At 40.9% G+C, this 72,089-nt stretch overlaps 2 long non-coding RNA genes and 1 pseudogene across 2 annotated transcripts in view; all 3 read right to left on the minus strand.

The window, feature by feature from the left end:
• LOC134404324 (uncharacterized) overlaps positions 1-8,285 on the minus strand; it is a 13,045-nt gene extending 4,760 nt beyond the window's left edge. The window contains exons 1-2 of the long non-coding RNA XR_010025859.1: positions 8,235-8,285; positions 212-367 (exon numbers count right to left, since the gene is read on the minus strand). This is a non-coding gene — a long non-coding RNA (uncharacterized LOC134404324). The remainder of the gene's footprint in view (positions 1-211; positions 368-8,234) is intronic.
• A 1,552-nt stretch (positions 8,286-9,837) lies between these two features.
• On the minus strand, positions 9,838-13,946 carry LOC134404227 (uncharacterized). The gene is made up of 3 exons (XR_010025857.1): positions 13,880-13,946; positions 11,506-11,558; positions 9,838-9,940 (listed from the first exon to the last, which is right to left on the minus strand). It is a non-coding gene; the product is annotated as an uncharacterized LOC134404227 (long non-coding RNA).
• A 4,501-nt stretch (positions 13,947-18,447) lies between these two features.
• Positions 18,448-60,551, minus strand: LOC134404299 (sucrase-isomaltase, intestinal-like; annotated as a pseudogene).
• Positions 60,552-72,089: the final 11,538 nt, after the last annotated feature.

The raw sequence follows: 72,089 nt of genomic DNA on the forward strand, positions 1-72,089 counted from the left end.
GGCTCCATTAGATAGATCCCCCAGAACTCAACTACCAACAAGAGATAAAATTCTTAGATATCCACCATAAAGTCATCTGTCTTTTATCTTTTCCTTTCGAACCCCTAGCTACTGTTATACTATAATTCACTATTTATTTATTACATTTATATTCTGCCTTTACTTATCCTAACAAAAATGTTTTAATTAATTTGACAAACACAATTCCTACCCCATTTTCCTGGTACTGTATGTTATTGTGGATGTTTTTTCCATTCAGAATAACAGCATTAGGTCTTGAGGTCACACCAAGAATCTGAAATGTATCGTATCTCAGAGAATCAACTCCCCGGTAGTTGTTGTTAACAACCCTTGACTTCAAGTGACCCTAAAATAATTGGGAAGGAAATATTTTATTTAAACAAAAGGATACAATACTAGGGGTAAATGATGTAGGTATTACTATTTTTAGTCATACAGAGAATTCTCCTGTGCTGCTGTAAGAATACCATTTTTGGTGGCACAGCAAAGAAGTACAAATGAACAAACATTAAGTTAAATTGGCAGTCAAAGAACCAGCTGGGACATACTGTACATCATAGCATGTTTAGACAAGAGTGACTTTTTCTTCCACAAGACAGCTGTGATTTGATGGCTTAGTTATTCACTTTGCTACAGGTCCTGCTAGTGCTGTACTTCGTTCCCATATGCCATCTTTTTAAAGATAGTGAGGAAGCACAGAAGATCTAATCCTATGGTAGCATTGGAGTCTGGAGATTATGATGATCAGGGCAAGCTTTGGCTGAATTGTGAAAAAAAGTAGCACCTGAAAGGTAATTCACCCATACCTGGATAATTATTTCCACAGAGGCTTGGATATACATCTGCAGCTGCACATCACCTGTTCACTGTCCATATTGGACTTGATTCTAGCCTCTGCAGACAGGATGACAGCCACACATAAAAAAGCACTAAACCAAGCAGATATTTCATCTAAACCAAGCAGATATTTCGCTATGAAAGTGGTACCGTATATAAAAGGCAGGAGCCACACTACTGCTTTATAGAGGTACTGAAGTGCACTGACGACTGTTGGGACCCATGGCACATGCCATATACCACTTTCATACTGCTTTCATAGTGGAATATCCTGCTTGGTGTAGATGAGCCCCCTGTCTGCATCGTCCCTGAGATAGCACAGAATACTCCCATGCCATGGTTCATTATTCTTGTTCTTGGTATAGGTTTAGGGATGGGGGAAGAAAATAATTCAGTGCACATTTAAATGCAAACATAGCTCAGTTCACACTTTTGAACTGAAATTCAGTTATTCTTTGTAATTCGCATTTCTCCAGAGTTTGCAAGGGAGTTTCCCAATCAAAAATGCATATATTATTGAAAATAAAGATTAAAATGCATTATATTAGTAAAATCTTTGCAAGTAATGTGTATACTAGGCAACATTGCATTTAAAAATGTATGTATTAAAATGCACATAAAAATCCATATGAATTTTCATATAAAGGCATTTTTTAATGTAAGTTTGAGATGAACCAAAGTTAAGTTTGGAAAAATGAGAAACAAAATTGACAGATTGATCTATTCATGGGGCCATCTTCATGGAAACACATTGAAGCTTTTCTCCATTTTTTTCCTGAACTCAGCTTTGGTCCATCCGCAGCACACTAAACTGAAAAAGTGTACTATACCCCTCCCAAACCAACTGCTTTCACAGGTCACACTGCACTCTGATTTGTCTTACTTTGGAGTGGTATGGTATCAGTCAAACTGAACATCACCAACCCCAACACCCCTCTTTCCCCTGCTCAGGGTAAGGAAATGTATTGTAAGGGATATCAGGCACCCAGAGAAAAGGAGCACAGCCTGGAACCTTCCTACATTCCATCAACAAGTGTGCTTGCCAGTCTTTGTCCACAGAAATGACACTCCCATGCTCCTACTGCTAGATGGAACTGTAATATCACACACAGAAAGCCGTGGTGTATTGCCAAAGCACTAAAGTGCTACAGCATTATAGCACTATAACAATTTAATGATTTTTGTGGTTTAGTGATTTAGAGACTTAGAGAATTAGCAATTCTAGAAAAGTAGGCAGCTAAACCCAGATCAGTTACTTTGGAGGGGTGGAGAAGGAAAGATGAATAAATTACAGTGAGTGGCAAAGTACAAAAACCTGATTTCTATGCAGGCTACTGTGAAATGTCAGAAAAGCCCAGCAATGGGGGAAAACAGGGAAGCTCCCTCCTTGACCGAGGTTACAGTCAAGTGAATGACACACCCCTGGGAATGCCCATCATTTTGGATTTAATCTGGAGGAATGAGGCACACAGCCGATGAACCTCATGGGAGCTGTATTAAGGACTAAAAGTACTCTGTGAAAATGCGCCTTTTCCTGAGGGAATCTGCGGGGTTGCTGTGGATTAGTGACGACATCATGCATTACAAATGACCTCAAAGTGCTCCCCCTCTGCACTAAATTGCTAGTGAAGATTGGCCCTCTATCTTAGAGATAACCTTTAGTGCTAAAAGCTGAAGAAATGCGCCCTAGGTGTTGCATAAATTATGCCAGTACAAGTGCAGCAGAGTTCAATTTTGATACACTTGAGAAAGATCACAGATGAAGCGTTGGGCTAACAAATTTTATTCTCGAGAATAAGGTGACCTCCTGGCGTGATTGCTGACTAAATCAGGGTCACAGCGTGTCAGATTGGAACTCCAGCATATATACATCCAGATGTTACATGTCATTAACCCACACCTCATTGGTCCACATTATCTGTCACGTCACCCAGGCATGTGCTGTCATATACAAGCAGTGGTCAAAAGGAGAATTGCAACAGAGAAACATTTGGCTGCCGCCATTGCCACGTGCATTGTTTACCTGCTTCCAGGTGTGCTTTGTATAAAGTAGTATATCGGGGTAAACTGCTGTAGGTGTATCGGGGTAAACAGCTGGATTTATCTAGTTAGTGTCACCTGAAACTGACCTGAGCTGTCAACAAGGATCACTGAGGCTGGGGCATGTACCTACATGACATTTATACGAAGCTGAATGGAGTTGGAATGAAAACATCTGGTCACCTCTGGCCTTCCCATCATGCACCAGCCATCTCAGGTAAACCCCAATATGTACCCCTGTCAATATCATACGGTGCTGTGCAGATCCCTAAGGCCAATTCGTTGAATGTTGCCTGGGAGGCTAAGAATAACATAGATAAGGCTGCATGGGGGCCCCTAACTAAAAGTGAAAATATATTGCTAGTGGTTGTTATTCTTGGAGGGCTGCCAAACCACAATTAGAGTGTAACTAACATGAAATTGACAATATGCTGCTCATGGTATAAACAATGGAACAGACAATTCCTGAGACTCATATTAAGGGAAATGGACATATTTTGGGGCTTGAGGCAAGTTTATGTAACATAGGGAACAGTTGCCAATGTCTGAATAACTTCCAAATGCATCTAAAAAGAGATAAAAGGCCCGCAAAACCAACTATTAAGAACAACATATGAATTGCTTAACTGGATAAGACCAAGCTCTATCAGTTTCCAACAACACTTAATTAGATGCCTCTGAACGAAGTATCTCTATATCTGTATTGTGAGAGGATTTTAATGGCTGTTTGATTATATTCTATAGCTATAGATGTCATGTTGTTTTAAAGAAGTATGAGATATAAATACATTTAAGTATTTCTTATTTAAACCAACTAAAAAAAGAGCCATTCAATCAGAATAAAATTAAGGCGCATTTATTAAAAGTTTTAATTTAAAATATGTATATGTCACATCAGAGCTTCATGAAATAATAGAACATAAGAAGCTTACAACCAATTATGAATGAAGATTTTTTTTAAATGAAATGACACAAGTTTTTAAAAAACAATTTAGGAATTTGAAGAAATGTTCTTGTTCTGTAATGTTTACTTTGTGTGGCTTCTGGGAGGCTATCAAATATCTGAGTAGGCCAGTGGCCTTGTTTTGTTACCATCAAAGTCCTGTGTAGTAGTTGCTTAGTGATGTTCTGAAGTGGGAGAGAGAGATGATTGCTTTGAATATTTATTGATGGGGCCTGGATCAGGTAAATCGGTCCCGATTCAAAGTGCTGGTATTAACATTTAAAGCCCTAAACGGCTTGGAGCCAGGCTATCTGAAGGAATGCCTCCTCCCGTATGTACCTGCCCAGACCCTAAGGTCATCCTCAGGGGTCCTTCTCCACGAGCCCCTGCCAAAGGAAGTGAGGCAGGTGGCTACCAGGAGGAGGGCCTTCTCTGCTGTGGCACCCCGGCTGTGGAATGAGCTCCCTAAGGAGGTTCGCTTGGCACCTACATTATATGCTTTTAGACGCCAGGTGAAGACCTTTTTATTCTCCCAGCATTTTAACAGTCTATAAATAAATTTTAACTTGGTGTTTTAAATTAGTAATTTTGCATTGCTGCTGTTTTTATCTGGTTGAGCTTTTATATTGTATTTTATAGTATGGTTTTATACTGTTGTTTTATACTTTGAATGTTTTTAATTTTTGTGAACCGCCCAGAGAGCTCCGGCTAATGGGCGGTATAGAAATGTAATAAATAAATTAATAAACTGTTGATTGGCTGAGGATACTAGCTAGGTGGGAAAAAGTGGTTGGGAAATGGTAGTTGATAGTTAGAAGTTTAGTCAGTCTGTGGATACTTAGTATGGGAGAAGGACTACTAGCTGGTTTGAGGAGGTTACCGAAGGACTAAGAAAAAGCTGAAGAGAAAATGAATATCTAAGGCCTGAATATTAAGCTATTATTTCTCTCTGGGGTAACTTCACATGGCTGGTGTAAAGTTCAGTAGTAGGGATCAGGTTGTGCCACAATATTGTCCTAAGATCTTGCCAAAAAAAGGTTACACCAGCTCAGAGTAAAGGCAAATGAAAAGATAAACTGCCCCAGCAGCCAGGAATACAACAAGAGGAGCTTTGGAAGTCAGAGGAAATCTGGACCCAAGAACCTTACTTGGTTCTGAGTGTATCTGGCTAGGGAGGGGGTTTAGGGAATTTGGCGTGAGATAAAAGAAGTCATTAAGAGGCATGTAACAGCAACAGTGTCACTTGAGTCCTTAAGAAGTGTCAGCAACCATACTTTTGAAAACCCCAAAGTAAATGTCATTATTTTCTTATGTACAAAATATCCCTTTAATAAATTACATTGTTTAATAGTTCACATTGTCTCTAGGATTGATGCTCATCTCACACTTTAGCCTCTTATACCAGACTACTAGAAGGTTTTAAAATATTCTAAGAGAATTGTTGGCAGCGGAAAGGTGTCAGCTTGTGGAGTTCCCTACGCTCAGAAATTTAAGCATTTTCTAGAAATAAGAAACACCATAGATGGGATTGCCCAGCGAAGAAGCAGATCTTCCATAGGTGAGGAAAAACCCCATAAAGAATATAGGGTGTACTTTAAGGCCTTTCATCTATCACTGTGTCACATATTCCTTCTGAATTAGAATGCAGTTTTAACTACATCATGTTTCATGTTTGGAATGTTAGATTATCTTAAATGCAGGTAGGAATTTCAGGCAAGAATGAAATCTAATTTAGGCAATGAGAAATGGAAGTGCCACAGAGCCAGCAATCAAATGCAAACTGATTTCCTACGGAATATAAAAATGGTTATAGTGTCTTCAGCAATTTGCTATACACCACATACAGAAACCTAGTATAATCTTTACCCTACTTTTCTTTTCTGACTCTGCCAGTTTTCTCTAAGACAACAACATAAAAGCACCCAGAAGAAAGAGAAGCAGAAGAGCCTTAAACACTGAAAAGCATCTGCTGTATTACAACCCATATCTGACAGTAGTCTCTGTAGAGGTAATCACACAGAGAAATAGTCATCACTGTTCTCCAATTCACTGTCAGTGTTGGAAGCAGGAGGTCTGGGAACAACACCACAGGAATATTAATGTCATTTTGTTCTAAATGGCTCCTATTAATTGCAAACTTCTGGGACTGAATGCCAAATGCATACTTCTGGGATTGGAAGCCTTGTTAAAATTGTCCATAGGGAGCTCCAGGGAGCCGGACTGAAGGGAAAGAGGGCCCTGGTGGCTAGGTCCTTCTCTACTGTAGATGAGATAGCAGTCTCTAATGTTCTGAGTTTTCTTCAGAGATAAACATATGATAATTATACATGCTGAAACACGCAAACAATAATTATTATTTTGCGTGCTTTCCGTGGTCATTGAAAAATTCCAGGGGTAGCACTTCTTGGTTTTGGTTTCCTTTGGATGAGAGAGCAATGGAGATTATTATTTTTTAATAAGTGCTTTATTTACAAATATTCAAGTAGAACATAACTGGGGTAAACAGCATGTAAACCTACCAGGGGGCAGATCGGTTAATGCACAGAAGGCTCTACATCTCCCACCCAGGTTCTTTCAACTAACTCAGCAGCTCTCTCTCTGTGCGCTTTTTCTGTCTGAATTCACTCAGTTTCAAAATGTCCAACTTGCTGTTTCTTCACACAGAGGCACCTTTAATCAGTCCATCCCCTTAGCTGGGAGTGTGGGAGTGTCACTGCCTAAGCTGTAATGCAGCTACCCTCAAGGTCCACTTGAGAGAGCTGAAAATGATGGAGGCCTACCAGTAACAAAATGGCATTGCAGGAGCACAGTCGGGCACAAAGCAACAGCAGAGGGAGGCAGAGTTTGACATTATTAGCTGGCAATTACTGATAACTTTTTAATATTGATATCTAATCCCTCTTTGGAAATTGATGAATTCCTTGTCACAGAGAGTAACAGGGAATTCTGTAATTCGGCTTTCCTCAAGTTACGTACAGACATTGGCTCTGGAGTTATCGTGACTTTAGCTTGCCCATTTTGGACAGAATTCGCTGTTCCAGAGGCTGTGTGTGGAGCCCTTTACATTTTACTTAGGGGCTGTTCACATGTAATGGTGGCAGATCCTGGGTTAATTAATTTGCTGCACCATGTGCTGGGCACATTCCACAGCCTTCTTAAATATTCAACTTCTGATCAGGCCAATTAGGAGTTGCTACATGATTCTGAACCTGGACACTATAGGTTAATCATGGGTTAAACAACCCACAGTTAACCTAACTACTATTTTTAAGTTAACTACTGATTTTAAGTCAACTGTGGGTAGTTTAAGCCACAATTAACCTAGAGTGTCCGGGTTTGGAAATAACCCATGATAGCAGGTTGAATATTAAAAATGGCTGCAGAATGAGCCATGGCAAATTGAGGGTTAACTAACCCATGATTTGCCACCGTTTCATGTGAAGTGGGTCATTGTTTTCCTCCTATCCCCAACATGCCTCTCAAAATATTCTTAGACTGTAATTTCTCCTCCCCTTCTCCTTTCATATTTGTAATCTTTCTCCCCACACTGCCAGTTTCTTTCATCCCTTCCTCTAGCTGGAGATACAGGGTGGACTGCAGCGCTAAGGCCCAACCACTAGAAGTAGGCTGGTGGTCCATGGCCCATAGTTTGAGAAAAGTTGCTTTAATGACTTTCCTATTCAACATGCTCCAAGTAATCTCCCAACTATTAGCTCACATTGAGTAAACTTCAACCAACCATTCTGGCCTATCAACAAGCAAGCTGACTAACAAAACAATGGTCCCTGGCAACCTGCAACATTACGTTTGCCAAAAGTATTAAGAGCATGAAGCAGGCCAGCAATGACTATTAAAAGAAGGGGGATATCCCAGCAGTGTTCAAATATACACACAGGCATATCAGAAAGAAGAGGGGCAATATTCTGTACATCTGCTAAAGACAAGGAAATGACCATGATTCTGAAATAGAAGGAGTCAATTCTTCAGAAGGAACCTCCTAACGGTATGGAATAAACTGCTGGGTTGGAGGGAGGTTATGGCAACTCCGTCCTTTAAAGCTTACAAAAGAAAGTAGGGCAAGCATATGTTAGGGATGAATCTGATATAGTTGGACTGGTGAAAGAGATGCACTAGGTCCCTTCCAAGTATGCATCATAGTTTTTGTCTCATCCTAAAATTTAATATCTAAATAGATGGAGGATGCTCACCTACCTTTATGCCTCCTTTTTCACTCCTTTCTTCATCTGATCCCAGCAAATGTTGCAATTCCCCATGTAGATTTTACTCATTTCCACTCCTTACTTAGCTTCCACTTTCAGATCCTATCTTCCCCACCTCTGCCCATAGCAGCAACATACTCTCTTTATTTGCCCATTTCTTTTTTTCTACTTACTTCTCTGTATGTATAGTTGGTAAGGAAATAGTCTCCATTCTCAACAGTGTCTGCCAAAATACAAATCACAAAACTGATACTAGTATTAGATCATTTACAAGGAATAGGGGGTGTGGGGGGATAGGTATAATAAAGAAAACTGAGACAACAGGTGCTTGCCTATTCAAGAATTACCTACCTAAGTTCCTGTTTTTCCCACACTAAATTTAAAAGGATGATGAGAGTGTCAGATGCTACCATAACATATTTATTCTATATAAAATATCACTGTTTTGGATTCAGACATCTTGATGATTTCAAAGGAGTTGCTGGTTATTGCTTTTTTTACTAAGAACAGGTCAAAATCAGTCCCAGTCTTGCCACTGTTCCAAATGTAAAGCATAAATGTCTTCTGTAAGCCAAACTGATGTCACAGGTTATACTACAGCAGTTTTGGACACTCACCAATAGATTCACCATCATCCCAGAAGAGAGAGACAGAGGCTTCACCTTGTTCATCAAGAGCAACAATGAGTCCAAATGGATTCAGCTGACTGTTGAGGAAATGCATTATTAAACTAATTAAGAAACATGGATGAGAAGTTATCACGAAAGAAGAAGGGGCAGGATCCAGCAATGCAGACCTTTGAACAAGTGGGAGCTATCCAGCTACCAGCAATGGAGAGGAAAGTAACCCATGGGCCCTCAAATTTCCATCAGTCATAGACATTAGTGGGACTGCCATGTTCATGCAAGGCACTATATTGAATTCAAAGGCTACCATTTCTAATGATATAAAATTTGACATCCATATACATCCACACACCCCTTGGTCACATCACTATTTGGGGCGGGGGGAAGTGACCTGGAGATGCAGCTGAATCACAGAAAACATTATTCCAATATTTAGAATTTATCTATATAATAACAGCAAACTTTCCAAGTTGGTAACACTAATGCATATATCAGGTTTTTGTAGATTTAATATAGGGCTTAAAGCAGGGGTGTGGAACCTTCAGCCTGTAGGATTAATCCATTGGGCACCCCAATCCAGCCTGCACAGCCTCTTGGAGTTCCTCCAGGGGGCAGGGTTTAGGCTCCAAACCCCACCCCCTGAAGGAATACCCTTGGAGGGCTGTCGTCTCCACTGCTATCTCTGATCGGAGATAGTAGCACGCCCTGCTGGCACATGCTAGTAGTAGAGATATGGGGTGGCCGCTCTGCCCAGTGTGAGCAAGTCCCAATGCTTTCTGCCTCTCATTCCCACTGCTATCTTCGATCTCAGATAGAAGATAGCAGCAGCAATGTAGGGAGGCATGGACCCCTTTCTCTGTGCCTCCTTCCAGCATAGAGGAAAAATGTGAAATCAGGGCCAGGGGGCAGGGTAATGATGTGGCACACAACCAGCATGTGTAGAGAGGGAAAATAAGCTTATGATGGCTTATTTTCCTTATTCAAAAGTGGGCTTATTCTTATTACCACAGTGACTATTTAGTAATTGATGCTTTATGCACTACTCAGACAAATTTCTACATGATAACAATTTCATCCCAGCTTTGAATTTGATCACATTTTCAAAGTAAACCTGTTAGTTACCTCTTAGCCGTTCTTGCAGCTGGCGCTTGTGTTGGCAAAATGTTTCCTCCTCGTATAAACAGTGGAATCTTTTCCAGTGGCGCATTAATGCTGACGTACTTATTGTGCAATGAAGCTGATACTTTCTCGCCCTACCAAAACATTGGATGCAGCCAAAGAGTTATTTTGAAAGCCCTCTGGTCAATGCTTCTGAAGTACTAAGCCATTTTCACAAGTGGCACTTAAATAGTTTCACCCCCGCACTCCATTTGTAATACAGATGAAAACCTGCATAGACTAAAGCAGTGCTTTTCAGACTGTGCTCCAGGAACTCCAGGATCCGCTCAGAAGCTTATTGGAGACTCTACAAACATTGTTAGTAATGGCAGACAAGGTTTCTGATATCCAGCTCCCCCATGCCGTGCTGACAGGAAGCATTGGGTGTTTTCTAGGCTGCACTCTCAATGCATGTACGTGTGCTAGACCCTTGTCCTTCCTGGGGCAGACTTGCTGGGTGGGTAAAGGTAGCAGTGAATGCTTCTTTATGGCAAGGCGTGATTCTGTCTTGCCTAAAAGAGGTGGTAGTAAGTGCCTTCTTTCAGTTCCACCGCCTTAAGAGGCACGTTTGGTGACGACGCTAGAGACGGCCTTCTGGGTGGCTGCTCCCAGGATAGAACTCCCTGCCGAGAGAGGCTAGGTTGGCGCCTCACTGTGTCCTTCCACCAGCAGACAAAGATGTTTTTATTCAAGTCTGTAAGCTAACCTGTTGGGTTGGGTCCTGTTTTTATTCTGTTGTTGTGACTTTAACTGTGCTTTTAATGTATTTATTTTATTCTTGTTTTAATCAAGTTTTTATTTAAAAAATGTTTTAGTTACTATTAGTTTAAGCTGCCTTAAGTGCCATTTTGTTGTTTGAAAGGTGTGCCCCAGAATACGGCCCACAATCCTTTACAGCATGCATGGCTTCTATGGCAGACAAGCTGACACAGGAAATGCGTCCCCAGGATAAAAAGTTTGAAAATTACTAAGATAGAGTGAACACTTGTTTTGAAATGATTCTCTTATGCTTTATATACTGCATCAATAGCATTCATAAATGACACATTGCAGACTAAAAACCATCCTTAGCATTAGTTGTGAAAACATCCAAAGAAACAAGTGGATTCTGGTTTAACTTGAAGAACTATCGTTCCAGACTCAGACCAACTTCATGGCTTCAGGTGTACAACTCTATCAAACAAGATGTGGCACTTGTTTCTCTCAAAGACTGAAAAAACCTAAGCAGAGCAGAATTCACAGAATGATCCTACACTTTGTATTATCTTTTTATGTGACAGTGATATCTTTGCCAATTCTCTGAAAACCTGAGAGCATAGAGATTGTTTTAAAGTTTATTTGCACTTGGATTTAATCGTAATATAAGAATTTGTAAAAAAAAAACCACCACAACTTTTAATATCAAATGATATGGAGAAAAGATTATTGTACAGAAAACACTGTTCAACTGAGTCCCAATTTCATAGACTTCTTAATAGTTTGAACAGAAGAAAGATGGACACCATACTGATTCTGAAATCTTAGCAGTTAAGATGCTTAGTGAAGGACACATTTGAGTTTTCTCAAAAACACTGAAAATGTTGGCTGACTAGAAATCAGTAAGATTTTATGCAAAACACTGGATGATATATGAAATAATGTAATCTTTACAAATACATACCGTATAGTAATCAAACCAGGGTGCTTCTGGGAAATATACATCCACTGATTTTGCTCCCTGCAACCATCATGAAAAAGTTGGAACTATTTCAGACATTTCTGATACATCGGTTTGTTAATTTTGCTTAGATATTATCCTGTACTCTATTTCTAAGGCCCAGAATCTCTCCAAGGATGAACCGCAAGTCAACCCACTTAGGAAAGAGCCCTCAGCACTCCCTTTGATACTTTTCTGGCCTGTGGACATACAGTAGCTCTCCCATCAACATCTGACTCTCCCTTGGAACTTTTCCTATTCCTCAGCCATGCAGGAGCATAAGATTGCAGAAAAAGCCACAGGTATGTTAAGCGTTAGAGATGGCATCCACCAGGGATGAAACCACTGGAAGATTAGGTTCTGTCACCCTTTGGAAGGGCTCAGTTGACTCCAGTTCTTTGCTGAGACAACATATTTCTCTAGCCCAACTAAGAGAATGCACTGGGAGCTATCAGTGGTCCTTATGGTTCCTTGCCCAAATCTACCAGGACTAAACCAGCACTGAACTGGTTTGCCTTACCTTAAGTTGACCTACAGCGACTTGACTTACTTGACTCAACCTAACTTACTATGTCCTGACAAATATCCCACATTGATCCTGTGCTCACTCTGTTCTGAACAGACACAGAAATTTGGGAGCCAGGGACAGCATAGGATACACAGGAATGTGTGGAAGTGGATTTATATCCATCCCAATTCAAAACCACCATCTAGATATGAGTTCAAGTTGTATCCCCCAAAATACCTATGCAGGCACAGCTCCATTAAATTTAATAGCATTATTTCTCGATAAGTGTGATGATGATGATGACCATAATATTTGGAGCTTAGATGTATTTATTTTTGTAACTTTACTACAATAATAACTGTATCTTGAGTTAATTAGTGTAAGGTTTGTCAGAGATCCTAGCAGGAATAACAGGCACCTTACTCTCTATGCCTCTGCGGTCCCTTGCTGGGGAAGGAAATGATTCACCTCCACTCTTTTATGCTTCAGTGCCACCATCACAGCACCACTATAGCCAGGAAATTGTATTGCACTTCAAAGAAGTCATGTAATATGAGGGACCAATGGGGTTTCACCTAGCTCTATAGTTATTGATTCTGGCCTGGCTCCTCAGGGCAACTCTCTGCTCAGCACTGGCTGAGCTTTCAAACTGACCATTCCAACTTTCCTGCTTCCTGGCTTGCCTCCAGGCTGCCAGCCCTGACAATTGCATATTTAATTTTAAGTGAGTCAGATTCATGATCCAATCTTTTGGGCTGCTCTGCAAGGGCCCAGTGGCGGTGAGGAGAGTACGTGCAAAGCCCATTGCACCAGTACAATGAATTCATTACTGCATTCTGTACATATTGTGGTGCTCTTAAAGTAATAGGTTTATACACAGAATAATTGATGCATGCATTGTGGCTCAGACCTTTTCTCAGTGCCTGCTAGCAAGTTCCAGATTTTCATGTATATACATTTATTTTTCCATTGAAAGATTTTTAACCTGCTTTGCCTTTTTGTGTTTTTCCATCTCTTTCCTCCTCTTGCTAAGTCTCTGCCATTTGGTTACTATAAACATAAACACATATCTGCAAAGGAAGGCAAGTGTGACAGGAAAATTTTCAAGCGGGTGGAGGAGGACGAGGGATTCATGTTTTACTTTTACTTGGAGCCAATCTCTTTTGAAAATTGTTTAAGATCAATTAATAATTGACAAACTCTTAAGATCCAATCTCTTTTTATCATTGACTGCCATTGACCAACATGGCCAAGCCGATGTTCATCCTGCATCCGCTTGAAAACTATAAATGATATATCCATCTTCACTTCCAATATACCAACATTTTATAGTCAGTAGGACAAAGTGTGCATGCTCATTGTCTCGTTTCTTGTAAACCACCCAGAGAGCTTCGGCTATGGGGCGGTGTATAAATGTAATAAATAAATAAATAGTCTCTACAGCCACTGTCCCAAGGAGCGTTGCAAAATACAAGCAGTTGTGTTGATCCATATCGACAAACTAGTTCTAACAGTTTTTATCTCCATCAGGAGCAGTTCTTTTGTAAAGCTAAAGTGTTTGAATTGCCCCTTTAAGACCAGGCCACCACCACCACCCCAAATACTTTGCATTACAACAAGGATAGTTCACAACAACATAATCTTGCTGAGATCAGCTACAACAACATCTGCAACAACTATAAGGATTGCAGTTATACTCTGCATATAACAGGGAACAGGGAAGCCAGGGGGTGGGGTGGGGTGGCAGACGTGGAGCTAATCAAAATGTCCTGGCATTTCAACCCCATGAGTCCTGGTTCCACTACTACACAGTTTATAGTAACACAAGACTTGCCTCTTGAAGAACTGGAGCGATCATAAGTGCAGATCCCCAAAGAAAAGCTGTGTCTATTCCATGAGTCTCAGGGTCAGCTGTAAACCTAGGTGTAAAAATGTGTATACATTGCTTAATACGGCAGGTGCCCATGTTTATCTGCATATCTGGAAGTTCTCCCAGGGAGGCAGAACATTTTCTTCAGTTTGTGAGGGCCCCGAATTGTTGCCTTATCTCAGGGGTAGGCAACCTAATGGCCATGCAGGAGGCAAGTGGGGGAAAGAAGAGGGTGTGAGAAAAAGAAAAAGAAAAAAGAGAAAGAAGGTTCTGGCTACATCCACCACTGGCTTCGGTCTTCGACAGATTATCCTGGACGGAAAGTTGTTCTCAACAGAAAAAGGATTCCCTATCCTTGCCTAAATGATTAGCATGGTAACCCCCCACCCCGGTTTGATCTCAGAAGGAAGGATTCCCAAAGAATAATAGAATAAACATCAGGTTCCAAATTCTCTATATTTATACCCTGGCAGAGAGCTACTGCTCTATGCAGCACTTGTCAAAATCTGACTTTCAAAGCACATGTCTTTTTTGCTTAAAAAGGTAGCTGTGCCTCCACCTTAGGAGTAATTAATGGTTAACTGACATGTGGTGTGTGTCTGTGTACTCCTTGTGATATAATGTTCACTGAACATTTAATCTCTGAAGCTCACACATGCACAGAGAACTGTTTTGACTCTGACAGCGAGTTCTGCTGACTCATTTGGGCTCAGTTTGTTGGAGTCCTTTATTTTATTTTATTTTAGTTTCATTTCTATACCACCCAATAGCCAAAGCTCTCTGAGCAGTTCACAAGTTTCCAGTTATGCCATCATTTCCAGTTATGCCCCCCTCCCCGTATATAATTCATATGGAAAATATTAATCCTAGCCCACATAATTTAGAACCTATGTTTATTTTCTTTCTTTCTTTCGCCTGTGCTTTCAATATTCACAAATCCGCTTCTGGATTGATAGCTAAATACCGTATTTCTTCGATTTTAAGACGACGCCATCGATTGTAAGACGCACAATAATTTCAGTACCATCAACAGAAAATAAGCTTTGATTCTAAGAATAATAATTGCACCCGCGATTCTAAGACACACCTTGTTTTTAGAGATGTTTATATGAGGGGAAAAGTGCGTCTTAGAATCGAAGAAATATGGTACCTCTTTATTCAGCATACAGTAAGTGAATGATACTGTCTTGTATATGAGACAGGTACACAATAAATAAGGTTAGAATGGTAAAACATCTGCATACTGACAAGTGCATTGCCAATGATAAATATTACTAAAATAATGTTAATTATTCACCCTGTACCAGCATATACTGTGTCTTAAATTTCCATTCAGTAGTTACTATCACCTTCTTAGATTAAGACCAACAATATACAATAGCTTTTCAGTTTCTTTTCATTAATGGGAGATACTTTTCTCAATGTGTTAAACAATTTTTTTGGAAAGAAAATAATGTTCAGCTCAATACTAGATTGACTGTCAAGATGAATGTTTTACTTGTCTACTCACCACAGATTCTGTCATCTTCTCCTTTTATTGTACGTTATTTTAATCTGATGATGTAACAAAGTGGTCAGGCAGGTTTGGCAGCTGGGCCTGAGGAGCTAACTGTCAAGAGGGAGGCGTCTTCTCCATGACAGAATGAGATGGGGAGAGGAACAGAGCACAGCTCACTAACAGTTTGGATTTGTCCTCTGGGAGTAGGCAGTGAGCCTGAGAGATGGATGGAGTGATAGTGGTGGATTCAATCTAAGCCTGACCCCCTGACCCCAGTTCAGGTATTTCTGAACCTGTGTAGAGCAAACACATGAGGAAAGGGAGTGTTCCAGCCCCATCGTCCCTCCATTGTCACATTTGTCACCCTCAGCTCATGGAGAGCCACTGCCTGAAGAGCAGTAGAGGCCTTCAAGAGGCAGCTGGACATGCATCTGTCAGGGATGCTTTAGGGTGGATTCCTGCATTGAGCAGGGGGTTGGACTCGATGGCCTTGTAGGCCCCTTGCAACTCTGCTATTCTATGATTCTATGAGGAGAACCTCCTCTCTCCTCTCCACATGAACAAGAACACTGGAGAATCCCTGCTCTGGCCTGTGTGGAGAGCCTCCACAAATAAAGGAGGCTCTCTTCTTCAGACAGTCGCCCTCCACGAGCGGAAGGCAATGGATGTGATGAAGGAAAGGCATGGGGATGGAGCACTCCTTCTCATTACATATTTGCCCTATTTGGGTACAGAATGCCTGTTGTCCCACACATATCTAGAGTCCCCCAGAGTTAGAGTTAGTGCAACTAGGGATTGAAGCAAGTTTGTCTCTTTTGTTCCTGACTATATGTTCTGGATGTTGATCCTAGTTTTCAATCTGTAAACCCTTATTTCCTGCCTATGAATAAATAAGACCCATTTGAATATACAGTGAATCCTGTGGCATGATTTTAGAGATTCTTTCCTCCCCAACGTTTTATTTTATTTTTTTATTGCATTTAGATCTCGCCTTTTTTCCTTCAAGGAACCCAAGGTGGTGTACATAATCCTCCTCCTCTCCATTTTATCTTCACAACATCAACCCTGTGAGGTGGGTTGGGCTGATAGTCTGTGACTGGCTAAAAGTCACCCAGTGGGCTTCCATGGCCGAATAGGGACTAGAACCCAGGATCTCCTGACTCCCAGTCCAACACTTTAGCCACTACACCACACTGGCTCTCAACGATGCCTTATCTTCAACCCTGCTTATCGTATTTAGATTTATAAAGATTAAAGGTGCTCTTGGCCAAGCCAGAGGGAAGCTGCAAACATGAAATGGTGGCAGTGGTACTACCTGAACAGACCTTGAGTATAATTAGTTATATATTAATATTGGAGAGCTTCTTAAGTCATAGGGAGCTGGTGTGCGTCACAGATGAGTACTTCTTTATATAAAATAGGAGTCACTTTGTCTCCTATAGAATATGGACAGTAAAACCCTCTGGGAATAATGAGAGCTTCAGCTATATAGAAATGAAATAAATAAATAAAGGAACGCTCAGTAGGATTCTCACATACACATGGAAGACCAAATAAGCAAGGTCTACTCCCTTGTTTTCAATGGAAGCATGAAGGGAATATGCAACAAAACATTCCTCAGTGCTGAAAAATGAAGCATCCTCTGTCTATGTAAACGCTCTATATGCACTTTGGAACCCCAGCTCAGGGGTCCGTAGAATGGGGTGTTTGTTTTTCCTACCCAGTCCCTGGTTACCAGTTTGTTGTAATGGAAAGTTATGCTGGCACACGTAATAAGCCTTCTCTAAAAGGAGAAGAGTCATAGCTCTATAGTAGAACATAAGGTCTCAAGTTCAATTGCTAGTATCTCCAGGTAAAGCTGGGAAGATTCCGGTCTGAAATCCTGGAGAGCCACTGCCAGACAGTGTAAATAATACAGCTTTAAATGAACCAATGTTCTGATGTAGTATAAAGCAGCTTCCTACATTCCTAAAATAACATACTTATATATTTACACTAAGCTGGATCCAGACTTTGTTAGTTGCCCTCATTTCCAATTGAAATCAATGGGACTTAAGTTAAATCATAACTAACTTGTCCCATTGACTTGAAAGAGAATTAAATTTATTTATTTATTTAAAATATTTATATACTGCCTTACATTAAGAAATTTCAGGGTGGGATACAAAATTAGTTAAAACAACAATTACATAAAAGTAGGAATCCACAATAAAAACAGAAAGTCCCACTAAATTAGGCATTAAGATCAAAATAATTGAGTTTTTAGCAAGCGCCAAAACACCATAAAGATTGGTGCCCCAGAATTTGACTAGGGCAATGTTGAAAGGAAACATTCAACTAACTTAGACTGGATCCAACCCACTGACTTTTGTGCCTTCTTTGTTGATCTTTAGAAAACTGTAATATCAATTTGCCTGATGTTTTATTAGCAGGAGTCACCCACAAAATTCTGTCTTTGAGCTTTATCACACCAGCGTTTTACTGTGCAATCACTGCGAATTGCGTGCAAAGGACTCTGAAGTTTTCCAGTTTATAATCTGATTTGACTGTGAAGTACTTCCATGCATCCTGCTTTAATTGTGCTATAAAGCCAAAAGACCTGACCTATTTTGCTACTACTTTTGGAGCGAATCATTTGTTGTTTTCCGAGCAGCCACTGGGGACGCAGGAGCAGGATATGATACTCTTAAGCTTCAAATTAAACAAATGCTTACATCTGTGTAAATTTTAAAGATAATGACATCAAAATTGGCACAGTAATAGATATTAAGAAGAGCTTTAAGCGTACCAAATTTGAATCGGATTGGGTCATCCTTTGATTTTTTATGATTTTTTTTACATTTCCCCCATTAAACCCTTTTCCTGGTATGCAAAGGATTTTAGGAGCACTGCCACCCAGGGTGTGATTTAGCTAGCAACAACAACAATGACGACAGCTTTGCGCTGTAGGGGATAATTCGAGGGAAACAGGTACGTGGGATGAAGCCTTCAGTTTCCAGATCAGGATCTCCCTTTCATTACTCTAACCATTCACCCAGAAGTGTAATCCAACTCAGCAGCTTCCTGAGCTGCATTGGTGTTTACAACAATAGTTAGCAGACTTGACACCCAGCCTGCCATGTGTGTGCCCACATGATTCTGAAAAGAGTTGGTGGTGCCACTAAAGTTGTAAACGGAAATTGAGCTGGAGACCAAGAGATAAAGGAAAAAGAAACCAACAGGTACCCATCCCGTTCTGTTTTCCAAAGTAACTGGAACTCTGTGAGGTCACACTGAGCCGAGGGTACATGTGCTTGAGGGCTTCCTTCAGGCATCTTTCCCTATTTAGCTGTATGGCAAAACAAGCTTCAGAGAGAAACCCGACTGAAAAATATTCACAGACAGTTTTTGAGGGGAGGAGCTGCTGGTCGTAGTGAGGTCTTCTGTTGGAAAAGATAAGTCATTCACTTCTCCTTTTTTGCCAGACAGATAAGAAGCATATGTTTAGAATTTAAGTAAAAGGTGTTTATGAATTATTCCTTCAATGCAGATGTGAGAAGCATAAGTTAATAGTTTCAGAATTGTCCTAATATAAAAAGGAAAGATATCTGCATTTGATTATGTCGAGAGTTACTTCTTAAAAAATGCTTTCCAGTATCATGTTTTCACCATAGCATTGGTATGTTGGCATCTGTATGGTATTATATTCTCTGCCTGGAAGTAACAGAGGCACACCTAATATTGGGACTGAACATTTAATAGCACCAGGGCCAGCCCTACCATTAGGCAGAGGAAGGTAACCTCCTCAGGTGGCAAATGCTAGAGGCAGCATCAATGGTCATCCCCAAGTCATTCCTTCTGAGCCCCACAGCCATTCCTCTCTCTTGGATAATAGAGCTGTGTCTGAAACACAGCCTGTCATGCAGCACCTAAACTAGCCTGCTGCCCTCAGGTAGAGGATGCTATCTGGTTACCAGTATTGAAGATTCACCTGCTAGTTGCCATTACCTTCCCCAGGGATCGTATTTAGTCTGACCTCTCTACCATGACCTTCCCATCTTGGGTATCCCTTCACGGTTTAGCTCATGGCATCCTTGAAGTGCTCAAGCTCCAGCACCACGACAACCGTCGGGCCACTGTATTTCCAAAGGCATGAGCTTCAAAGAATAAAGTGTGTAAATATGGCAGGAGGGAGTATCTAATCTGCAATGTTGATCTTGCAATTGTGGCAAATTCAGTCCCAAAAACTGCAGGGTCTTGATCCTGTGAAAAATTATTGTTTTGGTTTGATGGTCAAGCTGTCACATTTATTTATGCATTCAAACTTATACTGTCCCCTTCCTGAAAGCTTAGGGAAGGTAATAATTTTGGGCATGTCATCCTATCAAAGACCTTTTTCCAATCAATTAACTGCCTGGCTTTTAACCAATTAAATCACAACCAACTTGAATAAAGATGCTTTTGTGAAGATCTTGAATGAAGGAAATCACTGCGGTCATATAACCGTTAGAGTGCTGGACTCAGGGTGCTTCCAGATGAGGCTTTTATCCTATAATCTCCCTGTCGCAAACAGCAAACTTTATGAGGTTCTAGATGATGTTATTCTCCATTTGTAATCCTCTGGTGTTTTCCGACAGATTCTTTCAAAAAAAAAATTCTTACCAGGAAAAGCAAAACAATGGAGGAAAAGATGAAATAGGTGCACAATGCCTTTGGAATGGTAGTGCCAGGATCCTTCCGTCTGCAAAATCTATACTCAAATCTCGGTTCAGCCATGACTGATTGGGGCCAATCACAGGCTTAGTGTTCAGAGAAAGCAAAGGCATCTGTATCATTTTAATTACATTTGTGAAGAAGGCAGTATTTTTTATCCTTTTCGTTTTATGTTTAAGCTGGTGACTAGTGTGGCAACTGACATTATTCTGTTCTCTCATCTCAATAAGCTGGATGGTTGGATTTGTTTTAGCCATAATTTTCATGTCACCCTAGTTTTTGTTAACACTGCTTATTAACACTGGCGGACTGACCAGATGTACATAGGTGCTAGTTTTGTTCACAATAGCAACAGTATTTAACAAGTTTTCATAACATCCTGCTGTGATTAGATACCACATTATCTTTGTATAAGGTAAATTCCTTTACCTTTATGAGCCAAAAATACTTATTTGGAGTATTAAAAGTGCTTGTTCCAGAAGGTTAGGGCTAGGCTAATAAAATTCAATGTTTTAAACTTTTATAAGATTTAAGTTGATTAATAATACTGATTAACCAAATGATCAAAGTGAACTTTTTTTAAAAAATGTAATGGCCAAGCCTACAAACATATTTGCACTAATCAGTCTTCCTTTTTTTTTCTAATATAGACTCAGACATGGTGGGAGGAGAAATATTATAAGATTGTGCCAGGTTCAGAAAAATCACACTTAAGCACTTCCAGTGATAAAATGAGGATCTTCCGTACCTATCTTATGGTCAAACTGCAGTATTTCTAAACACTGTTTGTCCTGCTTACCATCTGACCAAGTGCGTTATGGTTTCTGGACAATGGATAGAATGCACCAAGCTGTGTCCAACGTAAGCAGAGTTCAAAGGTGGTATCAAGGTAGAAGCCACAGATATCAGCCCCAACCTGTAAAGATAGAGACCTAAATTTATTTATTTATTTATTTAAAACATTTATATCCCACCCTATATCATTAAGATCTCAGAGCAGCATACAGATAAAAGCATACAGTATAAAACAATAAATATGCACAGTTAAAAACAAATTAAACAATGAACCAAGTTAAAACAATATATAATTTAAAAGCAGTTAAAACAGTTAAAACAATGTGCCAGTGAGTTTAACCATCAAAGGCTTTGTTAAAAAGTCATGATTTTACTTGGCGTCGAAATGAAATCAGTGTTGGCACCAATCGGGCGTCCAAGGGGAGGGCATTCCACAGTCGGGGTGCCACAGAAGAGAAAGCCTCTCCCTTGTCCCATCATACTGTATGTGTTGCATTGGTGGGATGCAGAGAAGGGCCCCTCCAACAGATCTAAGGTCTCAGGCAGGCATATATAAGGAGAGGCGCTAGCATGAGCAACCACTGCAAACTATTCAATTGGAAATATTGCCTGCTGCACTGTGACAGAGGGTGTATGTGAACTGATTTCTAGATATTGAGTAGCTTCAGACCATCAAATAGTATGATAATGCATATGAAAATAAACCACAGTGTCTTTATACTGGATTTCATGAGTTGGGGGTGTCTCTACAGCATTGCTTTGGCCACATGCTCCATAAAACCCAGCAGAATCACAGCTGTGGGGTGAGATTGTGAATCCCCACAGCTGGAGGCAGTGCAGGGTTTTCTTGCGACCATCTGGGTACTTCAGCCCCCCCCCCCCCCCGCCGGGCTTCTGGCAACCAATCAGCAGTTGCCCTCTGCCCTGGAATGCCCCCAGCTCAATGCCGAAGCAAGGTCACATGGCAGAAGGAACGTAGTGACCACGCTTCAAAGGAAAAAGCCAGGGTAAGTCCCTGACTTTCTAAATGCACAGTTTTTTTGGGGGGCGGGGAAGCCCTGCAGTGGCTGTAAGTTGGTGGCTGCATCATATAACCGATGCATAGCCACCACGCAGCCACTGCAGAGCAAATAAGAGGTATAAATGCTCAGCTTCTTAAAACTCACTGCTACTTTAGTTCGAGTATCTCTTACAGATGTAGGATGCATTCCTTCATTTCAATGGAAGCATTGATTTGCATGAGAACCCCTTCATGAATGCAAATGTGCTCTCCCCCCACCCAGCAATTTGAAATGAATGGGCTGGCAAGAGGTCTGGAATGCACATTCAATGCACATTATCATCATCATCATCATCATCATCATCATCATCATCATCATCATCAGGCTTTGTAAAATATACCACAAAAATTCAGGTAGGATGACTTAGAATTTATGTTTTAGTTATTTATTTAAAACATTTCTTGGCCGCTTTTCAGGGCAGAGGCCCCTACAAGGTGGCTTACAACAATAACATACATAAAAAGATTAAAACCAATAAAATATTAAAAGCAATTAAATATGATCCCTTGAGAGGGCTAAATGCAACTAAGTGTTTTGCTAGAGACATTCTTCAGTCTTGCTTGGTGCAAAGCATTGAGATTGCAATTTTTGGCTGGGTTTTTCCAGATTGGGGAGGGCTGGCATTTCAGGTACTGTGAGAAGAGCTTCCCTGGCAGATCTTAAAATAGGACATGGCTAACTTGTTTTTTTTAAAAGAGCAATCTGCATATGGAAAGTCAGAACTGCTAGCCTGTTCTGTTTCATACTTGGATTCATTTGTCAGAAAGACATCAAAGCTCTCTCTCTTCCCCTCCTGCTCTCTTCATCTCTATTCTAATCCCTCTTATGCGTCCTGAATTGATCTAGAGAATTTTCCAAATTCAAGTAGTCTCAGTGTCACGTATCAAGTACTAAACAACTTTGTTTCTGGGCAAAAAAATGTAATTATCTAACTCAGCACTCATTGGCATAAGAATAGATTTGTTTAAATTAGCAGAAGCTTCCGTGACTGACAAGTCCATCCTCTTGCACACAGCCTTCCTCAACTAGGTGTCCTCCAGATGTTTTGGACTTCAAATTCCATCACCCCCAGCCAGGGTGGTCAAAGATCAGGAATGTGAGGAGTTGTGCTGCCTATGCTTAGATGTGCTGCTGTAAACCGCCCAGAGAGCTTCGGCTATGGGGCGGTATATAAATGTAATAAATAAATAAATGTGCTGCCTAGAGGGCCAATGGAAAGCCTGTTTGGGATGGTGGCAAGCAATACCCTGTAGATTTAATTATTTTAATTGTCATTGTCATGGGAGGACAGGAAAAAAAAACTGCTTTACATTCCTCTTCTTTACTGGCCTGAAGGGGATTTCTTTGGGATGGTTAAAATGATCCCAGGCCATGTGGAAGTTGCACACTGACAGCTTACCATGTAAAAACACATCCACATGCTTTGCCTTTTGGTCTGCACATCATGCACACATGCAGTAGCTAAACTGATGACATTTTCTTATATTCCTGTGTAAGAGAAGATTTTAAGATTAGCAGAGGAGGTCGTGCTGGTCATTCTGAAATGAATGGAATGTCATCATGAAGTACCCAGAGGGCAGAGCCTTCTCTGTAGCAGCACCTACCATTTGGGAAACCCCTTGTGTAGTTCAGAAGACAGAAAACGTGGCATCATTCAAACGCCTCGTGAAGACATGCTTGTTCACCAAGGCCTTCTCTGGGCCTTAAATAAATTAACTAGGTCACTCCATTTTACTTCTCTTTTATAGTTGGGAGAGTTTTAATGCTTTGTTTTGATGTCGTATTCTAATGTTGTGAACCTCTAAGAGATTCTATTATATTCAGCGGTATATAAACGTAACAAATAAATAAATAAATTGTCAAATAAGGTTCCTCTCGTCCCTCCCACTTTTTTTGGTAGTCAAACGATTATGGCCATTTTGAAATTACATAATGTATGTGTACAAATGGTTGCTTTCGAAATTACTTACTTGTGGAATTCCAAAAAGATTGAACTGCAAAATTCCAACTATTGACAAGTGCATATCTTCCCAGAGAGCCTGGTTATCCCCTAGCCAATGTACTGAATATTTCCCATTCCCGACAAATGTAGCACAAATGGCCTCTTTCCAGTGGCTTCCTGAGCAGCCCTACAAGTAAAAAATGCATCCACATCAACAAAGCCCAGTGAAATACTTCAGTTACTTTAACTTGGAAATAAATAAATTTTAAAAAACAAAAAACAAAAAAAAATGGAACACAAGCCAAACCTAAATCAAACTTTGAAATATATGTAGTTATTTTTAATGTAACCCTTCTTTGACTTTGGATTTCCTGACTTGGTACAACATAGAGATTTCTCCATAAAGATTTTTTTTTACCAGATGAATGCTTCTTTTCTCTTTTGAACTGCAATGAATATATGGTTTCTATCATTTGCAGAAAGATCAAATAATTTAGGTATTACTGCCCACTGAACAAAAATAAAATTAAAATACTGGCTAGAGGGCCAACTCTTTATAAATTGAAATGTGTTCTCACCTATACTGTATTAATCGCCAACAAAGGGAACTTTGGGATTTAGAAAGTTGTAGACACCCATCTTCTATTGAATTTGTAGAAGGATTTGGCAGCTGCTTGCTTTCAGTGTTTTTAAACAGAGCATTGCTCATTTATTTTCATGATTAGATTCATTCTACTTCAATGCAGTCTCATAAAAAGAGTTCTTGCATTTACATAACATAACCTGAACTGGTTTTGGGTTTTTTTAATATTATGGGAGCATGGCTTTCATTCAGGAGACTATGTTATAATTACATTATCCATGAACACCTTATGAATGGATTAAGTTTCACAGCCTGAAATTGTTACTACCATCAGAAATGTTCCCTACTTCTCATCTCTTTCTATCCCATGTTCCCAACTATATAAACTCCAGCCAGCTCCATATACTCACAACAATAATAATAATAATAATAATAATAATAATAATAATAATAATACATTTATTTGTTACCCGCCTCTCCCTCTGGATCGAGGCGGGGTACAACACAAATAAAAACACCACAAAATACATAAAACTAATTCAAATGTTTAAAACCAGTGCATCATTAAAAGCAGCACACCATTAAAAAGGCATCTTAAAATTCAATTGGGTAGGCCTGCCAGAAAAGATCAGTCTTTATGGCTTTCTTAAATTCTGGAAGACTGTTAAGTTGATGAATTTCTCCCAGCAAGCCATTGCACAAACTGGGAGCGGCAGAAGAAAAGGTCCTCTGAGTAATAGTTGTCAGCCTTGTTTTTGTTGGCTGGAGTAAATTCTTCCCGGAGGACCTGAGTGTGCGGGGCGGATTGTACGGGAGAAGGCGATCTCGCAGGTAGCCTGGACCCAAACCATGTAGGGCTTTAAAGGTGATAACCAACACTTAATACTTCGCCCAGAAACTAATTGGCAGCCAGTGAAGGGATTTTAAGACTGGTGTGATGTGGTCACACCAGTCTTAGGTGTACCACCTAGGTGTACCTAGGTGTACCAGTGACCAACCTGGCTGCCATATTTTGAACTTATTGAAGTTTCTGGACTAGGCACAAAGATAGCCCTATGTAGAGCGCATTGCAGAAGTCGAGCCTCGAAGTTACCAGTGTAAAGGAAGCACGCCCCAGCAATAGCTGGCTTCTCGACTGGATTTAGCACGGATCCCCAGGACAGACACTCAAGGCTCACAATTTTGAGGTTTAAGACCTTTTTATTAGGAAACGGGTAGGATACATGGGATTAGCAGACTTAAAACTATAAAACATGCATATATAAGTAAGAACCCAGAAGGAGCAAGCCAGAGACTAAACTACAGTTCATACGTCACCCAACCTCGGTGTTCAGCCGACCCCCCTTGTTTCCCTCACAAGGTAGTCTTTATACTTTTCTTTCCTGCTCCTTCCCCCCTCCCCTTGGCTTTGATGCGTGGATCTTTCACACCTCTGTCTGAGATGTTAATTCACTCAAGGACAAGCAGACATGCCACAATCGGTCCCTGGCTCCGGCCGTCTCCCCCATGCAGCTGTGGCCGCTTATCTCCCTCCTATGAAACCATAAAATTTACACATTAAAAGACATGCCAGCCCCAAGTTCCAGTTAACCCTTACCTTACCCTTACAACCAGCACGTGCACAACCGTCTTTAGGTCTTCCAACTCTAGGAAGGGGCGCAGCTGGCGGGCGTATCAGCTGAAGCTGATAGTAGGCACTCCTGGCTGTCGCATCTATCTGGGCTGTCATTTGGAGTGACGGATCCAGAAGCACCCCCAAGCTGCGAACACAGTCTTTCAGGGGGATTGTAACCCCATCCAGAACTGGTTGACACACCTCCAAACCCAGATTATGACCTTTGACAGCAAGCACCTCCGTCTTGTCTGCATTCAGCTTCAGTTGTTTTTCCTCATCCAGCCTATTACTGCCTCTAAGCATTTATTTAGAGGAGACACACTATCCTTAGCTGACACTGTTGTTGAAGGCATAGAGAACTATATTTGGGCGTCATCAGCATACTGATAGCACCCCGCCCCATGCCTCCAGATGATCTCTTCCAGCGGTTTCATGTAAATATTAAATAGCATTGGGGAAAGGATGGCACCTTGTGGTACACCACACAGCAGCTCCTTCTTTGAGGAGCAGCTATCCCCAAGCATCACCATCTGGAACCTGCCTGAGAGGTAGGCCCAGAACCACAGAAGCACAGTGCCCCCGATTCCCAATCCCCTCAGGCGATCCAGAAAGATACCATGGTCAATGGTACTGAAAGCCGCTGAGAGGTCCAAAAGTACCAGCAGGGACACACTTCCCCTGTCAATACTCAGGCGTAGATCATCTGCTAAGGCGACCATAGCGGTCTCAACTCCATATCCTGCTTTGAAGCCAGTTTGAAATGGGTCTAGAAAATCTGCGTCATGATGTTTGCACCAGCTTGCTATATTTCTCAGGTATTAATTTTCTCTTTTCATTCCTGCAACAGCCTCAGAAAATGACTGGATCATGCTCCCACTTGCAGCCAAGACGTTCAACTAAGTGTATGTCAAATGGATCCAGGTGGAGTTTGGCACATTTTGAAATCATCACAGGAGTGCTCAGCAAACATTCCACGTGCAGCTCAGCCCACAGCTACTACCATGCCAGTGAAGAAATGCCAGCACTGGGTTTAATTAACAGTAAACATGGCTTGAGGATAGATAGGGAAGGAATCACACACCTGCTTCCCCAGATGTGAATCAGGGATTAAAGCTGAGTGTATGTTTTTCTAGAACTTTATATTTGGGTGGATGAAGTGTTTTCCCTGCCCACACTTTTTCACTGCTATGAATTTATCATCTCATTGACTCACTGATACTGGCAGCAGAATCCTCCTAAGTAGATGTGAGTGAACATGAGAACAGCCCTAGTGGATTAGGCTAAAGGTCCATCTAGTCCAGCCTTCTCAACCTGGTGCCCTCCAAATATTTTGGCCTACAACTCCCGACATTCTTGACCATTAGCTATGCTAACTGGGGCTGATGTATCAGGTTGGGCACAGCTGATCTAGTCTGACCTCATGTTCTTCAGGAGTCAACCAGATGCCTCTGGAAACCCAGAAGCAGGACAGGAATGCAATAGCCCTCTCCTTCTCTGCTCCTCAGGGGCCTACTGCTTCTGAAACTGGAGGATGCATAGAGCTATCATTAGTAGCCACTGATAGACCTACCCTATTCCATGCATTTGTCTAGACCAGCTATGGGGACCTTGTGGCCCTCTAGATGTTGTTTGACTTTTAATTCCCATCATCCCCAGCCAGATGGACCAGTGATGAGGGATGATGGGAGTTGTAATCCAACAATATCTGACAGGCCACAGTTTCCCCACCCCTGATCTAATAACCCTTTAAAACCATCTAAGCTGACATTTTGTGGTGCTTCCAAAAGTCGTATCATGGAAAGGATTTAGAGCTTCCACATAATGAACCTAGATTGTTATAAATCTCACACATGAGCATTTTACACTTCTCAAAACAGTGTCTTATTGTCAAGTGCCAGGTACTAATCAATCATTACTCATAATTAATAAATCAATACCCAGGGGGCTTTTCGGGGCTTTGTAATGAGGTATTATTTGCATTGTGGCTCCGCAATGGATTCTGTGTGGTTTGTGACAGTTGGAAGCATTAAATCAGTGCAACAGGGGAAGGTAACCAGGTGCAGCAGAAAGCAAGTCTTCCATGCCTTTAGTAGTTTACAGAAAATGGAACTTTTCATACCATGTACAAAAAACAGCCAGACCAGCAGCTGAATCTTTCTTGAAAACAGGGCAGCACCCTCCACTACATCAGAGAGCAGCACACTTGCTTAAGAGTACACTCATCTCTGCCCTCCAACATTTTGCTGATAATCAGAAGAACCCCTTCCCAATTGTGACAAACCCCTATAATTCTGATGTAGCTCAACAGTATTCCCTAGAGTGGCTTCTAAGTTGGCTCCTTGCTGAGAAAAATGAAAAGGCCAAATTTCACCTTTGTGTTCCCCAATACCAATCCAAAACTTAAGCTCTTTCGCCCAGAGGTTTGTCCAATTAAAAATGAGAGCAGCTCTTTCATCATCCAAGAGTAGTATAATTAAGAAGATGGGTCTAGCCACTAAGCAATTTTCTGATTTGCTGGCTAGACCACTAATATGGGAACTGAGGGCATTCTACTTTTCCGTAGGGGTTCTGGGCAGCCATCTGGGTACCGGAGCTGCCCCTGCTCTCTTCCTGGTGGAAGTTGACCAATTGCTGGTTGCCTTCCACCAGGCACCACCCCTGGATTGGCCCTGGAGTGACATCAGACAGTGAAAACGCCATATTAACGTTGCTCCGTTTGAAGAAGTCAGGAAAAATCCCCAACTTCTTCAAATCACAGCATCATGGGAAAGCCCCACAGTGACTGTAAAGCTGTGCTTACGTCGTCTAACCAATGCAGCACAGATCCACAGGTACCATGGGGCTTTCCCAACATATAGACAGCTCCTGGGATATGTCAGGAAGATCATCCTGACCAGTAGCAGCCGATCAGTGCTTCTTTTTGGGGAGGACCATTATAAAGAAAGGGTCTACCCAATAGGGAAAGTCACCCCCATCCCAAATCCATAATACCCTGCAAATCATCCAGACATATGCTAGTAGATGACAATCTAACCACGCCTGGGGTATGTACGTATACCCAAGTGTGAGTGCGCACACATCCTTATAGCAAATCCGTTTAATGAATTTGACTTCCTGCGTGGAGCATATGTTGCCAAGTTCTATCACACAGCTGGCTTCTTCTTTAAATGCATTTTTGAACACACCTATGCTTTGAGAATACTTTTTCTATCTTTCAGGCTTCTCTTTGTTTAGCCGAACAAAGCATTTGCATACAAGTATAACTGTTCTTTTGTATAGCATGTTTTGTGTAGAGCTGGAATGACATACACTTGAGAGAAGGTCAACATTGACCTTTACTTGCCAGTTTAGTTCTGTACAATAGGCACAGCAGGCATGATGGTTCTCTGTTTAAATCAGACTTTCTCCTGGGAAGTAAAATGTTTGGTTAAATCCCAAGGACAACGCAAAAATAGAGTTAGAATGATTCCTGGGTATCTTCTGCTTACAAAGCTCTTAATTAGCCATTATAAGTGGAAGTAGGAAGGGGAGTCTTGATTTGGTTTTGACTGCTCTTCATTACAATGAATGCTAGTGAATTTCCATTCTACAGGACAGTTTATTTGTTATGAGACTACTCACCTATACCATCCTTTAAATTGCCCCGGGGTATCTGCATGTTCAATAATAAGAACTGAGGAGTCATAGCATAAAGCAGCTCAGGAATCATTCTTTTGATAAGGCAACTTAACGATACTTTACTCAGCTTCAATTTCTATTGAAAACAACATAATGTTTCTTTTTTATTTCCCCCCCTTCAGGCTGTAAACGTCTCTTTTTCAGTTTTCAGAGCAACAGGTGCCTTTAGTTTGATGCAGCACTGAGCTAAGTATGGTTGCTTGGATGATGGCTAACCAGCAGCAACCTGGGATGATATCCCACCTCTGGGCTCATTGTATGAACTTGGCTGGGAAAGTCTGTCTGCCACTTAGTGCAAAGGAATATAATACCAATATTAAAAACAGAGATAATGCTGGACAAAAGAATGGAGACCAATATCTGGAAGTTTTTAAAAGCCACAGAACCACTCCTGAGTGTACATGCAAAATTACTTTTAATGACTTTTATTGCATTTTATTCCCCCAAGCTTTTTAACTTCTGCAGTATCTCCTGGAAAGATGCTGACTTTTAACAGAGAATTTATTTTTCTGTCTTTAAACTGTTGCTGCGTAGTTTCCAGACTGTGTTCCTGCCAAGTAACTGTGGGGATCCTTGGAAACTTATTAGCAGTTCCTTAATAGAAAGATCTGCAACTGGATAAGATTCCCGGAAAAATGGCTTGCTCGCCACGGCTGATTTTCTCTCACAATAGTTTCAGGCATGCATTGGTTGTGCTGTTTGGCTGCCAATTCAGCTGGTCAATGGGGATGAGGGAGGGATGGGAGTGTTATGTTCGCAGGCATTTGCATGTGTGCGCACATGTGTGTGTGAGACGGGAAGGCTGTCTTTCTGGCTCTTGCACACTCTCTATATGAGAGTAAGTGGTGGCAATTGTGGGTGTGTGCACAAGAGAGAATGGGGGAGGCCAAGCCTTCCCTGTCTCACATACACCACTGGCATGTGGCCCCCCATCTATCAACGTATGTGATCCTCAGGAGCAAAACGGGTGCCCACTTTTGCTTTAACTGGATCAGAAGGCCTGAAAAGTGCTTAATTTTGGCTGGTTTGTGCCCTACCTGTAAAAGTACTCAAGTCTGAGAAAATTGATTGCTTTAAATTTAATAATCAAGACTTAAGGAAATTTTAAATGCATGTGTATTTATCTCTGAGTCTTTTTTAAAATCTATATCTTGATCTATATAAAATTTGAGTACTGAATTTCTTGGCAAGATTTTGTATTTATGTAAAATGACATTTCCACCTCCAGTTTAGCCATGAAGCAATATTAACAACCTCCAAATTAGTCATGTTGCTCACTTCTTGTTTAAAGTTCTGGAGCTCACTGGTGTCATTTCCATTGTCCATGTAACACACCAAGCAAGAAGAGTAATGAATTCTAAGTGAGCAGTGATTCCCACATCCAAGCCATTCCAAGTTTTCAAGTCATCCTTGAACTATAACAAACCTAACTGCATGACAGTTCATTAAACAAAGACTTTCAGAGAACTTACCGGAAAGTCACTGCTGCTTCAGACCACCCAAAAAGGGAATGTGTATCATAATGCCTCCCCAGCTACGTTCTGAAATCTGAACATAATGTGCTATGAAACAGAGAAGAATCAGAAATTCCTGGGAAAGGGGTACAAAATATTAAGAATTACGCTCAAATAACAAGTCCATAAAAAACAAACTTCAAAGTTTGTTGGACAGGTAGTTGTTTAACTATGTTCATTCCCTTGTTGCTCTTGCTGCCTACCTGTAGAAAAATAAGGTCTACCTACCTGTAGAAAAATAGGATGTAGTAATTAATACAGGCGAATTAGTAGAAATGCTCTTGGAAATCAAGGTTCATACTTTAGAACAGTGCATCAGCATTATGCTGATAGAGCAAGACCCTGAACCCAGTGCCATGAAGACAGCTCCCTAGCCTCTAAAAAAAACTTTATTTCTCCAGCCCCATCTGCTCAGTGAGTCACCAATGCAACATCTAAACAGAGCAAAGTTCATGTTAACTTCACAGTGATCACCATGTAAGATTTAGGAGGAGAGTGGGTGATGTTGGGTACCTGGTTTATCGCGCAGGGAGGGGGGGTTACATTGGAATTAGAGCTGAAGTTCCAGAAATACATAATCCCAGAAAAGAACAAGAGAAAAATAGAATCTATTTTCCCCCTTTCAATACGTAATTTGGCAAATGCACTTCTGTAACTACTTTTCTTGAGCAAGCACACACTAATTGCACATTACTGTGTGTTTGAAATCCAGGACTATGAAATCAGGTTTCCTGCGGCATATGAATACACACTGAATAGTCCATTCTACTATCTTGCCAGAGCAGGAGTCCTCATTACGGGAAACATTCATAATGGGCGGCAAAGATTTGAAGGCAAATTATTTGCATGTAGAATAACTTCTTTCATCGTGTTTCCATATGACTTTGACTGACAGTTCACCTGCAGCTTGGAAGAAATAGTTTCTGCATTCACTTACAAAGCAAAGTGATACTTCTAGTGACACTTAATTACTTCCAGAATAAGAGATAGAGAATGCAAAATGAGAAATTACCAGGAACGATGTTGTGATTTTAAATACTGCATAATGACCTTCACTTCTGCTTTGATCATCTAGCGTATTTCTACAATCATGCCTGACTCTCTATCTCTTTTAATGGGCTTCATCAAAAATTGGTTTTAGGAACTAACATCTCATACTGTAGTGTCCTTTTAGTACCGGTTCCAGCACTGGCCTTCCCATGATGCAGGGTGAACCCCTGCCTCAGATGGTGAACTGGGAAAGGGCACTGGATCCCATGCAACCACCTTGTGGTGTCCCCATGTTGTCTCAAAATGAGGCAAAGGACAGAGAAGTGGGTGCTCCAAATGGGTGAACGGGCACTCGAGGTAAGGCATAGGAAGGCAACCCACAGCAAGAGAGCATCTGGTGCATCTCTCCAGAGACCCCACCCAGCCCAAATGCCTTGCTTTGAAGGGTCCTTTTTCCAGAGTGAAGCATTGGTGGGGAGATGCCCCCGGAGATCGCCTGTGCTGCCGTGGCACAGGCTTTCTCCAGGGCCACTTCCCCACCAATCCCTGCCTCTAAAAGCTATTGAGGTTTGTGTTCCTCCACCTGTAACACCTCTGGCAGCGGTTAGCTGCACCCCCACTCCCAGCAGTAGCAAACTGCACTAGTTTGCACTCCCCCACCACTGGCTGCTGCAGGGGTGTGCAACTCCCCTCGGCAGTAGCACATGGAGGCAGCTCATGCTTCCCTGCGGTGGCAGGAAGTCTTGCACTAATCCAGCCTAGTTCAAAATAAATCTCACCAAAGAATTCATGTGTTTCAAATGTATGCATGTAAAGTACTTACATCTATTTTAAGAGTGAAAACAACTTCCAAATACTAGTTACAAGGAATGAAGCACTAAGGGGGTCCACATTGACCCTTCCACATACAAAAGAATGATGTATTCTTTTCAAAGGAACTTACTTCTGTAATAGTGCTTTGTGCTGTGGTTCTAAAAGCACATGAACAAGCCATAACATGGTGTCCACTTAAAATGTCTGAAGGCCACTAAGAGTGTGTACATCCCCCGTTTCTTCCTTTCTGTCTCCAAACCCAGTGGCGGAGTTCTCATTCAATACTAGTTTATATATATATTCCCCCTAACATCAGCAAATGACCTTCCCTTCCCCTTATAATAGTTCCATTTCAGCCAGAGTCAAGCACTTTCAATCCCATTAATTGTTAAAGTAATTGAGGGACCCCAGACCGGTGGTAGAGCACATGCTTTGCATGTTCAATCCCTGGCATCCCCAGGTAGGGCTAGGAAAGAATCCTGCCTAAAACCCCAGAGAGCTGCTGCCAGCCAGTGTTGACAATACCAGGCTAGATGGACCAGTGGTCTGAGTCAGTATAAGGCAATATTCCTTACTCTCTCCGACTGAGCCAGTGGGAGCCACACAGAGGGCAAGTAACAGTGGAGCTTTAAAGTATTTATCTTGAATTGAATCATGCCATATAGCTAATCATGTTTGGAATTAGCTTTCATAATGACCATCTGGGAAGGAAGGTCGGCAGTTTTTTGTTCTACATGAACATCTCACCACAGTAAGCAGGTGACGTGCACGTCTTAAGTGAATTAAGTGTGTTTCTTTTCATAAAGTTATATTACTATAATGCTATATTTTCATAATGTTATATTACTGTAACATTCTCAGCCATGTCATTTGTTCACTTCCTTGAAAAAAGGGAAGAGATTACCGTTATGGAGCCTTTAGCTTACCATTATGAAGCCTTTGGATTTCCCTCTAATATTTCATTGCCAAAAGAACATAATAGATATTAACTCCTTGCTGCCAATTAGGCTGCCTAAAACAGCAGGAGTTTGTCAGAAGGATGTTGACCAGACTAATTGCTGGATTGTTGACAGGGCTTCTGGCTTCCAGGAATAGGATTCTAACTTTAGGCATTCTAAATCATTTCGTACAGAGGTAATATTATACAACCTACATAGAGCTACTGTACTCTCAAGTTACTAGGAGAAACACTTGTACTCTCTCAAAGAATTGCCAGTGTCATTTCTCTTTCCAAATGACACCAAATGTAAAATATTGTGAGCTTGTCGAAATCAATAAGCATTGTAATATTTGGATCCACAGACGGGTCTGGCATTTTGAATACCTATATTTTCCCATTCTTGCTGTTCATGATTCAGACAGTTTCTTCTAGAAACACAATTAGGGAACCTTGTTGGAAGGGAAGAGTGAAATCAATGAGACTTAAAAGTCAGAATTTGTCAAGGGGGTGAAGCTGAGGGACCAAGCGAAGAGACAGTTGAAGAACAAGTCCAAACATGCCAGAACCTAAATGTCTTTTTGCTCCAAGTCCCAGCCCAAACAGGAGGCCTTTCATAGCCCTTCCTGTTTAGCCTAAATGGGTGAGGTCAATCCAGAACCTGAGTATACTGGTACACTGCTTGTGAGAAAATGCTCTGAATTGTAGCTTTGGTGGCTTATGATTTGGGGCAGCTGCACACACAAAGCCAAGGGCTCCGTTAGATGAGACTGGAGCCAGTGAGAGCCATACAGTGAGAAAGTAACAGTGATGGGGTGAATTCTATGAGCCTGCTCCTGCCTCACATCTTTTCCCAGTTTCTTAGTCCACCCTGGCCAAACAGTTATGTTTACAAGGACAGAGAGGAAGAAAAAAGTGAGGACAAAGAGAACTATGACCTAGGGGCTATGCAAGGGAATATCTCAACACAAGTAATTATTTGGGTGCCTGTCCTGTCCAGCCTCCCAAATACTGGGAGGCTGGAATCCCCTACATCAGAGGTAGGCAACCATTTTGGGCCCATAGACATATTTGGCAATTTGAAAAGCTGTCCTTGGCATCACCACAAAATGGTTTCCATGGGAGGCCTGGGCAAAAGACAAAGTAACCTGCCCAAAAGATTGAGGACAAGGCAGAGCTGGAGTCCGAGCCCCAACACACTACACAGTTGCTTTAAACCCATCGCATTCAGCACCAACAGAAATCTATTTCACAGAAGGCAAACTCTTTTTCTCTCCTCCCCCCTCTGCCACTGCCAGTCAACTCATTCCCCCTATCACTTTTTGTCTCTCACTCTGAGAGTGTCATCATTCAGGGGGAAATTGTGTTTCCTTACTGTCACTTCTCCGCCAGCGTGTTTATGTTTATCCCTCATTACTTCCTCTTTCAAAAGAGGAAGTAAACAATGTGCACGTGGCCCTTTCAGTGAGCTCAGCTGCTTGTAAGAAAGCTTGATAATTAAAAACAATGGGAGGGGTAAGGTTCCTTGACCCAAGAAAGGGGTCCAGGGACACACTGGTGCCCACAAACACCATGTTGGCTACCCCACACCCTATATGGTCTTCACAGAGGGTGCATGAATTCTTCTGCCATGTGGTAGAATGCTGACAGACAAATGTGGCTAACAAGCTCATGCCAGAGATCATAACCATCATGGAATAGGATTTACAATCAGAACCATTAAGAGTTCTGCAAGTGACATGATCTCCTCTCTATCTCGACTGGGAACAATCAAGCATTAAGTTCAATAGCATTAGGATACAGTACAAGGACTAATTCTGACTTTTTAAATATGCATCTCCTTCACTGTCAAGACATGATTGAAGAAACTGAAGAAAAGGTCTGCCCATGTCCAAGTATGTGCCTTAAGTGAGATCTGCATGGATTTTGAAGTCTTAATAGTGATGTTGCAAGTGTCCATAATAGTCAGATAAAGGACTCACTTACTGGGAATGTAAGGAGGGTAGTTGAGATGGTTGTGAGCACAGCCTGGGTACTGGCCATTTAGAAAATTAGATGGCTCATTCATATCCTAAGTGTAACAGAACAAAACAAAACCAGAACATGCCATTAAAAAAAAGCTTAAATTGAATGGGGTACTTGGGGTGGGGGAAGAGATACATGAAATGAAAATAAAAGGGAAAATATGATCGAACATACAATCCAAATTCCATCATAAGGAAGGACATTTCGGAACTCAACACACATCTGGGTCCACCAGTCAGCTGTTGAAGTAGTCAGGGTACACTGAAATTCCTGGAGCCAAGGACTGGAAACAAGAGTGAGATGTATTGATTAGACAAACGTAAGGATATTTGGCTCATGCAAATAGGCATGAGAATTTTCAAGGATTTGGCTGCATGCAAGCTCAGAGTGTGTACCACTGGCTTCTACGTATTAAGTGTGAAAGCTGAATTCATATGAACATTTTGTGATGGTGAGATCTTCGGTGTAAGGGATTTGACTATGTTCCTTCTTCTACCCGGAAGAAGAACAATTGTGTAATTGAATTAATGTGTGACAACTTCTCACTATACAACCGCAGAACATTTGAAACTGGGATGAGTATTGCTTTGGAAATTCTAGATAATAGCTTATTAGTAGGCCCTGAACTTCTAACTGTATTCCTTTTTGACCATACGATGCTGGCTCAGAGGTCAGGGGCCATGCATGTGTGTGTGTCTGAGCGCACATGCACACTCACACACACATCCTCACCAGTGATCCTGATACAGATTGTTCTTTCCTTGTTGCTAGCAGCAATGGGGGAAAAGTGATGTATCAAGATCACTAGGAGAGGAAGTGGAAAGTCTTCAGTGATCCTCTCCACCTACATCCCCCAGAGATCCTCATACAAGTGTGGTGTAATGGCTAAAGTGTTGGACTGGGAGTCGGGAGATCTGGGTTCTAGTCCCCACTCGGCCATGGAAGCCCACTGGGTGACTTTGGGCCAGTCACAGACTCTCAACCCATCCTACCTCACAGGGTTGTTGTTGTAAGGATAAAATGGAGAGGAGGAGGAGGATTGTGTACATAAACAAATAAAATACAAATCCCTCTTTTCCCACTGGAAAGAGTGGTCTGTATTGCTTATAGAAATGGTACAATCAGTGGGAAATTGGGGCAGTGAGGGGGAGAATTTGGTGGTAGCAGCAGAGGAGGGATTGGGGGCCACAGTTAAGTCCTTGGGGCAAGGGGCACAACTTGTGCATCGCTGCTCTGAAGGATGACTAATGCCTAACACTTTGCTTAGCTCAGATTAAAAACACTAATTCATAATTGGGGAGGAGGAATGACTGTTGTTTAAACATCCTCCACGTTTGTGGTCTTAACTTCATCTGAACAAGTATTAAAATAGGTAAAACATTTCCCCCTAATTTGTGCCAATTCAGACTCCATCTATTGTACTGTACTCTACATATAATAAATGAGTTGATTGTTACGTGGTTTCTCACCATCCCCTCCTGGGATGTATGAGTGAGAGTATACTTTAAATATCAGGGTTTTGATTGGTGCTTTCCATGCATGGCTCATATCAGATTTTGTCAAGAGCAATATATCAAAATTAGCGGATAGTGACAGTATTGCTAGGGACTCTGAGGGAATCACTGTAGTTATTGCTCTCTTTTCATAGCTATTATTGTGTTTTTGATGCTGTTGCTGGGAGAACATAGAATATAAACTAGTTACACCAGTGTAAGCTTCAGCTTAGCAACAGCTATTTTAGGATTGCCCTGTAGAACCCACAGTGTAAGTCCTTACAGCTGCCCTGAAGATACCTACTTTCCCAAGAGCTGGAGTCACTCCATCAGAGTTGTTTATCCAGATTCCTATTTGTTCTCCAAGCTCATAGGGTTGGTAAGTCCCTTTCAATTGATCTTTACTTAGGAAAGGATCCTGAAGAGGAAACAAAACAAAACAAAAGCAAAAGATAGTCAACAGAAGCAATTATAACAGAAAAACAAAAGTCTGGGATGCCTGACAATACCAGATGAAATGGGGCCACTCAACGAGCTCCATCACACCTCATTTTCCCCTCGGGTTGTCCCCGCACTATCTGTCTCCATTTCGACAGCGCGTCAAGTGCTGATCACTTTCATGTGTGTGTGTTGTTGCACGATTTCAGCGCTATTTCAGCGCATGCATCCTTTTCCTGTGCGGGCTCACATCATTAACACACCACACTGTCTCTTCCCTTCTCCTTCCCCTTGCAGTTTATTGGTTGTTGTGGCAGGGAGGATCTTTGAGATGGATGTGGGACATGGGTTCCTTCCCCCGCCCTAATTATTTCCCCATGTTTTATTTTATTTCTGTGCAAATGTAATGGTGTACTTAAGGGGTTAGGGAAAGTCAACACCTTGCATGTCCACGGGCCGGACTACCTATCCTGGTTTCAACAGTGTTGTTGCACTGTAAAATTTAGGAGAAAGGGGTGGGGAGAAAAAGAACACACAGTGCTTTCCCTAGGATCCTTATAAACCGAGTTGGAGGACCAAAAGAATGATGGACCGACCGACTCAGTGAACTCCATACCAATGATCCAGCAGGTGTTACCAAAGGAGAATGATGAGGAAAGGAAGTTGAAATGGCATGCTGGAGAAGAACCACCCCACCCTCTGCTTTCATCAGCATCACCGTCCTACACACATGCCCTTCCACAGACACACACACCCAGCAGAAAAAGCGGGACGATCCAAAATAGCATCAAAAAGGAAATCACACCGGAATGGAACAGCGATGTTATCACGCATGGCAAAAAGAACCAGACTTTCCCCGTACAAAAATAAAATGGAAGAGGCGGGGGAAACAGCACATTCACAGCGAGATCACAGCAGGATGGGTACGATGTCATAGAATCATAGAACAGCAGAGTTGGAAGGGACCTACAAGGCCATCGAGTCCAACCCCCTGCTCAATGCAGGAATCCACCCTGCATTGAGTGCCGTGCTGCAAAACCGGACACCAGGCATGTTGAGAGTGCGTTAAAAAGCTGGTGTGATGGAGCTCTTTGTGCATGGTAAGCGCATGGGAATCTATTAACCATCCATTATAAACACAATAGCTTTAAAGAAGTTTAAATGTGAAAGAAATGCAAGTCCATGAAATCAAAAGGGTATAACTCAAATCCTGGTAGCAACTATAATTCTATGAAGCATCCTGTACTTATTCCCAAATAGTGGAATGGAAGGAACCACTAATAGCTGTGAGAACACCATGCATGGAAGCTGGTCTAGCCCCACCATTAGGCATGGGAAAGTGGCCAACCACAAGAAGCAGCAGAGGTATGGGCACTGTTAAAGGGTGGCAAATGGTCAAGTATTTAGTTTATTATTTATGATCATTGCTTATTATGAATTATTATTTACCACCATGATCCTTTCCATCCAGTTTGCTGCCGTGTAAGAGCTCTGTACACGTAGTGCACTTGCTACTGGCACTCTGACCCACACACTGCTGCACCAATGTGGTATCCTGGAGGGTCTTGTTCTATCAGCACAATGCTGATGCATGAAATTGTTCTGCCACAGGAGGTGCGCTCCTAAACATGTGAGTGCTAACAGCGCGCCATAGAACTTTAATCTCATTTTATTCCTTTTCTAAGAACTAAACGCACAGCTTAATTTGTCTTGAAAATCTTTGACAATAATAACTGCTCTTTTGGACAAAATACTCTATTTTTGGCAGCCTGAATAACCCTTTTAACTGTAAAAATAAAAATAAAAAAATAAAGATATGGCATTTCTAGGCTTAAGCAGCATAAGCATTCCACAGAGATTGTAGTTTTGGCTTACCCAAAATACCTCAGATATTTTGAACTGACTGTCTTCCTCTACTAATTAAAACCCCAAAAGGGGATTCCCAGGAGACACTGACACTCTAAAATGTCAGTTTAATTAGCTACACCTAATCCAAACCTCTGATATCTCTTAGCAAAAGGGTTTTTGTAGCACATAAATCTAATACACTGTGCAGCTCTAGCCTTGTCCTAAGGAGAACAAAAGGTTCTGGTGCCTAATTTAGCATTCCAAACAAATTCCATGTGTTTTTCACATTTTTCTTACCTGCTATCCTTCTGGGAATGAGGGACGTTTGGGAGACTGACAAAACAGCCTAGAAAATGACCGAGAGAATCGTCTGAAGGACACATCAAGATCGTAGTTCCACTGCTAATGCTGACTGCATTTGGTCAGAGGTGGGCATACTTCAGGCTCGCAGGATTAATTTTGTTTTTATTTGAACTCTGAGGTCTACCAACCAAAGCCTGACACAAAATGGTGGCTCAGCGGATAGACTCAATTATTCCATGAACCATATACTGGCATATAAGCAGAGTTTTGTGTGAGTTATTAGAGATCAGGGATGTAACACAACACTCAAAATCTGGCCAGCAGAGTTGAACAAAGAAACCAATTAAAACCTTCATTTTTCAAATGAGGAAAAATGAGGCTAAAAGATAAGGAATTAGCACAAGGCTAGCCATGTTAGAGCTTTTTCTTTGCATGTGATTTTACTTGTGCTTGTTAAAGTTTTGAGAGTCAGAAGCCATTGAAGATCTACTGTTACTTTCTACTGTTAGTTTTTCCCTACCCAGTGCCTGCTTACCCTACCCTGTACCTGTTTGCATTCTCTTCCCCTCCTTATTGTTTTACTATGATTTTATTAGATTGTAAGCCTATGCGGCAGGGTCTTGCTATTTACTGTTTTACTCTGTACAGCACCATGTACATTGATGGTGCTATATAAATAAATAAATAATAATAATAATAATAATAATAATAATAATAATAATAATAATAATAATACTGCAAATCACCTAGAGATCTAACAGTAGATCCTGATCTACCTTCTGCCCACTCCTGCTGTACATAAGTCAGTTGGGAGACCTTCTAGGGACCATGCACAAACTGGTCTAATTTTAGGGGAGGAAAAGTAGAAACTAATTGTGATAAATAAGTATTTAATAATAATGTGAATTTTCCCAGGGCATGCACTAGGGGTTATTGTAACCAAGACGCACTTGACAAAAGATCATATTGTTGCCCAATATTCCAAGCCTAAGCATTTTGCTTAGAAGTAAATTCCACTGCACAGGATTATAGCCAAGATAGTTAATTTTCTAGTTCTCAAGACCATGCACTCAAGATTCTAACACACCGTGTCATAGTTTGTCACAGCACTACTTTTTTACACACCAAAGTTGCAGCAGATAGTTTTTTAACCACCGCCTCTTCCTTCTAGCAAATTTGAAATTGTTTCCACTTGCTTTTGCAATGAATTCTTTTTTTAGGGGGCGGGGGGGGGAGCTAATGAACAGCATGCAACCTTCCTCATTAGAGTTTCTCTGCTGTAATAGATGTTTATCATTCTGTTTGATAACCATTGTTACTTTTAGAACATTGCTCTTTGTATCAAAACAATGCACTTGCTCTGACTCAGAATAAGTCACAGGCAAAAATGGGGCCATTGTTCAGGGAAGGCAGCAAGGATGATGAGTAAGTCTGACATTCTTAGTAAAAAATTGCCAAAAGGAATGGAGAGGTGGAAGATGGCCAAGAGATACCAAAATTGGAGAAATGCCCACACTCATTTTCCACATGGGGTATGCAAACTGGTGCCATCCAGATCTTTTGGACTACAGTTCCCATAGCCCCAGTCAGCATGATTATGGGGGTTATCATCCAAAACATCTGGAGAGCACCAAGTTGCCTACCCCTGTTGCCACTCCATTTGTATTGGTCATTCTCATGGCATGAATGCTTCTTCCAAATGTGTCTCCAACTCTCCACACAATGAAATCCAAGATCCTAGTTCTTCTGAATTAAACATAAGAGCCCTGCTGAATCAGACCGAGGGTCCATCTAGTCCAGCACTTTGTTCACACAGCTGCTGACTAGCTGTCAACCAAGGACCAGCAAAGCAGGACATGGTGCAACAGCACCCTCCCACCCATGTTCCCCAGCAACTGGTGCACACAGGCTTACTGCCTCAAATACTAGAGGTAGCACATAACCATCAGGGCTAGTATCCACTGATAGCCTTCTCCATCTGGTGAATCTCACAATATGGAGGCTCATTGAGAAGAAAAACACAAAGAGGTATATGTTCACCTCTCATTGTGACTTATCTGCTATCAAAAATGAATGCAAGGGGTTAACTTTAAAGACAAAGCTCAAAATCCTTTCTCACATTATAGGTACAACTTCAAAGCTCTTTTGGTTTAATTACCATAGTTTCCCTCAAAGAATCCTGGGAATTTTGGTGACAATACTGGGAATTCTGTGTTAGAGCTCCATTTCTCCCCTTGCTGTTGATAAGGTGTCATGGGGAGAGGTAATGACAATGTTATCAGTTGTGGTGTAGACATGCCCATAGTTTTAAACTTCCAAGTACAGGTAGTATCCCTTTCTAAAGATATGTGAAAATGTAAAGTGGAATGTGCACGATACATGGCTGTCTCAGAGAGGTAGCCTATATATTAGAATGCAATATATGCTCATGTTCATAGCTGACATGTGTTTCCTTCAAATACATTGGCCATTTGCGTATGCCCAGTGGGATTTTCCCCCATTTTATTTGAAGAGGGGATCCCCACATGGCATAACACACACAGCTTTTGAAATTCTCCTAAGATTCAAAGTGGTCTGCCACATAGTGTGGGAGGCTGTTGGTCAAGAAACTCAAGATGAAATTCACTTTGGTTATGTGGAACTAGTGACACAATTCTTTGGATCCTGGCTATAAAATATGCATTTCCAGGGATGTGTGTGTGTGTGTACACACATCCCTGGAAATGCATATTTTACACACACATACACACACACAATTTATTTGCACCTTTAAATGGGTATATTAAGATACAGCATGGATATACTATACTATGAATATATGGTTCATCAGAAGAGCATTTTATCACACGCTCACAACTGCCCACTTACGAACGTGCGTGTATCCTTTAGACGATGAAATCCACCTCCCGTGCGCCTCCCGCTCCTTCTGCTTGTTTTGCCATCACAAAATGGACCCCTTTTAATCCGGCTTTTCTTAAAAATGGAATGTGCAGCAATCTCCAACTGTGTGCAGGAAAAGTGGTGCGATAAAAACAGCCCCTGAACGGGCCACATGGTCTTTGTTTACTTCCCCTTTCACCTCCAGGAAGAATGAGGAAGTAATAAGGAACAAAAGCAGGGGCAGCAAAGGTAAGGGAAAAACACAATCCCACCCACCCACCACTGTGTGATGGCTCTCATATATTAAGATGTACTGAGGTTGGTTTATATGTTAATCTTTTAATAAGGAAATGTGCATCCTTCTCTTTTGCATGTCTTGGCCTCTAGAAGAAGGGAACAAATTCCTTTCCTGCAGCAGCCAGTGCAGGCAGCCGTGTTTGTGCACATTTCCATTTATCCATAATTATACTCCCCCCTCCCGCCACTGCAAGTAAAGACCCAATTTTGTCATGTTTTCATCAGCACACACAGCATAGCTCTGAGGAGAAAGCAAAAAGTGTTCTTCGGATGTAAATCAGTGTTCTTGCAATTATATCACCTGGCCCTATTAGTCTGCAAGGTGCATTAAGAATTCTTAATGTGTTTCTTTTAGTGACGCATTTGCTAAAATGAAGAACTCTGTATTTTGGTGTGCTTAGGGATCCTGCATTAGAGCCAAAATGTTAGGCTATGATTTGAATGCTGTTTTGTGCAACTCTACTGCACATTTCATCTCAATCAGGTATGGTAGTAACGGGTAGATGACCACCTGGGGCTGTCATGGACAGTAACTATGTCAGTTAGCCAGTCTAAATGGCTAATCCCAACACACTTTTCCAGAGCAGTGTAGACTCTGCCCACGCAAAAGCAGTTCTCATCCTGCTCTGGTTTGGCTGTAAGTGTACACAAAATAACCTAAAAGTCCCCTTCAGCTTTCTGAATAGATGATGATGACTATACTAAAATCCAAAGCAATGTGTTAGTACATTAGTCTTCTACACTTTCAGAGTCAGAATTCATTTTTAATAAAAACATGCATTTGGAGACCCACTTCTTCATTTTTATAACATATACTTGTATGGCAATAGGGGGGTTGCTGCAACCCACCTTAGATCAGCCTGTAACCCAATATTGGATCCTGAGTCACCAGTTGAAGACCAGTGGTTTAGTGAACATTTAGGTAACCTGGAAATTCCCTTTTCCACATTAATGTGGCTCATCGCAGACTGGAGAATTAACTAAGATAAATATCAGTATTTCTGTATAGTATTTTTCTTTTTAACTCATAGCACTGTTCATGCTCTTCCTCCCTCCCTCCCTCTCATTCTCATAAAATCCTGAACAGAATGCACTGGGAGCACAATGTGCCTTTTGATTTACCCACAGCAAAGCAACCTATTATAAGAGAAAAATCTTTGCTTCCATGCCACAGTTCACTGCAAGCCATATATATTAAACGTAAAGTAAACAGGGAAACTATTAGTAGGGTCGTCTTGATAATTTACTAGAATAATAATGTAATGCAATCCACCTTTCTTCAGCTCTTGAATGAACTCTGGCAGACCCACATAATTTTCTTGGTCATAAGTGAAGTCCAGCCTGTTGTCCATGTAATCAATGTCCCCATATTGAACATCCTGATGATTGCAATAGAAACATATTGTAGTATTAAAAAAAATACAATGAAGCACAATCATTCAGATTGACCATTTTGCATGCACGAATGCCATAACAAAAGCTTGAATGGAAATGCTCACACATCACTCCTACTATGGACTACACAATAAATTGAGCCTACATTCTTGAAATATTCTTTTAAGATATGCAGATATTCTTTTCTTAAAAATGCTTAAATTCTGAAAGCAATAATACTCCTATTAATCACTAATAATTATGCAGTTAGTATTACAACAACATCAATTAATTATAACATTAATGCTAGCAGTAGTATTATAGTACTTAATTCATTACACTATCAATTCTTGTTTCTTTGCCCTTGGGAAACTAATTCAAATGCATGCTACAAAGTGCACACTTACAAATGGGATGTCATACTGCTCCATGCGAGTGACAGTTTGCTTTACTACAGCAATGTTTGGAGATCCCCATCGTGAGAGTTGGTACCCCAGAGACCAATAGGGAGGAAGATGCGGGCGTCCGATGGCCTTAAGAACAAAAACAGACCCAAAATTTCCTTATTTTAAAAAAAGCAAATGAGAATTTTGGAGTCAAGGTACCAAAGACATTTCAGTTATTTCCGATGAAATTAAATAAATTCATACTACACAAGTTAATTCAATAAGGCATTCTGCTCAAAAAAGCTCTGGCTCTATTCTGCCTAGAGCAGAGGTTTGACCTTAAATCTTTGGAAAAATCTATTACTTTAGGTAAGAGTAGGCATCAAGAGTAAGCATGCTTGGGTAACTACTGAGTAGGGATGCCCAGCGCTGGGAATTTGGTTATTTTTTGGCTAAACAGAGTTCTGGCGCAGTGTGTATGACTTGCTTTGCATCTGCAAGTCAAGCTGAAGGCTGTTCCCTGAACTCTGGGGATTTTATTTTATTTTTGCAGAATTTTGTGGGGAAGGTTCTTCAATTTGCACAAATTCAGCTGTAATTTGCGTAAATTGCTCAGAAATTTGTGCAAATTGTAGAAACTTTCCCCTCCAAACTGGCACGGCTCGTCGCAGATGGAGTCAGGTGCACAGTGGGAACTGAAACCTAGGAAAACTTGTCAAACTCCACCCCCCACAATGGATTTATCTGACATCCCTACAGCAGAGGGCCCATGCCCCAGCAGAAGCCCACTGACAAGGACCTTCTGGACTTGCTTACCTTACCATTACAATATGCTTGAGGGCTGCTTCTCTTTCTAGCCCAAACAATGGTTGTGGTGAGAAGGAGTAGTAGTAGATGCCACTGCCTACCCACTGGCCTTCTACCTCAAGCAAACAAGTGGTAACAATGTAGAGAAAGTGGATGAGGGGCAATAGCAGTTGGTGGCAATGGCAGTGAAAAGATAGACTAGAGACTGAAGGGGGTGTCTTGCCCAAGGATCCTCAAAAAACTGGAACTTTCAGAGACATTACATAACAAAGTAGAAGTCTGGTCTCAGGTTCTGTCGAGAGTGGTGTTTCTCAAGCAGAGTATGTTTTCAGTATATTAGGTTGTTGATTTGTGACTGAAAACATTAGAGTTTGTATATGCTCCAAATAGTAATAATAATAATAAAAAACCACCAAAATTTACTGTGCCATCCTATGCATGTTTACTTAAAATTAAGTTCCATTATTTTTGTGCGGCTTTTAAAAGTATGCATAGGGATTGCAGTCTTAGTTCATTTTTTGGATATCTATAATTTTGGATATCTATATTCACTGGGTGTAAGATTTCCTCTGAAGTTGGTGCATGTGAAGAAGCTAGAGAAGTTGTTTGTATTGGCCTTTTAAAGAAGCAAGTTGTCACAAAGAAACAAGTGAAGTTCTACAGCGATATTAAAGAACAGCAAGGTATATCCATGCAATAATTTTTGAATAAAAACAGCAGGACAAGCATCAGTTACTCTGAGCAGACGATTCCAGTGTACAAACCATAATTTTGCTCTTCAACTTTTACACAGAAAAAAATAGGCCTCTGGAAGGCAGCCCAACACAATACGATAAAAACTTACCACGTCCTTAAAAAGTGTGCTGTTTTCTTAAATTTTCCAGTAGGGGGTGCATACAATGGTGGCTTTGCCTTAGTAGGAAGTGCTTCTTCTCACATAGGCTGGGGCACCCAATTTCTGTCGAGACCTCTACCTACTGTAGCCCTCTGTGCTATATCTCATGCAGTTCTGGAGGGTCCCCCAACCCTCAGGAGAAGGTTTTTTTGGGGGGGAACAGGGTTAAAGTGAGATGGAAGGACTGATAAAAATTGAGTATACCAACTTGCATCATCAGACACGCTTTTGCACTAAAGGCAAAACCGCCCTGGGATCCTTGTGATATAGGGCGGGATATAAATGTTTTAATAAATAAATAATAAAATAAATATTGGATACAACTCTAGCAATTTTTTCATATGAACTTTTCTCGATCTAAAAAAGCCTTGCGATAATGGTTTAAAAGCATGAGACAGGTCCTGGGGATGATGACATTGTGTAAAGGACCAGCAAACTACCATGAGTGAGCAATCATGAGCAAGTGTACAATCAAAGCCTCATGTAGAAAGGCTCATAGGACACATGCAGGAGTCACCTTTTGTTGACTTTTCCATCTCAAATACAGTAGCCCTCATATATCCTATAGAAGGCTCGTTTTCCAAAATTTGGAAGACAATATATGGAGGGGCCATAACAGAATGAATCCATAGCATTCTTATTTTCTCCATGCAAAGCATATTTCTCAGGCTTTTTTCAAATGATGAAAAACTGAGAATGTTCATCTTAAATACAAACACCACTGATCATTCCTGCAGGAACATATTGCTCCAGTTGTATTAAAGGGGATCAAAGTTTGTGCTACAGAATTACATTTTTGATAGCGCTCTCATCATTTTTTCATAACCTGATATTTATGGTTTTATTAAAAATAAATAAACCTTTGAACAATGGAACGGTAAAAAAAAAAATAAGGCTGATGGCAAGTCACAGTAGCTTATGCTCTTCCCTATATAATAGTCTAACCTGTGCCTGGAACATCCTAAAGCTATCTCCATGCTCCTGCTATAATCTGTGTCCTAGTTGTTTGGTTTCCTTCACCACAACTAAAAATCAAGTCTGAATTCCACATTGGAGACACCATCTTTAGCTCTTGACTAGTGCCTAATTTCACACTTTTACACCAGTCTTCCTGCTGCCCTCCAGATGAGTTCTATTGCAGTTCCCATCATCCCCAGCAACCATGACCATTTCTGGCTGGGGATGATTTATTTATATTGACTTATTTAAACCTTACTCCCCAGTCAAGAAGGCTCCTGGAGTGACTTACATGTAATCAGTGAAACAAGACACTCCCTGCCCACAAACTTAAAATCTAAAAATATATGATTCACAAGGAAAAAGGATTGAGGAGGGAAGAGGAAAATGATGAGAGATGTAGTCCAACATATATGGAAGGTGCTAGGTTGAGGAAAGCTGCTTTAGATACTAATACTGTTCTGCTGATTAAGTGTTAAAAAATTACCCTGACTGAGGTTCCTTCCAGATACTTGCTCTATCCAATCCCCCGTTTCTTCAGTCATTGCCAATTAGTCTAACTTGTAAAAATCAAACCTTTAATTAAATCAATACAACATTCTGAACTTTCCAACCAAAATTATGCTATTTTTAATGCCACAGTCTGCTAAACTACTTCATCAAAAGGTTGGTGTTTATTCAGAGCTCTCTCTATTTTAATTATTTGAGCACACCTCCGCAGGTTAGACTCCCCTCTGAATCTTAGCTAATTGCAATCGACTACTCATAGCGCAGGCACTCAGGATAGTATGGCTAAGCATTTGCAAATCGTTGAATGACAAAATATGACTGTGAGTTCCTTGAAACCTTCAGACAAGATGTCTTGCCATCTGCGGGGATGAATCGAAGATGGTGGGTCCCCAAGGCTGGCAAATGCCAAGGCTTTTAAAAGTTTGTAACACTGCTCTGTAAAGGCCAATCCTGGAGAAGGTCTTTAACATGTGATATCACAATTTAAAGCTCACATTCTGCAGGAAACATTTTATTTTGCTTATAAGACAGACATCTGCCTCACCCTTTCATCATCTAGATTGAGTTGATGTTGACATCAAGGAAGTTCAAGGATGAAGCCTTCTATATCATATCCTTTTTTGTCCCCATTAGCTTGCCTTGAGCATCCTGGTTTGTAATATGGTTGTCCTTTTGAGGCAGTCTGACCCCTACATATTCCTGTTATAGATTCAGTTATGTAACTGTTCTCTTGAGCTTGCAAATATCAGGTGTAACCTAAGGCAAGTCTAGATTTTGCTAGAGCCACCCCCTGAGGAAATTGCATTTAGGGTTGAACAAATGCAAGAAAACTTTGCTTGCAAGGTGGGTTTAACTTTTTAAACAATTCATTCTCAAAGTTCATTAGGCTGGAGCATCTAAGGTGAACAATTGCCAAAAGAAGAATGTTAAGTAGGACAGCTGGGAAAACAAATGTTCCTTAATCTAATTATGCCTTAGATGGTCTCTGTAATGGATCCCCCTGAAGCTTCCCAATAAAGCAACTGACATATGGTACCAATTCCAGATGGATGTGCTGAAGCAGAGATAGAATTTGGTAGATCTGGGATTTATGTTTAATTTGATGTTACCAGAATAGAGTTTATTTCTTTGAAATATACTGTCAGTTTAGAGCTTTGGATGTGCTTTGCAAAACTATACAGAACAAAGATGACAGCAAAATAATCTGTTGAAAGTAATAAAACAGACTGTGAAGAAAAATCAATGAAAATTTAGGAAAACTAAAGATACAGCTCCTTAACAAGGAGCAATATAATGAGGCAATCTCAGAGGCGAAAAATGTGTATGTTTTCTTCTTGCTAACAGTAAGATGGTTAACACCTTGAAAGAACATGGAAGGGGAGGGGAGGCTGCATGAAGGGGGGTTGTGGGTAACCCTGCCCACCAGCACCATCACACAATGGCAAGACTTCACCATTGGCAAATTCAGACAGCACTAGCATTCTGTACTTATAAAAAAGTCTGTTACTGGTAAAATGAAGTGCACAAGCAGCTTGTGCAAATTACAAATACGCACATACACATTAGAATACTTTCCACATGAAGACTGAACAAGCCTCAAAACACCCCCCAAATGAAGCTTACATATGAGCTAGTACACTGGACATGCTAGGTTTCTATGTGCAAAGAGATTTCACGGAGGTATTTTTCAACAAGTAATCCTACTTACACTCCAAATGAGTATAGTTTAACATGACATCTGAACATGGCTGTACTGGTGTTATTTCTCCGAGCTAACAATTATGGTCTATGATAATATTATCACAACAAAAGATACACACAAGCTCATTTTATTAAGCTTTGTTCTGGGAAGAATCAGAATAACATCTATATTTATCTTGGGCAGGAATTACTTTCATCTCTTAACTCCCTAATCAGAAGCTGTGAGAGTGGTGGGTGGGGGAACATAAAGCAACTATTAGAAATGTGGTGGGTTAAAGGTTATACCATGCCTGGTCAAAATAAATTATTTCCCTACAGGCACACCTCTTGCATTTAATATCCCAGCCAACATTCACCAGTTTAATAACGTTCTAATAATAGAATAGGGCACTTTAAAGATTTCCAGGAAGTTGGCTTCAGAAATAATTTCACTGTGAAATTACCTCAGTGCCTATCTCCAGTCTTCCTGCCATGAATTACACAGAAGCAAAGAACATGGGCCATACCCAATACAGTGAGCCTTTCACATATTTATTCAGCAAACATGAGGTAATGTTTAGGCTGCGTTTTCACAGCTCCACCCTATATTTCCACAGACCCAAAGCTGAAATGTACACCGCCAGTGATTACCAACTTACTATTTTCAGTTGCTTTTCTCTTGCTGGGCTGTGGAAATTATAATTTCAGACATTGAGGGGGTGGGGAGGACTTCCTAAAGGTTTGCTGCTTGAATAGGATTACACTTGTGCTAATGTAAAATTCTGAAGTCTTCTTAAAAAGAGGGGGGAGGGAATCCAGCACATACAATAGAGAGAAACCCCAAAGCAGAAGTTATACTGGCATTTTCTCCAGGTATTTTCTCATTATACTGGTTCAGCACTAACAGAGAGAATTAAAGTTACCATGGGATTGCATCCAGTTTTGTCAATCACCATATCTACTCGAACAACAACACCATCGCAAGATCAAACAACATCAGCAATGACATCAAAAGTTGATTTGGTTGGTTCACGTCTTCGAATGAACACATATTATCATGTGCCAGCAATTCTTTTCTGCCACCAGCAAGATCAGACTGATTCTGTGCAAGAGAAGGCAAGACCACTGGGCATTCATGGACAAAGCAGCTGTGCATGTGCTAGCTCATTCAGCTATAAAGCTGGTGGGAGTGGGGGATTTTATACTAAAAGGAGTGCAGGGGGAAGGGAAATGAAAACTCTCACCACCACTGCCTTAAGACTTATCTTCCTACTGGCTCACTTCCACTGTCAGTGCTTCAGAAAAGACTCCAGAGCAAACATGTTGCGTTAGAATTCCGGGGGGTATTGGATATTATCAGACTTGGGCTGAAGAGAGTTTGGGAGTGGCTAGTCGCTACAAAAAGTAATTGTCCCTCTTTAGGTTTTTATGAACTTTTCTATACAAGGGATTTGTTAGGCTCCCATCATTCTTTACTCACAGTTGTTTATGATTTCTTTAGATGATATCATGGCCCTCCAGTTTTGCTTCTGTTTTTAGTGAGCACTTTCACCGGGGGAGTTAGACTAGGGGAAATGGAGTATTAGGCTTTTCTACACAAGGCTGATAATCCACTGTATCTACTTTCAGTTTTGTTGCAGAATTGAGATCCACATGAAAAGGGTTCTCTTTCCTGTTTTTCTGCTACATAACTCTAGGTGGCACTGTGCTGTAGTGAAATAGCACAAATACACAAGTGGAAAAAGTTTTTCTTTCCCCTTTCATAGATAATACCACATTTTCCTGCTCTAAAGAAACTCACCAAAAGTGCTTCTTAAAAACTGAAGTGAAACTAGAGAGTCACAACATTGACTAAAGAACCTATAAGCAACCATGTAAGGAACCTGTAAAACAACCAGTAAGGAATGACAAGCGCACAATAAATGCCTTGTGTATGAAAGTTTGTTATTTGTGAAAGCAAAGGAAATGTTTTTTTCCTACTTGTGTAATTGCATCGTTCCACTATAGCACATCACCACCTAGAGGTTATATGGTGAAAAAGCAGGAAAGGAAAAGCCTTTTGTGAAGCACTCTGATCACAAGTCTGCGAAAAATCCAAAAGTAGATAGAGCAGATTAACAGTGAAAAAAGTAGGCCACAGCCACTCTGAACAGAACTTCTAGTCTTTTAAATGGGCAATACCTTTATTAGCATCAACAAAAATGTGCAAGCTTTTGAGTTCTCCAGAACTCTTCATCAGGAGATGGGGAGAAAACAGGAAAGTCCTAACATTTGGCTAGATGTGATAGCCATGAGGTCTGCAATTGAGGTAGATCCAGTCTCAAAATGGAGATTGCAGGTTGAATGAATTAGCCAGGTGTTGCAGGGATCAAATTACACCTAGCAATACATTTTGGGAGGGAGCAGCAGCAATGGTAGGTCTCCATTTCTAAAAACACAAAGTCCAGTATCACAGACCACCTCAGCTATCATTCTTCTTTTAAATTAATTTCAGTGACATTTGTGTTCTGTGTAGGAGTGGCACATATCTATTGCTGGACAACAGGTGCAATCCCTCTCCCCTGACTCTTCTGTCTGTATTCATGCATATAGATATCTACCAATTGAGATCAACATTGTGGCCTCTGGACCACAAAAGCTTATTTTATTTATTTATTTATTTATTTATTTATTTATTACATTTATTACATTTCTATACCGCCCAATAGCCGGAGCTCTCTGGGCGGTTCACATTATTGCTTATGCCTCAATAAACTCGTTAGCCTTTAAAATGCCACACAGGACTCTTTGTCGCTTATGAAAAAGAATTGTTCGTTGCTATTATTTTAAAATTAGAAGAAGAAGGCGATACTGGAGAAGAAAAAGAAAAAAAGGGCGGTGCAAGAGGAGGGGGAAAAAACCCTCCTAAGGAACAGACTAGATAAAAATGGTAATGTTTCTGAAATGTTCACCTGAGGATTATGCTTGGTTGCTATGAACATTTGTGCCAATCATTTTGAAAGAAATGCCTTTCTCAGTAGCAAGCCATCGAAGTCAGAAGAGCAAGACAAAGGAAGGAGAATACAGAATGCAGAATAGTAGCCGTGATATGTTCTTGTGGGATTTGGCACTCTTCTCAGGAATGCAAGGATTCACAGGTGGCATTAAAAGAGCTATAATCGGAGCTCGAACTTCAATGAGGATAATATACTGCAAAGGCTTTTTGTGCTTTGAGAAAGCATTGTTGCTATGTGCTAAAGAAATATGCAATGTCTTGGGGAGAAAGGAGGGAGCAGTAGGAGGATTCTATGATTTAACATAGGATATAAACCCTTGGCAAAAACGGGGCGGGAATATAAATCATTTCAATAGTCTATTGTTTATTCCACTTACAACTCCTTGAAATCTGTCCAGATGCTAGGCTGATAAATATTAACATTTAGCAACATAACATTTTGTGAAATTGTTTTATAGCAACTTCAACTCCTGCTGAAGAATTCTAGATGATATCGCATCCTACATCTTATTGTTTCTTTCATATTTCCCATCTGCTTTCTCCATATTAAAATCCATAGGATTTTAAGAGGAACCAATATAAAAGTTGCTCCACTGGTTTCTGAGGATGCATAATCGATCCTTAAATCAGCCACCATTCTTGCAAAGGAGTTGGTTTTAATAGTCTTCATGAACCCATCCCACCTGCTAGTTTCACTGTCATCAGTGCAATATAATCCCACATGTAAAGCCACAACCAAATTCTCTGGCAACAAGTAAAGACTTCGCTTAGGTTTTAATGTCTAAACAGATTTCTCAGCTAACCTCTGTGTATTTCTGGACTACATTTTCAGGGGTTGGGCCAAGGAAGATATAGAAATCGAGAACCCCTCTAATGGTGCGGAAGGTCAAAGATGGCTCTGGACTCAAAGTGACATCTGAAAGGAAAAAACAGACGTGTGGCATTCAGCATAAATTACCTCAGGCCAAGCCTCCCTATGTATCTTTAACTCTTCTGTGCATAAGGGCTAAGTAGGTCATTCAAGCACTTAACATAGCCCCACCCAACATATTCCATTGAGCAAGCTCAAAATATTTATCATTGCCAGAACTAATGTTTCACTAAACAGAAACAGACACTCCTTGAAACCGATCTTGGCACGCATATAACCCAATGTATATGAAAGCAGGGAAGCCAAAGGACTAGGAAATGATAGAATTTGACCTTCAATTGTGAAGCACAGTAATATATATATATATATATATCAGGGTTCCTTAAAAAAAACAAAAAAAACAACAACCACTCACTAACTCCAGACACCTTAGCAATGCTTAGATATAGATCTGACTACAAATTATGTTTATTTTCTAGCCTGTGCTTGGCTCTGCTTGTGTTTCATTGCTTTAGGAAAGATTCCCCTTTTTGAAAATTACAGAGCAAGATTAATACAGTAAGGCGACCATGGCAACGGGCAAAGCTATTCCCCATCAACAGAATACAGGGCAAATCTAAATTGGCTTATTTCAATTGCACAAACCCCTGAGGATTTTTTTTTTTATCAGCTTCAGGTTTTTTTCTTTTTGTTTTAGCACAGGCATCTATTTTTAACAGTTAATCACACTTTTTAGTGAAATGGACACATTTTGCTTCATTTAACAATAACAAAAGCCATGTCTTTTTGAATAGCTTATTATAGATTCAGGGAACCTGGAAAATGATATTTTAGGAATCCTGTGATATAATTCTAGTAAAATTAAAACACTTTTCACTGAAGAGATTTTTTTTTTATTTCACATACACAAATTTGCATCATCAGACTACCACATCCAGTCCTAGAAGGTGTTAACAAGATGATGCTATGACAATTCAATCTTATACATGTCTACTCAGAAGTAAGATCCACTGAGTTCACTGGGATTTACCCCCAAGTAAGTATGAATATTGGTCTTCCTCAACCCAGTGCTCCACAAATGTTTTGGACAACAACTCCCATCAGCCTTAGCCAGCATTGCCATTGGTCAGGAATGCTGGGAGTTGTCATGAAAAATATCTGGAGAATACCAGGTTGGATATGCCCACTGAGTAGACGTGTTTAAACATGCATTGTTATAACATCATCTTGTTAATGACTTCTAGGACTGGATGTGGTAGTCTGATAATACAAGTTTGCATCTGCAAAATAAAAATATTTCTTTTCAGTCAGCCTCAATCATACTAGGATTCAGATCATCTTTTTGTTTCCTTCCACCATTCACTAAGCACCCTTCTAATAATTAAATGCTCTCTGGGCATTGAGAAAAAGTCAAAGGGTTGAGTTCAAATTAAGTTAGTCACACTTTAGTCCCATTGAAATCAACAGGACTTAAATGAGTCATGGCTAGCTTGTGCCATTGATTTCAATGGATTAAGGTGTGACTAACTCAGTCTGGATCCAACCCTATATTTAACAATACCTTGACTATTTTGTGTGAATAAAATGTACTAAGTGATAAATACATTGTAATATGTTCTATGGCCATAATATATATTAACAATACAAAGCTTCATATGAGTTACAATGCACATATGGAGCTCCTCCAAGTATGAGCTTCCTTATCCATTTCACAAACAGCCACCTCAAGCAACAGATGCTGGGGTGTGTGGAGCAGTAGCAGTGGTATGATAGAGTTGTTTATGCCATGTGGCCTGCCCTGTATTCCTGAAGCTAGCCTGCCCTTAGTTGTGGTGGTGGATACTGCCTCACCCCCAGTGCTGAAGGAAGATTCAACTGCCCATCTAGTTGGCTCCTGTACAAGGAATGTGGAGGGTAGGCATTATCTTGTCCTTTGCCTCAGACAGCAAAATGTTTTGGGCCAGTCCTGAGTGGTAGTTGCCCCTTCCACAAAGAAATGTTATCATAGAGTTTCTCTTCCCCTATTGAAGTGAATGGGAAAGCTCATGAATCCATGCAAACATGTACATTCTACAGCGTGCTAGGATGCCGTAAAGTCACAACTTTGACACACTCTCTCAGCAATAGGTCTCATCACATTGAGTTCCAAAAAGATGGAATGTCATGGGTGGGGAAGCTCTTTCAGCCAGAGGGCAGAATTTAATTTTGGAGAAACTGTCAAGGGCCACATGTCAGTGGTGGATGGGGCCAAAGGCCGAGGAAGAGGAGAAGAAGAAGAAGAAGAAGAAGAAGAAGAAGAAGAAGAAGAAGAAGAAGAAGAAGAAGAAGAAGAGGATTACAGCTTCAATCTCTTCCTACCAGTAACCAAGCCATAGGAGAAACTTTTAGAATGGAGAACAAAACAATTGGTGGTTGGGGAAAAGTAGGTGAGGCCTGGGGAAGAGGGGTGGCCATCTGAGGGCTGGATTGTGAGCCCAGGAGGGCCAGATTTAGCTCCTGCGCCTGAGGTTCCCCACCACGGAGTATGTTATCTCAATATAATTTCATATGTAAGGTTTTATCAAAAGAATTGCAGTTTTAACCATTCCTTATAATTAATTCTTAACCTTGGACTACCTTGTGCATTGGAATTTAAGAGAAGGACACCATAAGTATTTTAGTCATTCTCTATGCACATGTAAAAAGGATGAACTCCATATAGATTTGCATCCGTCTGAAATATCAAAAGTAGATTATATGCGGTTTATTGCTTTGTATCAGCTCTCAAATCCTATGTCCAGGCAGCAAATATGCCTGTTTACCCTACCCAGTGCCTGTTTGCATTCTCTTCCACTCCTTATTGCTTTACTATGATTTTATTAGCATGTAAGCCTATGCGGCAGGGTCTTGCTATTTACTGTTTTACTCTGTACAGCACCATGTACATTGATGGTGCTATATAAATAAATTATTATTATTATTATTATTATTATTATTAATAATAATAATAATAATAATAATAATAATAATAATAATACCACATTGCTCATTTAGGCCCCCTTTTCATTTAAAAGTGTGTGTGGGGGGAGGGATTCTTAATGTATTGCTACAGTTGATGAGATGCAGACAAATCCTTTCATCTGTCCAGACTATGGCCTTCTTTGCCAGATTGTAACACTGATCCCAGTTCAACAAAACATTTAATAGAAATTTTAGATTTAACCACACAAGGTTAGAGTTGTATTTCTGTCTTGAATGGTTAAAACTTGAGACACCTGCTTAAATAGTATTAATATCAGTGCTTACATGCCTGATAAAAACAGTAATACGTTTAGATTTGCACTTCTAGGGTGACCATATGACCGGATTTGCCAAGGTTTTTGATGGCAAATCCGGGAGGGAGGAGGGGAAATCCGGAATTTTTTCAAAGGGCAGCTCTAATGGGAATTAACAAAAATGCTTATAACTCCATCATTTTTTAAGATAAAGTCATGAAACTTGGCACAATGGTAGCTCATAGGAAGGGCTTTAGTCGTACCAAATTTGAAACAGATCCGTTCATCCATTGATTTTTTAGGAATTTTTTAAAAATTGAGGTTTTAAAATTATTATTTTTTAAATCGTCATTTTTAAAGATAAAGAGATGAAGCTTTGTACCATGAAAGGATTTAGGTAGAGCTTTAGCCACACCAAATTTGAAACAGATCTGTTCTTCCATTGATTTTTTAGGATTTTTTTTAAAAATGAGGTTTTAAAATTATTGTTTTTTAAGCTGTCATTTTTAAAGATAAAGAGATGAAACTTTGTACCATGATAGGATTTAGGTAGAGGTTTAGCCACACCAAATTTGAAACAGATCTGTTCATCCATTGATTTTTTAGGAATTTTTTTTTAAATGAGGTTTTAAAATTATTATTTTTTAAACTGTCATTTTTAAAGATAAAGAGCTGAACGTTGGCGCCATGATAGCTTTTAGGTAGAGCTTTAGCTATACCAAATTTGAAACAGATCTGGGGCCAGTAGCAAACCTTGTTAACAACAACAGCAGCTTGCAATGAGTGAAGATACAGTCAGAAAAGATATTTGAGGGAAGGGGAGAATGAAACACACAGAGTATAGCAAGAGCTTCAAAGTACAGCAAAACCTACAAAAGTAGGAGTGAGTGAAGTTAATTTCAGATACATTGAATCTCTCACTTGTTCTTTATTTCAGTGATTTTAACATTAAGATGTTATGTAGAACAGATTTGTCTTAAATGTGTGCTGTAAAATCAGACATGTGACCAAGGCTATGTTCGGGTGGGCACGCCCCCTTGGTGCTGGACACGCCCCCTTGGGGGCGACCATGTTGTCCCCCTTTTTGGTTTCCAAAATATGGTCACCCTACAAGGAGCACAAGGCCCATTGAGTCTGCTGCTGTAATGGCACTGCTTCTTCTGCACGCAGCAGGAGAGACAGCAGCAATTCCGAGTTTTAAAAAACATCAGAGTTAATGAGGGGGTTTTTGTCACGCAAGGAAGGCCAGAAGGGACAGACGACGTCATGTGAGGGACCTGAGCAAACTTCGTGAGTGCCCAGGAACGAGCTTATCAGATGGAGCTCATAGTCATATCCCCTTCCTTCACCAAAGGCAGAGCCAGATCCTTCTCAAGGAAGCCCACCTTACCTTACTAACCTATAATGCCTTTGTTTGAGGCCCTTGGGGGGTTGTTTCAGGAGTGGGGAAGGGATATGAGTGGACACCTTCATTCCTGCCCTCCCTGGCTTGCCCTTCCTATTCTTTTTATCCCTAGTGGAGTTGGGGGGGGGGGCAGTTCTATTTCCTTTCCTCTCTTACTCGTAGATCCCTGGAGGAATCCTCTCCATTTCCCTCTGCCCAACCTGTCTCTCCCAAATCCCATGATACCTAAACTTTCCATGCCCCAACCTCTCTCAGTTATAGGTGCAATTGATCAAAGACTATTTAGAAACTGCAACTAGCGTGGAATTAGGGTGACCATATGGAAAGGAGGACAGGGCTCCTGTATCTTTAACAATTGTATAGAAAAGGGCATTTCATCAGGTGTCCTTTGTATGTATGCAGCACCTGGTGAAATTCCCTCTTCATCACTACAGTTAAAGCTGCAGGAGCCCTGCCCTCTTTTGTATCTGGTCACTCTAGCTATACTAGAGATCACTATACGATTGCTTTCTGGTAGGTCCTTTGTCGACCATATTACACTAGTCCTGTATCAGCTGCAGTGGTTGCCCATCTGTTTCCAGGCACAACTGAAGGCGCTGGTGCTAACTGTAATGTACTAAATGGTGTGGGATTGGGATAGCTGAAGGACCACCTCCTCCCATATGAATCTGCTAGGTTGGTGGGCACAGAGTTCTCTCTGCATGGAGAGAAGCAAAATGGTCCAGATGATGCCAGGGGTCGGGCTTAGGGGTGGTGCGAGGCGGGGCGGGGCTTCAGCTGTTCCACCCCGATATCATCCAGATGTCCAGATTGACACTGGTGGACAAGCTGATCACCAGGACCGATCCTGCACCCCTCCACTGCTTCAGACATGATCTCCCACCCCTCTCTTCCAGCCCCACTGCCATCAGCATTCTTTAAGCTCATAGGCTTTTGACACGCACTTTCCCAGGATGTGGAGTGCTTCCGTTTCATGATGGCAGCGTATCTATTCCCTTCCAGCTCCCCCTGGTTTTCCATTTAAACCCAACAGTTGTGTGTGTGTGTGTGTGTGTGTCCGTGTCCCCTCCCACTTTTCAGGTTTTCCGTCAATACTTTTTACTTCTTCAACCCTTGCAATTTCCCCCAAGCCCACGTAATGTCATTTTACTTATTATTTATTGCATTTTTATTCCGCCGAATAGCCAAAGTTGACTATCTTGGCTGGATACACAGCAGTGCTGCACTTTCCTGATGAGCTTCCCCCTCCCCTCCCAAGTCCCAGGCTTCTCCTCACTTGCACTCAGGCATCTCTGTGAGTTGCGGCCTTTTTCATTGCCTTGGGCAGATGCATCTCCCTGGGCCACGATGTTGGGGGCTCCAGGGCATTGTCCCCCATTGTTCACTAAGATGGATTTTTTCCATGGACAAAGGGGGAACCATCTCGCCTTTGGGCTCAGCCCACCATCCTTCGGCAGGGGCCTGATCTTGTTCCTCTTCAGGAAAGAGGTGAACTGCCAGCCCCTGCGATTTCCACAGGATGTGGCTGCAGCGGCTCCCGGTTCTTTGCCGCTTCCTCCTTTTTTGGGGTCCACCTTAGACTGGTGAGGGTGAAACAAGTGCTGCAGCTTGGACAGCCTGGAAGAGAGTGAGGAGAACATGAGGAACGGGGCTTGCAGAGGCCTCCTGAGCTGCAGGGCTAAACTGAGTTTGGGGCTTACTGTGGTTGATGCTATATTGGATTGTGGGATTTTGCTGTGGCTTAATTCTTATCAAAATAGAGCTGCCCTTTGGGTTGGGAGGATGGGAAAAATACAGATTTTTCTTTAGATTTCATAATCCCCCCCCCCTTCCCAGAATTGTTACCAAAAATCCTAACAAATCTGGGTTTTTCCTGTCATATGGTCACCCTAGAATGGGACAGCACCCTCTAGTGGTTCTTTTGTAGCGCAACTTCACCTGCACATGGCAGGAAATTCTGACAAATCCCAACATATTTTAGAAGAGTCGGGTTATTTGAGGCTTATTTTTTAATGTAAAGACTGGGAAAAGGAGACTTACAGGTGGCTCATGGCAGCGCCAACATGAGCCACGAACATCCGTGAGCAGCCAGTCATGAGGGTGCTATAAATCACTCAAATACAGGAGCCCAGTGACTTGATGTCAAATTATTTTGATTGACTTGTACCCTACCCTGAGATGTTTTACATAGGGAGGAGGGTGGTCAGAAATATTCAAAGAATAAATTGCTGATCTTCCCCATTCCTTCTCAATGATATGGGCGGGGTAGGGGGGTGGTATGTGAGTTTTTCTCTGAATATCTGGATCTTTTATAGAAAACCCCACCAGAAGAAGGAGCCCACTAGGGAGCATGTTGAACAATGATCAGACAAGAATGCAGAAGCTGCTAAGAAATTCCACTTACATGTCTCACACTCTTTCTCTCTGCTAAGATATTGAAAACCGATGAGCTAACCAACTGTGGTCCGAAAGCATTCAACCTCTTCTCACACCGAGCAACTCTGCCCTCCTGGCTCATGAAGAAGTGGAGGACATGTCACAATGACCTTAGCAACGTAGTAACCATGGGCATTATTGCTGTTCAGTGGCACTAGTCTTGGCTTGGCCTTTCATCCATGTTGAGCCTTTAACTCTTACACTTGTGTTTGCTTTTCATTCAAGCTAGATTTGCACATGTGCTTCCTTGGAATTGTCTACTTCAGAAATCAACATTCTTATTTAACCCAAAGACCCCTATCATTAAATTTTCATAACGCTAATAAAAGTATAACATGAATATGGGTGTTGGAATTTTTCTTAAGGCCCACACAAGGGCTACAGCTGTGTGTGTTTTGTGATATAGAATTGGAAAGTGTACTTTTGGACCTATGGGGCACAGGCCAGGCAGAGTTGTTTTGACAGTGGAACTGCAGTGCAACCCAAGGCATGCTGGTTTTTACTGGTCAAAAGAAAACAGAGTTGGTTTTGGTTGTTTTAGATGCCTCAGAAAAGAACAGTTGTGTGAAGGTGAAGGTGTAAACCTTTTGATAAAAGACTATTTGAATAATTTTATATGAAGCTGTGCCCTCCCAGCCCCCTTCAAAACTATTATTTTTAAGGAAAATCTTGAAAAATGTTAGGACCGTCTTCTTTATCTGCCTTTCTGGCCTCTAGCCTTGCTCTTCCGCCTCCCTCTTTAGCTCTCTTTTGACTAGCTAGGCCTCCATGGCAGCCATTTTGTGACTAGCCAAATCTAGTTTTGTGGTGGTGCCCAGAGCAGTTTCTCACATTCCCAAATGTGCCCACAGGTCCAAAACATTTTGGGTCCATGTTCTAATCAGTATGATGTTGTTGTGGTCCTTTACATTAAAAGTCTTCAATTTCATATATGCTAAGTAAGAAATTATGAGGCATTTTCATGTAAACACATATAGGATTACCCCAACTCTGTATACATTTTGTGTAGAATATCAGAATTAATGTTTCATTGCAAACTACATTGCTACTTCCATTAAGTTCCAATCACTGTAATTGCTCTTGTGTTTCTATAAATTAAGTCTGCTTCATATATGTTAATTAAGAAATCATAAGGTTTTTTGATAATACAAATAAAGCTTTTTGCAAGAAATTATGTTTTATTTCGTTGGTTTTCATTGCATCTTTGCCTATGTAGATATGCAAATATAATGGTTTACCGGTTACTTTTTCATTACCCTTTCTATTATAATGCAAGACACTTTTTCTCTCTCCATTTTTTTATGGCATGAAAAAGCCCTCTGAATCCTGATCTAGGGCCTTCACATGTCTTAATCTGCCCTGGTGTGTGAACCAGCTTTGTGTGTATGTAGAGAGAGAGAAGGCTAGGGAGGGGATACTGCACCACAGACAGGCAACCTTTTGAGCAGTGAACCCAACACCCCTGAGAAATATACAAACTGAACACCAAGAAAAGGCACTATCAGCTGCTGCCTGTTCCACCATCACCACCCCATCCTCTCCTTCCCCCTCCTGAAGACAGAGCTACTGTGCTGCATGGGGGGCAGGGCAGCAGCTGACCCTCTTCCTGGGTGGGCGACACTGCTGCACTTCAGTTGCAAGAGGGGAGAAGCTCACTCCTGCTCTACCCGGGAATGTGGGCCATGGAATGGCAGCCAGACAACGGTTCTGGATTAAAACTGCTGGTGGTGAGTTGGTGGGTGGTGGCTGATATCCACAATCTGCTGCCCCTCCCAGCCAGCTGCCTGAACACGTTATTTCAGTCTGCCTAATAGGAGGGCTGGCCCTGCATACATATTTTTTATGTTTGTAGAGCTTCTCTAAATCAGTGATAAAACCCGCTCCCTTGCTGGGCTTTCTTCTTGCAGAGCCATTCTGGGAATACAATGGACGTAATAAACATGCCTCCTACTTTCCTCCCCACAATTTTTTTTTGACAGTTCCCATGGTGGGGAAGTCCCATATATTCCATTTGAACAGCCAGCAGATGGCGCTGCAACATTACAGGAATATCCCGCTATCTAGGAAATACACCAGCTCTTTGATAGCGGAGAATGTGAGTTAAATCTCCGTGGAATAAATCTCAGTATCAGGGGAAGAGGCCACTGGAGGATGACAATGCCATGAAAAGAACTCAGAAACATCCGTGAATATCCAATCTTGACTGCATTGCATAAGCTTCATGTGAAGGAGCCCAAAACTCCTTCAAGTTTATTAAAAACATTCAAAGTTGTAATTGAAAAGCAACAGAAGTAACATGTCACAAATTATCAAATTCCATGATACGTCCCTCAGAACAAAGGAGGAAGCTTTACACTTAGTAACAGTCTGTTTAACTTTCCTAAATGTTCTGAACAATTCCAACTCTTGTTCAAGCTGATTTTCTATAGCTCTCCCTTGACCAACCTCAATAGATATGAATTCTTTATTACATAATATCCAGTTGATTACCCATGTCATCAAGCTCCAGGGCCTCTCCCATGTTTTCTGACCTTTATCCCATTTTTTTAAAAAAAAAAATACTGTGGCTAATGACGAGCTATATAAATACCACAAGTTGTTTTTTTCTGTGAAAAGAGGAAGTGGTGCTATAAAACAACACCATCTAGTGGTTGTATAATAAAACATATAGAGATTGTAGATAAAAAGCAGAAGTGTGTGAAAACAGACAATCTTAATCCTACAAAGAATATGGAAGCAGAAGTCCTGGTAAAATTTTGGGATAAAAAGCCTGGTGTGGAGAAGCCCTGAGATAAAAATGAGATAATTTTGAAGTCAGGGAGGGGATCTACACTAGTCTGGTTAGAACGTGTCTTACCGTCTTTAAGTGTGCATTTGGTAGTATTTCGCCACATGACGTATAGTTTGTGATGTTTTATTGTCTGTTCTCCGGGTTTTATTTTGAACTCTGAAATAAGTCATTCTATTTGGTATGATGTGGCTGATTTCATCGTATTAAATGGGTTTCCTGTAGTTCTTAATTAGCCAATCACATTCCTTGGGGGCATGTTTATGTAATTTCCGCGCCCAAAGTTGTAGCCGTTTTTTTCTTTCAAGCCTCTTTTTTGCAGCCACTCCGGTTTCACTTTTGGGAGGCTGCAGGCTGGTGGAGGATTGTCTTGGAAAGAAGAGGAAGTGGGAGGGGAAATTACAAATGGATTTATTTTCTTAGTGTGGCCAAAAGGAATGCATTTCCATGGAAAGAGAAAAGTAAGTAAACGTTTTAAAATGGCTACATTTTAAATCGTTCAAAAACAAAACATTCAATGACTGTAAAAACAACATTTCATATACTAGTGTAGATCCCCTCTGAGAGAATCATTCATACTGATTGACAGATCACTGATGAAGAGGGTGAGGAAAATGAAAAAGCTATGCTGGAATCCTGTGCAGGCTTAATCAGAAGTAAGGTATTCTGAACATACGTTAAGAAGTACAGGGACATATCTATTCATTTGTACACATCTACTTAGTTAATGAAACCAGGAAAATTCAATGGTAGATTGAAAAAAAGAATCCATTCTGTGGATGTTGTTTGTGGAGCTGAAAACCATGTTGTCCACTGGCTTGGAAATAGCTTATGCATTCAAAAAGAGTTAAGCTTTTCTGGCTAGTTTGATTAATCTCTGAAAGTAGAGTAGGTTTTCAACTTTGGGAGAAGAGAGAGAGAGAGAGAGAGAGACTCTATGTAACTCAGGAGTGGACTTTTTAAGCCCTGTATACACAGTGGATCCAATCCTACAAAGTTCAGTGATGACTAAATCCCACAGAAAGCAACAATCCCACTAAAAGCATAAGGACATAAGATCCTTATGTTATTATTATTATTATTATTATTATTATTATTATTATTTATTTATTTATTTATATAGCACCATCAGTGTACATGGTGCTGTACAGAGTAAAACAGTAAATAGCAAGACCCTGCCGCATCAGGTGGATCAAGCCAAGGGTCCATCTAGTCCAGCATTCTGTTCACACAGTGGCCAAGCAGTTGTTGACCAGGAACCCACAAGCAAGACACAGTGCAAAAGCACCCTCCCACCCATGTTCCCTAGCAACTGGTGCATATAGGTTTACTGCCTCTGATACTGGAAGTAGCACATAACCATCAGAACTTGTAGTTATTGATAGCCTTCTCAAGGAACATCTGCTATACAGCAGGCAGCTACATCATGGTTCTCTCCATACCTATTGAATTTGGGTGTTGCAGATGGGAGGAATTTTGTTTTAGTTCATTTTTATAAGGATTTTGTACAATTAGAACAAGATTTTCATATTCAGAAGAGAAATAATTTGAGATTTGAAACAATTTGAATGTGAGATACAGAATACTACCATCGATCGGTTGAAAAGTATCGTTTGGTTTTTTTTAAAATAACCATATTACATCTGTCTTGAAACATCTACATTTACAATTGGTTTGATTATGGGCCCAGCAATTCTTTTCCTTCAGCATGCAGGTTATATTTCCTGCTTATCCTGCTTGCTATCCCAGCTTTTAAATTACAAAACGAGATGGAGTTTTCTTTGTTTCATATGCATAAAAATGTATGTAAAAGCCCGAGCTGTAATGCACTGGCTAGGAAAGAACCAATCTATGAAATCTTAATAGTTGTTGTTGCTGCTGTTGTTGTTTTTAAAATGAGACCCACATGTATACCTGACCTTTCACAATCCCTGGCTGTGGGTTTATTTTGTACATAGGGATGCACAATCAGTCTGCCTAGGGTAGTCACTTACACCTTGCCAAAAAAATGCATCACAAAGAAAAGCAAACGAAACAGGACGCAGGTTTGCATGTCATTTGCATATCATTACGATAATTTAAATAGAAATACAAAGGGCACTGTGTGAACATAGGACCATAGGAACCTCCCTTATGCTGAGTCAGACCCTTGGCCCACCTAGCCCAGTATTGTCGACACTGACTGGCAGCAATGGCTCTCCAGGGTTTCAGGCAGGATCCTTTCCTAGCCCTACCTGGAGATGCCGGGGATTGAACTTGGGACCTTCTCATGCAAAAGCAGGTGCTCTACCCCTGAGCTATGGACCTTCCCTGTGCCTCCTCAAGTCTGATGCCCAGGTGTTGACTATGGATGGGTAACTTCAAGGCCCCGACTCTCCCATTTTAGAGTTCTTTATCTCTCAGACTTGGACTGGGCAGTCTTTCCAAAAGAGGACACCTTCAAATCGAAGACAGTCTTCTGACATCCTTTCTTCTGGAGGACATGGCCACGTTAAGCGCTATGTGTTAAATTTGTAAGTTAACTAAGAAGAACCTTACTTGTAAGGTGATTTTTCTCTTTTACAGGGAAGAAAATTGGCCAACGATGACCCACCTCCTCTTATTGCAACTTCACCCTTTTGTTAGCAGTATTTCCAGGCCCACTGGCAAATCTCGGGTCTATTGTAAATTGCTTTTAGTTACCCAACCCATTAACTATGGCAAAACATACAGTGGTGTAGCTTATTATATCTGAATGGGATGCCTGGTTGTTTGACTGAATGAATGCATGTGCATGTTTGTAGTGGGGGTGGCTGTAGTTTTCTGTGAGTTTGGGGGATGATAATGTTCCTATTAAATAATGCATTTTAGACTCATAGACCTTTCTTTCCAATTTGTTTGCTATAATTGGCATGACGTATATTTTGTAACAGTGGCTGACAATTGTTCATCCTTCTTAAAGAAACTTTAAAAAATTAACAGGGTTTGCTATTATCATCATCATCATCATCTCTTTCTCTCTTGCTTGTGGTGGTTTTTCTAGATGAACATGATGGGCTTTGCCAAGTCATGCTGTCTTTTACTGATTCAGAAATGTCCTGACTATTGAACATTTAAGTATGACTGCTTTCTAGATGTTGGCGTGCATGTATTTTGGTAGGCCTAACTTCTGAAGGTTTTCTGTAAAACAACAACAACAATGATATCATGCTGGTGACTGATGTGACTAACAAATAATTGTAAGTTTTTCCTGTTGCCATAGTTCTTTAACTTCCATAGCCAGTGGTGTATATTTCTCTCTCTTTTCCTCTTCCTTTTCTGCAACATTTTTGTCATTAGGTATTGCAATTTCAATGAAGTAGGTGTGTTTTTCTCGGTTGTTTTTGACTGTTAAAACAAGTTGAAACAAGCTAAGAGGTGGTAGCCTTTAGTCCATTTTGTTCCATGGCTAACATTTGCAGGCTAATAGTAGTTTATACTCTTTCTGAATGCTTGGTTGTTTGGTTGTTGTATACTTGTCAACTGCTTCATTTGTTCAGTGGTAGCAGTATGCAGTAAGGTGATGGGGAAACAGTGTTAAATGTTAGGAAAGGTTAGACTATGGTAGAGAAAAGCCAGGAACCACACTACTGCTTTGTAGCAGTATTGAAGTTTACTGACAACTGTTGGGGCCCATGACACATACCATATACTGCTTTCATACCACTTTCATAGTGTTATATCCTGCTTGGTGTAGATGTGTCATGGGTCCCAACAGTTGTCAGTGCACTTCAGTACCACTATAAAGCAGTAGTGTAGATCCTGCAGTGCAGTTCAATCCCTCTATAAAGTAATAGTGTGGCTCCTGTCTTTTATATACCGCTTTCATAGTGGAATACCCTGCTTGGTGTAGCTGAGCACATAGTATAGCAAAAGCTTCAACGTACAGCAAAAGCTACAGAAGTAGGAATGAGTGAAGTTAAGTTCAGATACATTGAATGTCTCACTTATACTTTATTCCAGTGATTTTAACATTAAGATGTTACGTAGAACAGGTTTGTCTTAATTGTGTGCTGTGAAATCAGACCTGTGACCAAGGCCATGTGTGGGTGGGCACGCCCCTTTGGGGGCTGGACATGTTGGTGAGCACGCCCCCTTGGGGCTGGACATGTTGGTGGGCACCCCCTCATAGGGCGGCCATGTTGTCCTCTTTTTGGTTTCCAAAATATGGTCACCCAGCACTTCAATATTTTTGCACTTCAGGACAGCATAACTCTAGGGTTGGGAGGAGAGGAAATGCCTTTGCTGCTGCTGCTGCTGCTGCTGTTCTTGTTGGGGATTGCGATACTGTTGTTAAAGAATGCCATCATTTTTACTATAAGCACTTTAAACTTTGGATGCTAGCCTTGAGTAGGCATATAAATCCTGAAGTTGTAGCTATTGATTTAACTTGCAATTTCAGTATTATGCTATTACTCTGGCATTGTTCAAGAATGTTCTTGAAAATTGTTTCAAGAATGTTCTAGGTGCTGAAGTGGCATGACCACTCCGTAAGGCATTTTCTGTCTAACCACTGATTCACACCATCTGTTAAAATAGTGATCTTCTCCCCAACATGTTTTGCTAGTGTGTTTTGCAACATACAGGAGGGGATTTTTAAAGCAGCAAATAGCACTTCAGAAAGTTTCTTCTAAATCTCAAAAGGATGCAATTAATCTCTCTCTCTCTCTCTCTCTCTCTCTCTCTCTCTCACACACACACACACACACACACACACACACACACACACATATATATATATATATATATGACTAACATAAATATTAAAGCAAATGTTTGGGCTTCTGCCTTCTCCAGCTGATCTCCTATGAATCAAAGGGTACCGTAGCCAAGGTGGCAGTAACTGAACAGCTGAAGAATGTGAAAGCCAAAATGTTTTGTACAAAGACATTCATATTTCTTTTACGTTAATCACTGTAATAAATAAATAAATAAATAAATATCACCATGAAATTTGTCAAATGTTTTGCCCAAACGGAAACCTTCAGCATTTGCTTTGGAAATCAATGGCAATCTACAATCTGTTACACACACATTTTGCTAACTTATCTAGCTTTTCCCAGTTTTCTCAGGGGAGTTTCCTAATCACCAGATTCGAAATTCAATTGAAAGTCTCAAAAATCCAAGGGAAGAAAAAAATGTATTAGTAAAAATATCAACTTTTTACAATCCAGCACTTTGGCATGCAAATCATGTGTAATAGCCAAAAATTGTGGCCTTAGCTAGACCTAAGGATTATCCCAGGCAAATGGAGAGGTCATCCCTGTCTGCTCCCAGGATCCCCTGTGTGTCATTTGGATGCACAGGGATGATCCTGGGACGATACTGGGATATAGGCCTGGGCCAGATCTACACGTGATTGCGAAGGCGCTTCCGTGCGCCTTTTTTAAAGACGTAACCTAAAAGAAGCGCCTCTTTCTTTACTGTGTGTACTGTGAGCTAGGCAGCGCCGCCTGTGGAAGAATCTCTACTCTATTCAAAGACGCTGCTCTGGCCGCTTCCCCCTCGCGTGTTCTTCCATTTGAATAATCCCCCCTCCCACCCGTTTGCATGCGCGTGTGCGAGCACACACCGAAGAGAGTCCTGGGGAGATGATACCATGGGGGAGAGCGAGAGGCAGGAGCTGAACTCGTCCACCGCATGCACGCAAATGCAAATACAAACACACCGAGGGAGAAAAGTGTTTTGCAGGAGGAGCCGCCGCCGCCGGGACGCGCCAGAAGAGCCGCCGGGTGGGAGGGGGAAGCGGCCAGAGCAGAGCAGCGTCTTTGAATGGGGTAGAGATTCTTCTGCAGGCAGCGCTGCCTATCTCACAGTACACACAGTAAAGAAAGAGGCGCTTCTTTTAGGTATGTCTTTAAAAAAGGAACACGAAAGCGCCTTCGTAAAGATGTGTAGATCTGGCCCTGGTCTAGCCATGGCCTATGTGAAATGGATCAAAACTGGAAGGAAAAAGCAGAGGATAGGGCTTGATAAGGATTAGCATGGGAGAGCTTAAGTGATAGCTGAAGTTGTGATGGCTGTAGAAAGATTTTATTTCAGGAGTACTTCTAAAGAGACACTTTCATTGTCTTGATCAATGGGTAGTAGAAAACAAACAGAAGGCATCGATGTGTGCCTAGGAGTAAGCATAGGATGCAAAATAAAATTACTTACCTTTGGAGACTGGTCCCTAGTATACATCCCATAAGTTTTATGGTTCATATTGTGTTTAAAGGATGGGTGTAGATGTTCGCCAAAGCCATAAACAGAACTGGATGGGACATTAATTGAAATGTGAAGATACTGATCGGAAAATATCAGAGTTGAAAGAGAGTTCTCCCACCTATAAGAAAAGCAGAGAGAGTATAAATCTGACTCAGTTGCTTTTACTTCATATTCATTTCATTAAACAAATGAACAGGAGACAGATTGCAGAAATGCCTAAATTTCTCTCCTGATCATTTGCTGCATTTAGTGCCTTTGCCTTATGTGTTTGTTATTCATTTCATTAAGCTAATACAAATGAGGGTATATTTTACAGCAATGTATAATATATAGAAATCAATGGTGCAATGCTATGCAAGTTTAGACAGAACAAAATCCCACACTCCCAGCAGCATGGGGAATGCTGGGAGTTGTAGTACTTTTTTTCTGTCTAAACATGCATAGGATTATAAGATAGATAATAAGATGCATTACAAAAAGTTTTTCAAAGTTATTGTTAAAGAGAAAGACAAAGGCAATATGTGATATTTTCAACAACTCTTTGATTTAACTCCTTGATCTAGTTGCTATTTCCCATGCTGTCCTGTTTGTTATTCACACACAAAAATGTCACATGACATGGCGACATTTAAAATGTCACTAACAATAAGCACATATGAGTAATTGTAGACTTTTGTATCCTCGTTGTGTGTTAGATTTTATTTTATTTTTTACAATATTTCTTCTACTAATTTTTAGTATTTACAGCAACAAAGAACTCAGGGTCATAAGGCAAACAAAGCTATATCAATATGGGTGCAGTTCAAATCTGGCTGTAAACCTGCAAAGCCAATGGATGGCAGATGCAGAAAATAAAATTTCTTGGGGGCAGGAATCTTGTTGCATGCAGATTGTTTTAGGTTTAATTTTGATTCAGAAATCTTATTTATTTATTAAAAATATTTCTAACCTACACTTCCACTGCATTTGCAGTGTTCAAGACTACCAACAACAGTTTAAAAAACAATTAAATCAAACATACATTCTCCCCAAAAGGAGTTTATTTAGTCCATAGACCTTTCCACATATTAGTATATAGTAAGTTATCTGCGCAAAACAATAACAAGTCTAAATTAACATATATAAAGAAAATAAAACCAAATCTATAATAGAACTAACCTTCTCCCACGTTAAAAACTTTAACATATGTACATAACATAAAAATCTGAAAACAGAGGCAGGTGCACCAGCTAAACCAATACAAACGAACAGGGGGCACTCACAAAGGAATCTTCAAGCCATTAGTGAAATGCATGCTGGATTTTTTAAAAAAAGCCTTCGGCAAGCAGCAAAAAGCAAAGCGAGAAGACAAACCTACTGAAATAGGTGTGACCACCACAAGACAAGCTCTTCAGTGTTTTAACCATCCATGACTCATCAGCAATCAAGACACATAGGCCTCATCTACACCAAGCAGGATATCACACTATGAAAGTATTATATAAAAAACAGGAGCCACACTGCTACTTTATAGCTGTATTGAAGTACACTGACAACGGTTGGGGCCATTGACACATACCATACACTGCTTTCATGCTGCTATAACCTGCTTGGTGTGGCTCCTGCCTTTTATATACCGCTTTCATAGTGCAATATCCTGCTTGGTGTAGATTAGGCCATAGTTTCTGTTTTGGGGCAGATGGGGGGATGCTCCATGAAAAATGTCTACCTCCCACATTTTTGCACATTTTTTTCACACATGTATGAAGCCAGTATTTATCCAAACTGCTGGTGGAGGGGTAGTGGTATTTTTTTCCTTGAAAGGAACTCTTCACTGCATGATCCCAACCAATCAGCGATCATATAGTGAACATGAAGGTATCACAGCACCATGTAGCTAAATAGATGAGGTAATGTGATGATGTCAATAAGAGTAAATGAAACTCTCACACTGCTCTCGCTCTGGAAGGAGCACAGAAGAAGGAATATATTCTCCCCACCCCCGCTATCTTGCAGTGTCAGTGCTTTCAATGTCCACCAGCACTATGGGGTGAGACTTGCCCCATGGTGTAACTCTAATAACAAGTATTTACCCATGGCTAGTCAGGAGAGAATGGCCCCATTCAGAAGGCACCTTAAACCACAAGTTTAACCACGGTGGTTAAGCCAGAAAGCCAATCTGTGTTCAGAAGACAACTTGAACCAC

This window comes from Elgaria multicarinata, chromosome 9, assembly GCF_023053635.1.
Source record: "Elgaria multicarinata webbii isolate HBS135686 ecotype San Diego chromosome 9, rElgMul1.1.pri, whole genome shotgun sequence".
NCBI classification, from domain to species: domain Eukaryota; kingdom Metazoa; phylum Chordata; class Lepidosauria; order Squamata; family Anguidae; genus Elgaria; species Elgaria multicarinata.